The sequence below is a fragment of the Amblyraja radiata genome, chromosome 5 (genome assembly GCF_010909765.2).
Source record: "Amblyraja radiata isolate CabotCenter1 chromosome 5, sAmbRad1.1.pri, whole genome shotgun sequence".
In the NCBI taxonomy this organism is placed as follows: domain Eukaryota; kingdom Metazoa; phylum Chordata; class Chondrichthyes; order Rajiformes; family Rajidae; genus Amblyraja; species Amblyraja radiata.
In genome coordinates, this window is record NC_045960.1 from 39918907 (window position 1) to 39990995 (window position 72089).

The 72089-nt window shown below is 42.3% G+C and overlaps 1 protein-coding gene across 3 annotated transcripts; it reads right to left on the reverse strand.

Moving 5' to 3' along the window:
* Positions 1 to 25094: 25094 nt before the first annotated feature.
* Positions 25095 to 48796, reverse strand: manea (mannosidase endo-alpha). 3 transcript variants are annotated; one of them, XM_033021062.1, is made up of 6 exons: positions 48543 to 48796; positions 41013 to 41035; positions 39015 to 40115; positions 36758 to 36867; positions 29518 to 29591; positions 25095 to 28322 (listed from the first exon to the last, which is right to left on the reverse strand). In XM_033021062.1, exons 3-6 carry the CDS (start codon positions 39562 to 39564, stop codon positions 27686 to 27688), a joined length of 1371 nt encoding a protein of 456 aa, XP_032876953.1. In that variant the 5' UTR covers positions 39565 to 40115; positions 41013 to 41035; positions 48543 to 48796; the 3' UTR covers positions 25095 to 27685. The 3 variants fall into 3 exon arrangements, with proteins under 3 accessions (XP_032876953.1, XP_032876954.1, XP_032876955.1); XM_033021063.1 differs by lacking the exon at positions 41013 to 41035; XM_033021064.1 differs by lacking the exon at positions 48543 to 48796 and having other exon boundaries at positions 41013 to 41346.
* Between the last annotated feature and the right edge of the window lie 23293 nt (positions 48797 to 72089).

Below are 72089 nucleotides of genomic sequence, written 5' to 3' on the forward strand. Positions count from 1 at the left end.
CTCTGAGCTGAAACACAAATCCCTGACTCTTATATTCAATGCCTTGGCTAATGTGCCGTCTTTATCAATCTATCTACTTGTTACCACGTTTAGGGAGTTATGGACGTGGACTCCAAGACCCTTCCGTACATCGATGCTGTTCAGGGTCTGAACCATATACTTTCCCCTTTCATTCAACCTCCCAAAGTGAAACTCCCACATTTGCTTGGATCAAATTCTATCTGCCATTTTCCTACCCATTTCCATAGCTGATCTACAGCCTGCTATATACTTTGACAGCCTTCCCCGCAGTCTGCGACTCCAACAATATTGGCATAGAGGGCAAACTTACCAAACAACCCATCTACATATACATCCAAGGTACACAAAAATGCTGGAGAAACTCAGCAGGTGCAGCAGCATCTATGGAGCGAAGGAAATAGGCGACGTTTCGGGCCGAAACCCTTCTTCAGACTGCGTACCTTCGTGTACCTTTTGTGTACCTTCGATCTTCCAGCATCTGCAGTTCCTTCTTGAATACATATACATCCAAGTCATTTATTTATATTACAAACAATAGAGGTTCGTGCACAGAACCCTACGGAACTCCACTGGTCGTGGACATCCAGCTTGAATATCATCCACCCACCACAACCCTCTGTCTTCTGCCAGTACGCCGGTTATGAATCCACACAACCAAGTCATTGTTATTCCATGCATCTTAATCTTCTGGATCAGCCTACCATGAGGGACTTTATCAAATATCTTATGAAAATCCATGTAGACAACATCCACCACCCTACCCTCATTGATCACCTTTGGCAACTCAGAGGAACCAGCTGAGTTCCTCCAGCACTTTATAATTATATGTTTTGCTCAATATTCCAGCATCAGCAGTTTCAAGTATAACCCTCAAGATCTCTTTGCATCCTCTTTACAACTCACAATCCCACCCAGATTTATGTCATCTACAAACTTGTAAATATTACATTAAATTCCCTCATTTTCAGTTTAGTTTATTGTCACATGTACCGAGATACAGTGAAAAGCTTTTGTTGCGTGCTATCCAGTTAGCGGAAAGACAATACATGATTGCAATCACGCCATTTGAAGTGTACAGATACATGACAAGGGAATAATGTTTAGTGCAAGGTAAAGCCAATCAAGGACAGTCCGAGGGTCACCAATAAGGTAGATAGTAGTTCAGCACTGCTCTCTGGTTGTAGTAGGATGATTCAGTTGCCCGATAGCAGCAGGGAAAAAACTGTCCCTGAGCTTACACCTTTTGCTGGATGGGAGAGGGGAGAAGATCATGAGATGGGAGAAGAATTAGGCCATTTAGTCCATCAAGTCTACTCTGCCATTCAATCATGGCTGATCTATCTCTCCCTCCTAACCCCATAACCTCTGACAACCTCTGACAAGAGGGAGTGGCCAGGGTGTGATTCGTCCTTGATTATGGTTCTGGCCCTGCTGAGGAAGCATGAGGTAGTCGGTTGGAGGCTCCGGGAGATCTGTCGACTGCAGGTCTCGACCGTGCCGTTAGGCCTCACTTGTTGGGGCCTCGCAGCATCAGGAGTGGATGCGGTTGGTCTTCAAGTGCCGGGAGTCAAAGTATGGACAGACCTGAGAGGAGTTTAAGAAGATCATAGTTAAAGTAAGAAATGTTGCTGTAAGAATAGCGATTTAAGAGTGTGGAGCGATTGTAATATGTGATTGTAGATCTGCTTCTGTGGTTCGCATCAGTATCTTGGAAGCTTGGTGTGAATATTTTTGTCCCAAGAACCAATCACATTGTTCACCGCTTGCAATCTTAAAAACGATCCATTGATTCCTACCATCTTTCTCCTGTCCTTCTGCACGTTTACCTATCTTCATTCTCTGGGATATAGTTAATCAGGCCCTGGGTGCTATTGTATTCGTACATTCAGTGAAGCACAAAACAATGAAGGAGGAAAAACAAAAGAGGAAGCAAGACATTTAACTTAATGGCACCTCCAATGAGACGCTGTGAGAATTTTTTATTGAGACTTTTATTGTGAGCAGTGCAGTGGTAGAGCTGCTGCCTTAAGGGCCTGCCCCATTTAGGCTTTTTTTTAGGCGACTACAGGCGACTAGGCTGTCACCACATGGTCGCTGGGGTGTTGCCTGTATGGTCGTGAGTTGTCTCCTCAGTCGCCCAAAGAATCGTAGCATTTTTCGGATCGCCGCTGGATTTTGAAATGTTCAAAACTTTTCGCGACAGTTGGCTTGATGCCAATGAGCGTAGCTTAACTTCTCCTGATGAAGATGCTGATGTAGGTTGTCACCAGGATGACGTTGGTTGTCGCCGGGTACTGACTTCAGTGAATTCCATTGGCGTCTACCTACATCAACCGATGACGGGTACCGGCGACTGAATTGTCTTAAGTTGTCTTCAGGTGTTGCCGACAGGGTCGTACCTTGTCGTAGCTTGTCACGGGTGGACGTAGGTTGTCATGGGTGTGGTCGGAGGTGGACGTCCTAATGGGTCGCCGGTTGTCGGTAGCTTGCCGTAGCTAATCGACTAGGTGGTAGGTTGTTGTAGACATAGTCGTAGACATTGTTGTAGGGGGATCCAGTCGCTGGTTTTTCGGCAACCTGCTACGACTCTGACAGCCGCCGGCAGTAACCAAAAAAAATCACCTAAGTGGGACAGACCCATTACAGTGCTGTTAGCACCGAAGTCCCAGATTCGATCCAGACTACGGGTGCTGTCTGTACAGAGTTTGTACTTTCTCCTCGTGGGTTGTCTCTGAGATCTTTGGTTTCCTCCCACACCCCAAAGACGTACAGGTATGTAGGTAAATTGGCTTGGTAAATGTAAAAATTGTCCCTAGTGGGTGTGTAGGATAGTATTACTGTATGGGTGATCGCTGGTCGGCATGGGCCAGTGGGCCGAACAGCCTGTTACCGCGCTGTATCTCTAAAATAAAACTAAACCTAAACTTGAAACCAAAGAAAGTTTAGAAAGATAAAATGTGTGAAGCTTCACTACACAGTGTGGACAACTGTATGATTTGCCTGAGAAACCTTGAGTATGATTCTTGCAATGGGTTCAGTTTAAGAAAATGATTTACAAGTTTATAGAAAAAAGCCAACCTAATTGAATTATTAAAATTTGTAATATATGTTAAAATGCTACAATGCTCAGAACTATATTCTGTAATCTGTAACTTTCCCTTCACTCTACACATTGTTCTTGAGTTTGGGTTGATTGCATAAGTATAATATTATCTGATTTGATTGGATTGCACGCAAAACAAAGCTTTTCACTATACTTAGTGCACACACAGTAGAGTTACTGCCTTAAGGGCCTGTCCCACGGGCGTCATTTACGCGACATCATTTACGCGTCACGACGCATGCGTGGTGACGTAGGCAGTGACGCGCGGTCATGCGCGGCGCCACAGGATTTTGGGATTCACAAAATCTTTGCGCCACCTGCCCAAGTGGGACAGGCCCTTTACAGCACTAGCGACCTAGGTTTGATCCTGACTGCAGGTGCTTGTCTGTACGGAGTTTGTATGTTCTTCCTATGACCTCCGTGAGTTTTCTCCAGGATCTTCGGTTTCCTCCCTCGCTCCAAAGACATACAGGTTTGTAAGTTAATTGGCTTGGTATAAGTGTAAATTCTAACCTAGTGCATGTAGAATAGTGTTAATGTGCGGGGATCGCTGGTCAGTGCGGACACGGTGGGCAGAAGCGCCTGTTTCCGTGCTGTATCTCTAAACTAAACTAAAAGTTGACGATAATCAAACTAAACTAAGAATGGATCGAATGGGCTTGTGTTCACTAGAATTTAGAAGGATGAGAGGTGATCTTATAGAAACATACCACATTCTTAAGGGATTGGACAGGCAAGATGCAGGAAAAATGTTCCTGATGTTGGGGGAGTCCAGAACCAGGGGTCATAGTGAAAGAATAAGGGGTTGGCAATTTAGGACTGAGGAAAAACGTTTTCACCCGGAATTATGAATCTGTGGAATTCTCTGCCACAGAAGGCAGTGGAGACCAATTCTCTGGATGTTTTCAAGAGAGAGTTAGATATAGCTCTTAGGGCTGACAGAATCAAGGAATATGGGGAGAAAGCAGGAACGGGGTACTGATTTTGGATCAGCCATGTTCATATTGAATGGCGGTGCTGGCTCGAAAGGCTGAATGGCCTACTCCTGCGCCTATTTTTTATGTTTCTATGTTTAAACCTAACATTTTACAATTTATCTTTATTTTAATCAAAATAAATTTTATAGAGGTGTAATCAGAATGACATTAGTAACACCATATTATAAAGGAACAATCCATTTGAAGTTCTAATTACATGGTATACTTATAGTGGGGTCAGGCACCTGTTCTTTCAGGTTGATGAACCAAATTTAATTAAATGCCAAGCAAGTAAAAAAGACCAAGGGGGCAAATCTGCTCTTGACTAAATCATCTACCTAAAAATTAATCAGTTTAATCTCTAAAGTAATAATTGGACTATTACATTATAAACTGTTACACATATCTTAGACTCCACCTCCCTTTTCCTTCTCTGGTTTCATGCAGTTAACCCTTCTGTCATTGCTCTGCATCTGTAGATAATAGATCTGATAGATTATTATTTGCTTGTTCATAAATCTCATGGTTTCACATCTAGCTCGCTAGTTGTTGATTCCGTACTTTATTTAAACTCAGTGGACCCTGATTCCCATATTCCCTATAAACATCACAGGAACCTATTTCCCGTAATCCCTTTAAACTCATGGAATTTTTGTTTCCTATGCCCCCTTTATGTTCACCAGTGCCCTGTTTCCAGCACTCCCTTTAAACTCATTAGATTATTTTTCCCATGCTCCTTTGAAATTATTTGGGGCCATGTTTCCTGCACCCTTTCTAAACTCCACAGGCTCACTGGGAGATTTATTATAGCACAACAAAGTGAATGGAAAGTGTGTTGGGATATTGTGGTAAGGTCATAAGTGATAGTAGTAGAATTAGTCCATTCAGCCCATCAAGTCTACTCTGCCATTCAATCATAGCTGATCTATCTTTCTCTCCGAACCCCATTCTCCTGCCTTCTCCTCATAACCTCTGCCACCTGTACTAATCAAGACTAATCAAGATATATTGATAGGAATAATATCGAAGAGGGCAAAATATCTGCCAATCGGGCATATAGAACATAGAACAGTAAGCACAAGAATAGGCCCAACGCCCACAATGAATGTGACGAACATGACGCCAAGACCATCTCTTATCTAACTGCACATAATCCATATCTCTCAATTCCTTGCATATCTATATGCATATCCAAAAGTATTTTAATTGCCGCTAACATATCTGCTTCAACCATCATTCCCGTCGGTGCATTCCAGGCACTCACCACTCTCTGTGTAAAAGACTTGCCCTGCACAACTCATAAGATCATAAGACATAGAAGCAGAATTAGGCCATTTGGCCCATTGAATCTGCTCTGCCATTTGATCATGGGCGATCTATTTTTCCTTCTCAACCCTATTCTCCTGCCTTCTTCCAGTAACCTTTGACACCCTTAATAATCAAGAAACTACCACCCTATGCTTTAAAAATATCCAATGACTTGGGGTGCACCGCCAACTGTGGCAATGAATTACACTGATTCACAGCCTTCTGGCCTCATCTCCATCCTTTTATTCTGAGGCTGTGCACTCTGGTCTTAGACTCTCCCACTACTGGAAACATCCTCTCCACATCCACTCTATCTAGGCCCTTCATATTTCAGTGGGCTTCAATGAGTAACCCCATCATCCTTCTAAACTCCAGCGAGTACTGGCCTAGAGCCATCAAACGCTCTTCATACAACCTTTCTTTGAAGGTTTGTCCCTCTCTCTTTAGTGCAATGCCCTCCAGTGTTTGACTTTGGCATCACAGACATCTGCCAGATTATTGGACTATTAAACCCCTGTCCCACTTGGGCAACCTCCACCGCGACCCCTGGCGAGTTTGCCCGTGACCCATAGTCGATTTAGAGGTTGAAGGAGGTCTTCTTCATATTCAGGGAGGTTTTCAACATAGTCGTAGGAGGTCGTACACATCGTTGTGGAAGGTCGTAGGAAGTCGTAGGTCACCGCGGCCTTGATTTATTTTTTTAAAGGGCCTGTCCCACTTAGGAGACCTCCAAAAATCAAGGTCCTGGTGACCTACGACCTCCTACGACTATGTTGTAAACCTCCCTCGACTATGAAGAAGGCTTCCTTCGACCTCCTTTGACTATGTTGAAGACTGGCTTCGACCATGCACGGTTTACATGAGGATGGTCTCTGGCAAATTGGTCTGTGAATGAGCACGACCCCCTTCGAACTCAGAGGACCACACGGAAAACCAACAACGACCAGTGACGAGTGTCTACAGCTCAAATGATCACCTGATAAAATGGTCATGTATGCATTTTTTTCTCACTAAAAAATGCCTCCCAGGTTTTTGTTTTATTATTCTGAATCATGCAATCAAGGAAGGAACTAGTTAGGAGGATGTTAGTAAAAATACAACTACTGCTGTTTGCAGTAGCCCTTTTGCTTCAGCAGCCTTTTAAAAAAGGCAGAAGGGGAAGAGCAAGGGTGAAGAGGAAGCACAAGAAGAGGTCTCAATGGGTGAATGGAGACGATGTGATGGACTGTCCCAGTACACCAGATGACTGGAAGAGAGTGGTGCTGGGCTTTGACAAAAGATGGAACTTTAAGCACACATGTGGGGCAGTGGATGGCAAGCATGCCATTCTTGTCCCTGTCCCTGTACCCCTCATTTTCCTTATCGTACCAGGTGGCATTCTGCTGGAACCATTCCTCAAGGTCCCGCTCCTGCTGTCTGGTGAAGGTGTAGGGCATAAGCTTCCTCCAGCCCTCCCTCAACACCAATGGGGCATCTGCCTCTGATGCTGTGTCAGACACAGGAGAAAGGGCTGCTTTGCTGCCTTCAAATGAGGCAGTGAAGGATGGGGTTGTGATGGGGACATATACTACCACCCTGGTCTCCTCCTCCAGGGGTCTCTCATGCAGGGCTACCTCCTCCTGCACTATCACCTCCTGTGGCATCACCTCCTGCCACTCCTCCTCCTGGGTGGGCAACACCTGCATGGCAGGTTTTTTGAGGGTTGTGCCCTCCCCCTGCACTGCTGCCTTTTTGGTGCCATCTCTTAAACACAAGTCTCCTCTCCAAAAAACTCTCCAGCTATGAATGAGCATGCCCTGGAGTGACAGAGGTGACGTTCTGCTGTTTAAATTACCTTTTTTTTCCACTGACCTTTTTTTCACCCCGGATCTATTACTTTCGACCACCTTCGACTACCTATGACTAGCATCATGACCTACTACGACTGGCTTCGACTAGACCTACAACTAAGAAAATATCGATTTTTCCCACGGCGACCTATTTTTAGTCGGGGTCAATTTTTAACATTTTGAAAAATACGTCGCAACCTAGCTGAAGCCTCGACTACGCGGAGACCACTCTCGACCATGCAGGAGAGTGACGAAGACCTCCTACGACCTCGTGGCAACCTTGCCGCGACTATGGGTCACGGGCAAACTCGCCAGAGGTCGCCCAAGTGGGACAGGGGCTTAAGTCGCTTAAGGTCGCCAGAGGTCACGGTAGAGCTCCTAAGTGGGACAGGCCTTTTACTTGTAAATAAAATTAGTATATCTAACCTTCTCTGGAAACTGTCCTTTCAGTGATGAACACACTTACGCTTTATGTGAGGATCATTGGTTGATATTCCGAAGCAAAGAAGCTCTCTCTTTAAGGATTACAAGAACAGTTGTATCATTAGTATTGCAATATTGACCAAGTATAGCAGATTGAACATAAAAGACACTTACATATGTTATAATGTAATTGTTTTTGTAATTGTTTAATAGCCACCAGAATAAAGTTAATTGCAAATTGTCTGTTCTCACTCTCTAACTGCTCCCATTCACCTGTGGGCCAGATAACAGTGCTTCCAGCTTATCCCCGCCATCACTAAGGTTTTACCCTTTACTCTTTTCTCACCCTTTCTGCATCTTAACAAGCTTCTTTATTCTTCTTCGCAGTTTTGATGAAAGGTCTTCAGCTTGAAACATTAACACTGTGTCTCACCCCACAGATGTGACATGACCTGCTAAAGATTTCCAGCATTTTCTGTTTCTGTTACCTCATTATACTAGTTTTTCTTTTACCCACAGGATTATTTTATAAGGAAAAAAAAACATCTTTAGATTGATTTTTATTTAAACTTGTGCTGACGAAACATATAGAGTGTCACAAGAGTAGGTACCGTATCTTCTTTCTCATTTTATTAGATAATAGTAAATTCCAACCTTACCTCTAGTCACTTTTGGATGATTGGGATTCTGTGATATCCCTAATAAAAGTATCTGTGTAGGAACTGCAGATACTGGTTTAAACTGAAGATAGACACCAAAAGCTGGAGTAACTCAGCGGGACAGGCATCATCTCTGGAGAGAAGGAATGGGTGATGTTTCTAAGTGTCTCGACCCAAAACATCATCCATTCCTTATAAAAGCATTTGATATGAGACTTGAGAATTTCAACTGCCCAACATCCACAGATAGGGGAAATGGTTGGAAGCAATGGGGAACTGGGATACTGAGAGCAAAATCAAGATAGCAGCAATATGGCACATCTAAACGGGAAAAATCTGTTCCCACATCTCCTATTGTAATCTAAAAAATGTGGTTCTTTCCGCTGGGTATAATCTGCACTCGCTATTCATCCACCTCTCTTTCCTTTTTCAAATGCTGCATAATGTTCTGACAAAGCTAAAGATAAAAATATACTTGCAGGCACATATGAGAAAGAAAATAAATGTAGGAATTTCCTCTCAGACTGACTTCATCCCCAGGTCCATTCATCTCCAGTCCTATATCATGAAGACATGCTGGCTATTAAATTGACAACTGAAAAATGCTCCTTAGTGCAGAAGGGTGATTGGAGAATTTAGAGTGTGGGGAGGAGTTATTTGGCATGTGAGAGAGAATGATTTACAGTTTAGTTTAATTCAGTTTGGAGATACAACATGGAAAGACACCCGTCGGTGCATGCCGACCAATGATCACATGTACACTAGTTCTACCCTGCACACAAGTGCCAATTTACAAAAGCCAATTAACTTACAAACCTGTACGGCTTTGGAATGTGGGAAGAAACTGGAGAAAATCCACGCGCCCGGGTCTCTGGTGTTATAAGGCAGCAACTCTAACACTATTTAAAATATGTCAGGGACTGATGAGATTGCTCTGCAAGCCACCATAGAATCGGAATGGCCTTCGGTGTTATAAGGAGATAATAAATCACATTAGTTTCTATCACTGATCCTGTTAAAAAAAACAGCCACCTGTTATAATTGTATGACAGAGAATAATCAGCTCCCATAACATTGCACATTACTAACTTGCACATTCGCAGATCAATAGGTGTAAATAAATAATTACCTTAGGTAGTAAGAAAGTAATGTGTCTAAAATTCAGATTAGTTTGAACCATGCTTTTGTAAGCTATCTCATTTAATTTTAATGAAAAATAAAATCTAATAAAATGTCATTGATTTACTGTGAGCTTTTTGATATATATTGGGCAACGCTTCAGGCTTTTGGTACATGCATTAGTGGTTTGAATTATTCACAGACAACGTGCATGGAGTAGGTCTTATGTTCTTGCCTATGACATAGAATGAGGCCAATTGGCTCATGAAGTTTACACCAGGTCTTAGCAGTAACTCAGCAGTCTTATGGTACCTCAGTGTGATTCTAAGGGGATCTCACGGAAGAGGCTTTGTCTGGCTCAAGGACTGGCTCTTGGACCTTCCATCCCAGTAGTGATCTATGCACAACCCAACAAATAGCCAGCCTAACCAAAACCCCTCTAACCAGTGATCAGTCAATTCTTTCAACTATTGAAGCCCTCCCCCATAATCTTCCCAGACCACCAACACCACCTGACCACCCAGTCAACCTTCACCATGACCCCTCTGTTACTTTCCCAACCCAATCAATTCTAAACAAGATCTCTCTACCTACAAATTGCCTCCAAGTCCCCTTCTAAACCATGACCCTCCCTCCCACACCATCCTATCTATTTTCCAGAGCGGGTAATTTAAAAACCGGTCGGGGCCAGCCTGCAACACATACCTTCAAAGTCGGCAGAGGAGCGGCAGGTGAAGGAGCGAGTTCGGGGATTAGTTGCAGAAGTTAAAGCCTTGGTGAGTTTTTACCCGAGCAGGTCATTTAAAAACCGGTAATCAAATGTGTAAATTAGCTAATTAGGTAATTGAATAGCAAATAAAAGCAGCCTGTTGAGGTAAAGTGCCTTGGTGAGTAAAGTGTGAGGCTTTGGCGAGGAGGCTGAGGCTGAGGCGAGGAGGCTACATTTGATTAGAAAACTGTGATTTTTTTGTGTCCACTGGCAGGCTAGTTGGTACAGTGTGTTTCCTGCAGGATGTGGGCAGAAATTGTGTCCAGGTGCAGTTCCTGATTGAACGTGTTGGGGAACTGGAGAAGCAGCTGGATGACCTCGGGGCCATCTGGGAAAACGGGAGTTTCCTGGACAGGACCGACAGCGAGGTTGTCACACCAAGGATACCGGAAGAGCGAAGGTAGGTGACTGTGAGAAAGAGGAGTAAACGTGGAGTGCAGGAGTCCCCGGTGGCTGTACCCAATGAAAACAGGTACACCCTCTTGGCAGCTGTCGGGCAGATGACTCTTCCAGTCCGAGCGACGGACAGGTCAGTGGCTCCAATCCCAGCGATGAGACTCGACCGGCAAGACCGACGTCGGGCAGAGCCAATTGTTCGCGGTGCGGACAGGAGATTCTGTGGCGGCAGGCGAGGATGGTGTGTTGCCTCCCTGGTGCCAGGGTTCAAGATGTCTTGGTCTGACTTCAGAACATCCTTGAGAGGGAAGGTGGGCAGCTGGAAGTGGTTGTGCACGTTGGCACAAATGATGTTGGGAAGAAGAGGAAGGAGGTGCTGGAACGTGAGTTTAGAGAGCAATGCCCCTGTCCCACTTAGGAAACCTGAACGGAAATCTCTGGAGACTTTGTGCCCCACCCAAGGTTTCCGTGCGGTTCCCGGAGGTTGCAGGCGGTTGCCGGAGGTTGCAGGTAGTGGAAGCAGGTAGGGAGACTGACAAAAACCTCCGGGAACCGCACGGAATCCTTGGGTGGGGCGCAAAGTCTCCAGACGTTTCCGTTCAGGTTTCCTAAGTGGGACAGGGGCATTAGGAAGAAGGCTGAAAAGCAGGACTTTTGGGGTGGTTATCTCTGGATTGCTTCCAGTACCTTGTGCTGGTGAGGGCAGGAACAGGGAGATAGGGGATCTAAATGTGTAGCTGAGGGGCTGGTGCAGGGAGCAGAGATTTAGATTTCTAGACCACTGGGATCTCTTCTGGAGTAGCGGTGACCTGTACAACTGGGACAAATGGATTACAACTTAACTGAAGGGGGATCAACATTCTGACGGGCAGGTTTGCTAGTGCTACACAGGTGGGTTTAAACTAAATAGCGGGGGGGGGGGGGGGGGGGGGGGAGTGGTTGACAAATTGGGAATATAAGGATGGAGTTAAAGGAGAAGAGAGTATAGTGGCAGGTTATTATATCATTCAAGAAATTGCTCCCTCTACCCACCAGGAGAAAACACGGGGTAAGGAGGTGGCGTCGTTTTACGCATGGAAGCTCTCCACGAGACATTCAAAGCCTCTCGAGCGATAAATCTTCATAACACAGTCTCTTGATTAATAGTTTCTTTATTGTTGAAGTAAAACAGTAAGATATTCATCCAACATTCTTCTTGATAAGTACCTTTTAACCGTAGTCAGACTCCAGCGTTTCACTCTAAAACGTTAGAAAACGCCGCATGGTCGAAAGATATGCCTTCCCGCCATGCTTCCCCCGAACTAAACTAAACAGCTACCAGCTTCTGCGCAGGACTCCCAGCAGCCAACACGCCTCCGACTCCGTAATAAATCCCACCCACATAATTACAGGCAGACAAAATTTAAAGGGAAATGCCATCATTTATGACACACAAAATTGCCAAATGGCCACTACAGAGAGTACAGGAAAAGTTACAAAAGACACCCGAATTAATGTGATGGAAAGTTCAAGAAGGGATAGTAGAGTAAGGTCAGGTGAAATAGGAACCAGTGTGAGAGGGGAAGGGAATACCAAATTAGAAGCATTATATATGAATGCGTGGAGAATAATAAATAAAGTGGGTGAGCTTGAGGCTCAGTTAGAAATTGGTAGGCATGATGTTGTGAGAATTACAGAGACATGGCTGCAAGAGGATCAGAGCTGGGAACTGAATATTCAGGGGTCTACATCCTATCGAAAAGACAGGCAGGTGGGCAGAGGGGGTTTGGTGGCTCTGTTGGTAAGGAATGAAATTCAGTCCCTTGCGAGGGGTGACATAGAATCAGAAGATGTAGAGTCATTGTGGATAAAACTGAGAAATTGTAAGGGTAAAATGGGAGCTATCTAAAGGCCCCAAACAGTAGCCTGGAGATAGGGTGCAAGTTGCATCAGGAGTTAAAATTAGCATGTAACAAAGGTAATGCTACGGTGGTTCGGGAGCTTTCAACTGGGGAAATCGGGTTGGTGCTAGACCCCAAGAAAGGGAATTTGTGGAGTGCCTCCGAGATGTATTCTTAGAACAGTTTGTACTGGAGCCTACCAGGGAGAAGGCAATTCTGGATTTAGTGTTATGTAATGAACTGGATTTGATAAAGGAACTCAAGATAAAGGAACCATTAAGAGGTACTGACCATAATATGATGTTTTAATCTGCAGTTTGAGAGGGAGAAGGTAAAATCAGATGTGTCAGTACTGCAGTTGAACAAAGGGGACTATGGAGGCATGAGGGAGGAGCTAGCCAAAGTTGATTGGAAAGGGACCCTATCAAGAATGACAGTGGAACACCAATGGCAGGTATTTCTGGGAATAACCCAGAAGATGCAGGATCATTTCATTCCAAAGAGGAAGAAAGAATCAAACGGGAGTAAGAGGTGACCGTGGCTGACAAGGGAAGTCAAGGACAGTATAAAAATAAAAGAGTAGACGTATAACATAGCAAAGATGAGCAGGAAGCCAGAGGATTGGGAAACCTTTAAAGATCAACAGAAGGTAACTAAAAAGGCAATACGGGGAGAAAAGATGAGGTACAAAGGTAAATTAGCCAAGAATATAAAGGAGGATAGTAAAAGCTTCTTTAGGTACATGAAGAGGAACAAAATAATTAAGACAAATGTGGGACCCTTGAAGACAGAAACAGGTGAATTTATTATGGGGAACAAGGAAATGGCAGATGAGTTGAACAGGTACTTTGTTTGTGTCTTCCTTAGTGAAGACAGAACCAATCTCCCAGATGCACCCGGGGGCAGAGAACCTAGGGTGATGGAGGAACTGAAGGAAATTCACATTGGTCAGGCAATGGTGTTAGGTAGACTGATGGGACTGAAGGCTGATAAATCCCCAGGGCCTGATGATCTGTATCCCAGGGTACTCAAGGGGGTGGCTCTAGAAATCTTGGATGCATTTGTGATCATTTTCCAATGTTCTATAGATTCTGGATCAGTTCCTGTGGATTGGAGTGTAGCTAATGTTATCCCACTTTTCAAGAAAGGAGGGAGAGAGAAAGCAGGGAATACAATACAATACAATACAATCAGTTTTATTCGTCACATTGCACATAAAGTGCAAGTGAAATTAATTTGTTAGCAGCGGTACAATGATAAAGAACACACAATACACAATAAAAATTTAACACAAACATCCACCACAGCATTCATCACTGTGGTGGAAGGCACAACATTTGGCCAGTCCTCCTCCATTTCCAGAGTCCAGAGTCAGTCCAGGATCAGCTCCTCCCCACTGGAGACCGCAGCTTTAGGTTGGTGTAGGCCGCAGGCTGGCGGTCGAAGATTTAAAGTCCCCGCCGCAGCCAGAAGCACCGCAGACTGCAGGGCCGATGGTCAAACCTCCCCTCTAGGGGTGATGGTAAGTCCACGCCGGATCCGCGGTAGAAGTTGGCCGCGGGCCGGCGGTGGAAGCTCCTTCTTCTCCCGGGTCCCCCACGAGGGATCCCGGGCTGCGGACGCCGCGCCAGCTGAAACTCTTCAGGCTGCCGGCTGCCGCGGGCCAGCGAAACGTAGCGCTCCCCTCCGGCGAGCCCCAGCGAGGGCTCGCCCGCTCCACGCCGAGAGTCCACGCTACGCCTGCTCGTTGTTAGGCCACGGGGGAGGCGACCTGGAAAAAGTCGCCTCTCCATGGAGGAGGCGACCGAAGCAGTTTCCCCCTCACCCCCCCACACCACCCCCCACACAAGATACACAAAGAAACACAGAGACAGCCTCTGATAGACAGTCTATCATCAGTGGTGGGCTAGATGCTGGAGTCGATTATTAAATATGTAGTATAGGAGCAGGGAGGTTCTACTGCAGTTGTACAGGGTTTTGGTGAGACCACACCTGGAGTATTGTGTGCAATTTTGGTCTCCTAATTTAAGGAAGGACATTCTTGCTATTGAGGGAGTTCAGCGTAGATTCACAAGATAAATTCTCGGGATGGCGGGACTGTCATATGATGAAAGAATGGAGAGACTGGGCTTGTATTCAATGGAATTTAGAAGGATGAGAGGATATCTTATAGAGGCATATAAAATTATTAAGGGATTGGACACGCTAGATGCAGGAAACATGTTCCAGATGTTGGGGGAGTCCAGAACCAGAGGCCACAATTTAAGAATAAGGGATAGGCCATTTAGAACTGAGATGAGGGAAAGCTTTTTCACTCAGAGAGTTGTGAATTTGTGGAATTCTCTGCCAAAGAAGGCAGTGGAGGCCGATTCACTGGCTGCATTTAAAAGAGTTAGATAGAGCTCTTAGGGCTAGTGGAATCAAGGGATGTGGGGAGAAGGCAAGAATGGGTACTGATTGTGGATGATCAGCCATGATCACATTTGAATGGGGGTGCTGGCTGCTTACTCCTGAACCTATTGTCAATGTATCTCATCACATTTTAAGTTTGGAGACTAGGCAAATTGGAAGCCTTTGTTTAGGAGAGTGCTGTTCATTCTTGCACAATGCAATAAGGCTAGTTGGCCGCCAAATTTCCCCGAAGATGTTCTCTTTGTTGGCAACCTGTGTTGTACTGGCATAATACATCTTTCAATTACTAGACAATATTAAGCAATGTGCACAGTGTACATGTACGGTATAAGATTAATACTACAATGGGGAACAACAGCGGCTTAATAGTCAGGGCGACACGAGTTCAAGTCTCAGTTTGAATAACATTTGTGTAACACAGCTTCCAGCTTCATGGCCATTTCTACAGAAAATAATCTCACCATCTTCCTTTGTAATTCAACATGCAAAAACTACAGATGCTAGAAACTGCTAGATGCTAGACTTCTCCCGCCCGAGTTGCGGGGTTGAAGATTACCTGGAGCGGGGCCTACATCACCGCCCCGCGCGGCTTGGAATGGCCGCGGGACTTTGTGAGTGCCAGCCGGGGCTCCAACACCAAGAGCCCGCCGGGGCTCCAACACCAAGACCCGGTGCGTGGCCTTGCATCGCCCGGCGTGGCTTTAATGGCTGCGGGACATTTAACATCGCCCGCCGGGGGCTTTGGCTTTGACTCTGTCTTTGACTCTGACATGGGGGGGAGAGGGCAGTGCAGGGGAGAGATATGTTTAAGTTTTGCCTTCCATCACAGTGAGGAGGACTCACTGTGATGGATGTTTATGTGAATTGAATTGTGTTGGTGTGTGTCTTGGTTCTTTTTTTGTATGGCTGCAGAAACCAAATTTCGTTTGAACCTCATGTGAGGTTCAAATGATAATAAAAGGTATTGTATTGTATTGTATTGTATTGTATTGTAAATTTGAAATAGAAACAAAAAGTGCTGGAAATACAAACAGGTCAGGCAGCATCTGCAGAGAGGAATGATGAATGCTTCAGATTGATGACCTGATATTTCAGATTGATAAAACATAATTTCAGCAAGTTCTGTAGTTATTCTCCTTGAAGTATAATCATGAATTCTCCCACTAACAACATCCTGATGCTCACCACTCATCAGAAATGTAACTGGATCAACCTCATAAATGTTGGGCATGATGGAATAAATATTTCATTTTTTACTCACTATACTTTTTTTGCCATCGGAAGGTATATACGTTAAGAGCATTTTTGAATACCCTCCATTTGAGTAAATGAGTGCAGGTCCAACAATACCCAAGAGAATAAAACTCTGCTTGATTTGTACTCTGTTCAGCACCTAAAATATAAACATAGCGATCGAATATCAAAAGATACAGCTTGGAAACAGCTCCTTGGCCCACAGAGTCCACGCTAACTATCCATTACTCATTCACCCTTGTTCAAAGTTATCCCACTTTCACGTACGCTCTTTCCACACTCAGGGCGATTTACAGAAGCCAATTAACCTACAAATCTGTATGTCTTTGGGATGTGGGAGGAAACTCGACCACCTGGAAGAAACCCACACGATCACAGACAGCACCCGAGGTCAGGATTGAACCGGGGTCTGTGGCGCTGTGAGGCAGTGGATCCATCAGCAGTGCCACTGTGCTGTCCCACTAACCTCCTCCAACAACAAAGCTGAAGAAGGAACCCATCCTGAAACGTTGTCTGTCCATTCCTTCCCCAGATGCTTCCTGGCCTGCTGGGATCCTCCAGCACTTTGCATTGTGCTAAAGTGTCACAGCTGTTGTGTGCAGAACATATAAGATGCACAGCAGCAACATAACGAGGCTTCCTCAACACCACCTCCCAACACACAATCCCTGCCATTTAAAAATGACAAAGCAAAAGACAGATGGGAATACCCTCACCTCCAAATTCTCCACAGGTTAGAGCCTCGTGGAAAGGAGAAATATAATTATACATTATCACAAGAGACAAAATTCTGGAACTTGTTTAACAGCACCATGGAAATTTAAAAATCTGCAGGAGTTTATAAAAAACACGGCCCTACTATTTTCTGAAGGCAATTTACTTTATCAATGCTGGATTTCAGGAATGTTGCATTGCTGGAAATGCTATTCCGAGGATGCAATAATAACCATGGGTACTGTCAGCTATTCTGCTGGATGCATGAAATCCAGTCAATTTGATAAAAAGCTTGAGTGTTCTTTGTTGACACGAAATTCATTACAAGCAGACGGTATATTAAGGGTCACAAATTAATTATGTTTAAGTACCAATTAGAGTAAGTTATAACACAAATCTTCCCGCACTTGATTGCCAACTGGAAAACTAATCTTGTAACATTGTTGGCCATAAATACCTCCCCACAGGGTTTGCTGCTCTCAGATTTGAGGAAGTTTCAAAAAGAGTCTTTTGGAATTCAGGAGTCCATAGGCTCGCAATCTTCAGGGATCATCAATGTACAGTGCATTCAGAAAGTATTCAGACCCCTTCACTTTTTCCACATTTTGTTACGTTACAGCATTATTTTTAAATGGATTAAATTCTTTTTTTTTAATCATCAATCTACACACAATACCCCATAATAAAAAAGCGAAAACAGATGTTTAGAAATTTTTGCAAAGCAATTAAAAATAAATAACTGAAATATCACATTTACATAAGTATTCAGACGCTTTACTCAGTATTTTGTTGAGGCACCTTTGGCAGCGATTACAGCCCCAAACCTTGTTGGGTATGACATTACAAGCTTGGCACACCTGTATTTGGGTAATTTCTCCCATTCTTCTCTACAGATCCTCTCAAGCTCTGTCAGGTTGGATGGGGAGCGTCGATGCACAACTATTTTCAGGTCCCTCCAGAGATGTTCGATCGGGTTCAAGTCCGGGCTCTGGCTGGGCCACTCAAGGACATTCATGTAGCCACTCCTGCTTTGTCTTGGCTGTGTGCTTAGGGTCATTGTCTTGTTGGAAGGTGAACCTCTGACCCCGTCTGAGGTCCAGAATGCTCTGGAGCAGGTTTTCATCAAGGATCTCTCTGTACGTTATTCCGTTCATCTTTCCCTCGATCCTGACTAGTCCCAGTCCCTGCCGCTGAAAAACATCCCCACAGCATGATGCTGCCACCACCATACTTCACTGTAGGTATGGTATTGAGCGGTGATGAGGTGATGAGCGGTGCCTAGTATCCTCCAGACATGATGCTTGGCATTCAGACCAAAGAATTCAATCTTGGTTTCGTCAGACCAGAGAATCTTGTATCTCATGGTCTGAGAGTCCTTTAGGTGTCTTTTGGCAAACTCCAAGCGGGCTGTTATGTGCCTTTTACTGAGGAGTGGCTTCCGTCTGACCACTCTACCATAAAGGCCTGATTGGTGGAGTGCTGCAGATATAGTTGTCCTTCTGGAAGGTTCTCCCATCTCCACAAAGGAACTCTGGAGCTCTGTCAGAGTGGCCATCGGGTTCTTGGTCACCTCCCTGACCAAGGCCCTTCTCCTCCGATTGCACAGTTTGGCCGGGCGGAGTTCTACGGACAATCCTGTCTCGGAAGTCTACAATCCTGTCTCAGAACTCTATTTAAGTAAATGTAATGTTTCAGTTATTTCTTTTTAATTACTTTGCAAAATTTTCTAAACATCTGTTTTCGCTTCTTCATTCTATGTTATTGTGCATAGATCGATGATTAAAAAAAAATAAATAATCCTGTAACGTAAAATAAGGCTGTAACGTAACAAAATACTGTTTTGTCCATGCTGGATAAATAGGCAATCTGGGTGAGTCCCATTTGCCTGCATTTGTCCCATATTCCTCTAAACCCTTCCTATCCATGTATCTGTTCAAAGTCTTTTTAAAGTCATAATTGTATCTACTTCTATGGCTTCCTCTGGCAGTCCATTCCAGATAGACTACCCGCTGAATGTTAAAGTTTCCCCGGAGGTTCGTCATAAATCTCTCCCCTCTCACATTAAGAATCTGCCAATCTGGCAGAAAAAACTGTGAGCATTCACTTTATCCATGCCCCTCATGACCCTGGACACTTCAATAAGGTCAGCCCTCGGCCTCCGACACTCCAAAGTAAACAAGTCCCAGCCTGTCCAACCTCTCCCTATAACTCAAGCCTGCATGTCCAAGTCATATCCTAGTGAATCTCTTCTGCACCCTTTCCTACTTAATGATACCCTTATTAGGTATGTCTGGGAATATATTTGGATTTGTTTGTAGAGAATGGTCCTCGTGCCACAGTTCAACATATTTTCTTCTTGAATAATTAGTTTAGTTGGGATGTCAGCGCCACACTCTCTGATGAGAGGACTGTTTAGTTGCCTGATAACAGCTGCGAAGAAACTCTTCCTGAATCTGGAGATGTGCTTTTTTTAAACCTGTGCCTCTTGCCTGGTGGGAGAGGGTAGAAGAGGTAGTAACTGGGGTGAGACTGGTCCTTGATTATGTTGGCGGCCTTGCCGAGGCAACGTAAAGTGTAGATGGAGTCAATAGAAGGGAGGCTGGTTTGTGTGATGGTCTGCTATTCCTTGCAGTCTTGCATGGAAAATTTCCCAAACCAGGCTGGGATGCACCCCAATAAGATGCTCTCTATGGTGCAATTGTAAATGTTGGTGAAAGTTGTTGGGGATATGCCGAACTTCCCTATGCCTTTTAAGGAAGTAGAGGCGTTGATGTGCATTTATCTTTTATTCTGCGTGCAAGCCATTTCCTATCCTGGACTGCTTTACATTGATCATTTTAATAAACCCAGCAGAAAAATAACCATGAGTAAAAAGTGGTGATCATCACTTCTGCCACAGTTATAGCAGAGCCAGGTCTTGACCATCTTTTTGCGATGCTGCTATCAGCATTCCCATTATGCCAATCAAGAGATCTATAACTTCTAGTGGATGCGTGAAAATAGGATGATTTGAACTGTGATTATATTCAATGGTTTTAGTGAGGCTCGGAATTGTTCATCATTTCAAAGTGAATAAGAAATATTTTACTATTTCTGTACAACAATTATTAAAATGACATTTCCATTCTTTTCATTATTAGGATCAGGTTGTTCTGCATTGAATGTTTGTTCGCTTTCTAACTAGCAGACTACAAAATGATTGTGACTTCAGATGAAAGGAAAATACAATAAAGTAGTTTTGCATGAGGATCAATAGAATTCTGAGAAAGAAAGCCTTACTTATTTACACTTCAATTCTAATATCTGCATCAAAGAGGTTAAAAAAACACACACACACACAATCTATCTTCGAATGAAAAACATGAGATTATGCAGCTGGATACATACTTCAACCAAGTCAACAGAGAGAAAATACAACATGGGCTTTGTTTGAACTGGTTGCTGCATGAAATAATAAAGTGGGCCAGGATGGATAAATAGACATCAGACAATAAGTGCAGGGGTAGGCTATTCTGCCCCTCGAGCCAGCACCGCCATTCAATGTGATCATGGCTGATCATCCACAATCAGTACCCCGTTCCTGCTTCAAGAAGAAAATAATTTAGTTTTACTAACAAAAGTTAAATGTTGGAAAAACTCAGCAGATTGGGCATCTATGGAAAGAAAAAACGAGTCAACATAGTAAAATAGGTGCAGGAGTAGGCCCTTTGAGCAAGCACCGCCATTCAATATGATCATGGCTGATCATATCAAATCAGTAACCCATTCCTGCTTTTTCCCCATATCCCTCGATTCCTTTAGCTCTAAGAGCTAAATCTAACTCACCCTGAATTGGCTGCCACTGCCTTCCGTGGCAGAGAATTCCACAGATTCACAACTCTCTGGGTGATATGCAAGTGCAGTTTGAGAATGTGGCGGTGGTATTGGGACTGTTGAAGAGCATTGACGCAGCTAAATCCCCAGGTTCTGATGGGATCTATCCCAGGTTATTAAGAGAGATGAGAGATTACGATAGCCTTGACAGAGATCTATGGGTCTTCTTTAGCAACCGGCAAGGTCCTAGAGGACTGGAGAGTAGCTAATGTTGTTCCCTTATTTAAGGGAAGTAGAGTGGTATGGCAACTATTGGGAGAGGATTCTTCCGGATAGGAATTATTCCCATTTAGAAGAAAATGGGTTAATTAGGGACAATCATCATGGCTTTGTACATGTTTAAGAAGGAACTGCAGATGCTGTTCCTTCGCTCCATAGATGCTGCCTCACCCGCTGAGTTTCTCCAGCATTTTCGTCTACCATGGCTTTGTACATGACCGGTTTTGTTTAATAGTTTTTTGAGGTGACGAAGGTGATCAATAAGGTTGTGGGTTGTCTGCATGATGTTTGGTAAGGCATATGATAGAGTCCCCTATGCTGGGCTGATCCAGATTAAAATGCACATGATTAACAGTGACTTCATCATATGGATTCAGAACTAGCTTATTGATTGAAGACAGACGGTTGTGGTGGTAGGACAATAGGCTGGGGGTCTATGGACAGCGTAGGTTTGCAGGGAGTAGGGATCTGTGCTGGGACCTCTATTTGAAATATAGGTATTTGGACGTAAACATAGACATGTTTGTACATTTGCAGATAACACCAAGATTGCTGAGTGAACAAACATATAGGGCGTCCAGAATAGCACACAATACTCCAAATCCAGCGTAACCAAACTCCTACAAAGCTACATTATGACTTTCTGACTCTTAAACTCAATGCCCCACCTATGAAAGCAAACATACCAAATGCCTTCTTTACCATTCTACTTGCGTTGCCACTTTCAGGGAATTATGAACTTAGACCCCAAGATCCCGCTGTACATCATTGCTGTTAAGGGGCATGCCATTCATTGTACATTTTCCCCATTGCATTTGATCTCCTAAAGTGCAACACCACACACTTGCTTAGATCAAGCTCCATCTGCCTTTTCTCCATCCATTTCTGTAGCTGATCTATATCCCGCTGTGCACCTTGACAATGCCCTGTTACAGGAAATAAAATGGAGGCATTGTAAAAGTTACAGAGGTGGTTGACCACAATGATGCCTGGAATAGGGGGCATTAGCTGTAGGGTGCGGTTGAATAGACTTCAATTGTTTTCATAAGATCACGTGATAGTAGAATTAGCCCATTTGGCCCATCAAGTCTACTCCACCATGCAATCATGGCTGATCTCTCTCCCTTCTAACCCTTCTCCTGCCTTCTTCCCACAACCTATGACACCCGTACTAATCAAGAATCTCTTCATCTCTGCCTTAAATATATCCACTGACTGCCTCCACAGCCTTCTGTGGCAAAGAATTCCACAGATTCACCACTCTGACTAAAGAAATTCGTCATCCTAAAAGAACGTCTTTTAATTCTGAGGCTATATGTCCTCTAATCGTAGACTCTCCCACTAGTGGAAACATCCTCTCCACATCCACTCTTTCCAAGCACTCTTTTCAGTGCCGTAGATGGCCGCTATTTGTATACATTGGGTATGCAGCAAAGAATTTCACTGTGCCATGTGACAATAAAGTATTCCATTCCAAGCCTTTCACTATTCTGTACATTTCAATGAGGTTCACCCTCATTCTTCTAAACACTAACGAATATAGGCCCAGTGTTGTCAAACATTCCAGTAGTGGTTGAGGTAGATACGACTGTAGCATTCAAGATACTTTTGCAAAGCTGCCAACATTAGGTGAGAGTTGATGGTGATAAATTGCGAGGGAGCCTAGCGACCGAGGAGCGGGGGGGGGGGGGGGGGGGGTGGGGGGAGGGAGTGGAGGTAGGGAGCTTTTGCATTTTTCAGTTTGAAATTGTGCAATCTGGTGCATACTGCAGCAAGTCTTTTAACTTACACTTGAATGCACTATTTATGCTTTAAATTAGATTAGGTATGAATAAGGTTAGGCTAAATTACATTCCACAGTATAGCCAGGCTCTGATCAACAGGTGCAGCACATGAATGACCTTAGTATATTCATGTATGGAAATCAGATTATAATTCATGCTGTTATGCATATCTACAGAGAAACAAAAACAGCGAAACAAGGCAAGAGGAGTCTGACTTCCATCACTGTTCTGCACAAATCAATTAATCAACTGAAACGAGACAAAAATAATGCCACATATTCAACCGTATATAGTTTAATGAAATTAAGATATATGTAAAACATATATATGGAAACAGGCCCTTTGGCCCACCAAGTCCATGCTGACCAACAATCTACCACACACCAGTTCTATTCTACATGTCAGGGACAATTTACAGAAGCCAATTAATCTACAAACCTGCACTTCTTTCGGATGTGGGAGAAACCAGAATATCCAAAGAAAACCCATGTGGTCATAGAGAGAATGTACAAATACTGTACAGACAACACCCGTAGTCAGGATCAAATCTGGGTCTGTGGTGCTATAAGGCAGCAACTCTACCGCTGCGCCACCGTGCCACCACATTAAATTATTTTTTCTGTAAAATATTTATTATGGTGTCACATTAATAAAGATGAACACAGGTTTCAAATTTCTTCCCTTAGTTGGATAACACCCATCTCGTCATTGTGTTTTATAGCTGGTTTTCAACCTCTTCAGTCTGAAGGTCTTTACCAGAAACATCACCTAATCTTTCTCTCCAGAGACGCTGCCTTTTCTGCTGAGTTATTCCAGCTTTTTGTGTCTATCTTCAGTTTAAACCACCATCTGCAGTTCCTTCCTACTCTTTGTTAAGCAAAACGGGTCCAATTCTCATATTATTCACCTCAACAAAGTATTTTCTTCACCTCCGTTGCTGCAGAGAATACAATCCCAGTAATCAAATCTTTCTTCAAAGTGAAAAAAAATAATCCAGCCCTGCCACGATCTTCATAAATCGCCCCTGGATCCACTCCAGAGCAATTAATAATAATAATAAATTTTATTTATGGGCGCCTTTCAAGAGTCTCAAGGACACCTAAGAGTCTCAATTGCACCCTTTCTAGTTTGTCATAGTCTTACAGCACTTGCTGGGACCACCGCCGTGTCTCACCCATCTCACTATCTGTACGGGAATGTGAATGCGGGTGAGGCAGTATCTATGGAGCGGTAGATTAAAATGATGGAGAAATGCTTGAGTCTGAAAAAGGGTCAAACTCAGACATAGATGCTGCCTCACCCGCTGAGTTTCTCCAGCAATTTTGTCTACATTGCCATTTTAATTAGTGTGCGATTGGCTTAAGCCAATCAAATTGCTTGTTCTTTACGGGAAACCCACCGACAGAAAACTATTCTCATTGGTGAGCGTGGAGGGTGTCCTGTCATCAGCGTGAGAATTTCATGAAATGCGTGACTCTCATGCTCAATGCATGAGAGTTGGCAGACCTGCTTTTGAATAGGCATATGGCTATGATGAGAAGGTCTTTGCATCATGTTTAGCAGGCATTGTGGGCTGACAGCCCTGTTCTAATGCTGTACTGTTCTATGTTCTAAAAACATAACTACTTCCTCTTTAAATGATTTGGCTAAATGGTCTCCTAAACAACCCAGGGTATAGAATTCCAGATACTCTCATTTTAAATTACATTTACCCAGTACATTTGCACCAATCACTGATTTACTCATCCCATTTTAATCCATGCACTTATCTATATTCTAGGTCAATTGACCCATCAGGGGTCCATTGACAGGGGTCAATTGACCTACCAACCCACTCTTTGGGATGTGGGAGGAAAACCAGAGCACATGGACATCCTGTGATCACAGGGAAAATCCGCCAACTCCATCCAAGATTAGGGTTGGACCTACAACAGTGGAGCTGTGAGCCATAGGTCTCTACCAGCTGTGCAACCCTTAAAACATTGCAACCTGAAACGTTAACATATGGTGGGTGTACAACTCCATGTTGTAAACGGGTGGCATCATAACTTTTCAAGCTCTATAAACAGGCACCTTTACACAATGAATTCACATTACAAGTAAAAAGTAAAACCAATCATTAACATCTATAAATAAAACAAAGATATGCAATATTCAATTATATACTTTGTATAAAGTTAAGGAAAGAAATGTGGTTGAAACGGTATCATACACCACAGGAGCAAGGCTGAAATATATTGGTGTACTGAAAATTATCCCATGACAATCAACCCTACACAAAGTATATACATACAGCAAAGAAATAATACATTGAACAAGTTCAAAGTCAGTGAATCAAAAACATAAAAGGTCAATTTACAGTGGTATGGGTTTTTATTTTTTTGAATTTTAGAGGTTCATGCATCATAAACATAGTATAGTACATTATAATCTTTTGACTGATCTTGCATTATACAGTACCACATCAGTCTGAAACAAAATGCTTTTGCATGATAGTGGTGTCATGTGTGAGTGCAACATTGAATTTCACATAGTTGTGGTCTGAAAACTCAAAATGTTTGAACAACTTTTACTGAAGAGTGAGGGCCTCAAGATTTTTCTTTCACACATAGCTAGATCAAAATGTTGGAAGTAATAGTACAGAAATTAACCACGATCATTTAAGAACTGGCATTGGAGTTAAAATAATACTGGAAAATCTGCTACATTCCCATAATGTTGAAGTATGTTGCATTCAGTAATTCACACTTTAAATAACTATGAGCCTCTAACTGTCTTGCTTCAGATTTGAAACCTGAAAACATCGCTTTAATAGACTGGAATATTGGATGAAATAGATATGTAAAATTAAGCCTGTTGTAGAATCTGGGATTTACAAAATATACTGCAGTGGCAATTATTCAGTAATCTCTCCTACATTAAAATTATTCAACACCAGAAAATTTAAAAATATAGTCCATTTCTGCTGAGCCAATACAAGATTCAAAATAATACAGGTGGACTCTTATTACAAACAATCAGTGCATGTCATTTTTCATCAGATCTTATTAATCTTTTGTACAAAATATTACTCCACACCTTAGTGCCCTTACATGCTGTGGATGGCAAAAGGGAAACTAGGATTTAAATTTATTACTAAATCTTAAGTCCAATTATATTGAAATTAGTTTAATTCAAAGTGATGCTCTTTAATTCCAGATACCTGTATTGTTTTTTCACATGCCTGTGTTTTTCAGCAAATAATGTATTCTTTTCACAAAAATGAATACTTTGCAAACAGCAACCAGTGGTTTCTAAGAAAACAATGCATTCAGAATGTTATTTCTGAATGCTACTTGGGTAAAAAAAGCACAAAATATCACTGGCCTAGTCCACCCAAGTACTATTAAAGGCTGTCCATTGGTACACATTGGACGTATAATCCCAAAGTTTTCAGTGTATATTTGGTATGTGGGCCTTCAGATTAATACAAAAGGTTATATACCAACAGAAAGTGTTTCTTTACAATTCTAAATTAATTTTATTTATTATATAAAACCCCACAAAATAAATAGCCTCCGCAAACTCTAAACGCAGCAATACCAGAGATTTGGTGCTTGTGAAATGCAGATGGAATCCTTAGGGATGTATATAATAACTTGGTGTGCTGTTAACCTAATTCAACAACCATAGAATTTAAGAAGTGAAATGTCACCATTAATCAACCGAAAAATACCGAATAATTCAACTTACAATCAAATAGTCATTCAATTCTTGATCAACAAATAAATGAAAATGCACAGGTGCAGTAAAATAAATAAAAATATTTCAAGTGTTAACTCTGAAATTCATGCTCAGTGGCTCTACCATTATAAGTCTATATTTTAGCCGCACAGAAGGCTAAAGGATGTTTAAATAATGTCAATACAATAGTTGATAGGTTATCAAATTTGAGAAATGCCTCAAACACAAGGAATGTTTCAGTTTTGAATGCTGATTCCATTGGTTCTACTGTTGCTCAGTTTGAACACGTCAACCACCTGCTTAAATTATTGCCCACAAGAAATAATATAAATTAACATTGAGTGATACTATCTGGATTATTATCAAAAACCAGTTGGTTCAATGAAAAAAAAAAGTTCTAGAGTAACTCAGTAGATCAGGTAGCATCTGAGGACATGGAAAATGACGTTTTGGGTTAGGACCCTTTTGACACACCGAGTTACTCCAGTACTATGTGCTTTTTGCTCAAGATACTAGCATCTGAAGTACTTTGTATCTATAAAGTTCAATGAAAGATTGTCTGATCTATGGCAAGGAAACAGGCCCTTTGGCCCACGCTGACCATTGCTCACCCGTTTACATTAGTTCCACGTTACCCCACTTTCTCATCCATTCCTTACATAATGTTATAAAGGCCGCTTTACCTACAAACACACATGTTTTGGGGATGTTGGGAGGAGACTGGAGTCCCCAGTGGAAGCCAAAGTGGTCACAGGGAGAACGTGCAAACACTGCAGTCAACACCCAAGATCAGGATCATACCTGGGTATCTAGCTCTGTGAAACAGCAGCTAACAGCTGTGACACTGTTTTAAGTATTACAAGAAATTATAGGTTTATTATTCAAATAATTTGATAATTAAATGTCACTATTAGTCCAATGGATAAAGTCCTCATGCAGTATCAGCAAAACATAATGTTACGGTAAAGTCTAGAATAGATACTTAAATTGTGCTGTGGCAAGTGAGAGACTGAATGGGAAGGACTACTCATGACTATTTGAACATTAATGGACATAGTGCCTGCAGGCTCTTTTTAATTATTGAACTATTTGTAGACACTCAGTTTAAACAATGCTAAATAAGGTAAAGGAGGCCCTCTGATATAAAATTGGACGGTTTTAAGTTACCACTTTACCATTTGTAAACTTTCTAAATTATTTTATTCCTGTAGGCTAGAAACATTCAAATCAGCCACTGTTCTTTCTCTTTGCGAAATTTTTCTGCCCATTTACGAGTTAGCTCTAGGTAGATGCCTGGTTTATGAGGCAAATAGTCCAGATAAACTATCTGACTTGACTTCTTAGGAACTGCTTTTTCAATCTGAGTTCCTTCATGCCACTCATTAAAAGAAGTTATGGTGATTATTTCTGGACGAACTAGAAGGGCAGTGCTGAAAGCAGTCTCATAGTACTTGCCATTGACTCGATTCCTTGTATTATGATTGTTCCAAGCCCTAATGCTGGTATCTATATACCCAGGCCCTACACTTGGGATAAACATTAGGTTATTGCTGTCACAGAAATCTTTTATTGTTTGCCAGTTTTGATGAGAAGAACCATGGGAAAATCCATTTGTTGCAAAGTATGTATACATTCCATCAAATCCAGCCTGAATAATTTCATTTTTATGTTTCTCTTCAACAATTAGAGCAATGAATAGTGCATCATATTGAGTATTTCTAACAGAATTTGATCCTGACTTAGAGAAAAGGTTGGCCCAAGATCCTGGGCTTGTTAAATACGAATCATAAATGTAAAACATTGGAAGGTTTCTTCCAGTGTGGGTTTTGCGTCTGTAAAATGCTGGGTGGGACCCATACCTGTGAAAATAAAAGAATATAAGTGCCAGTCATAACATGTTACCATGATTGATGTACCAAATTTCAATATTACAGCCCAATACTTGCTATCAATATATGTAATACTTACAGTAAAACAATGGTTGGTTCAGCAACCTACATTAGGAATGCCATGTGCATTTTACCTAATAATGTTAATATGGCAATGTTTTACATTCCGTTTAATATAATTCTGATCAAAATTGCAATCACTAAACACTATTGAGACTAAACATTATTGGCAAACTTCTGGATTTTTGCACTGCAGTCACCATGCACTGGGTAAAGGACAGGGAGCACAGAGCATTCACTAACAGTTGTTTTATCCAATTTAGAGGTGAAGGAAATGGTGGCGGATCCAGTCAGCTGTTTATGATCGATTTTAAGAACATGAAATTTGAGGAGGATATGCAACTGAGAGGGGCTGTAATAATTATTTAAAAAAACTTCAGTCACTAAATGCCATTTTATTGCTTGAAATGCCAATCACATATTTCTAGATTTTCGGTCCAGGATAATCAGCAATGAGCAATGACAAAACTCCAAATAATGCATATTTTGAAGTCACCTGTGCAAGACTGTTCTGCACATATGCAGGATAGGAAACCTGCACAGGTTTTAATTGAACTGCAAGATCCGTCTCAGAATTAATTTAAGCAGAACTCCATTTGACTTGGTCTACTGCTGGTGAGTAAAAGGCATCTATTGTTTCCCAGAATAGTTTTTTTTTTGTGTGGATTTCATTGTATTTATTTTCACCACCTCCACCCCACCCATTGGACCCTCAGTCCTTAACGGCCCGAATAACTTTCTCCAAACCCAGTAAAGCACCTCAGAGACAGGCAGCATCTCTGGAGAGAAGGAATGGGGGTGACGTTTCGAATCGAGACCCTTCTTCTGGAGATGCTCCAGAGATGCTGCCTGTCTCGCTGAGTTACTCCAGTATTTTGTATCTTTGGTTTAAACCAGCGTCTGCAATTCCTTCCATGAAAACCAATAATAATTTGTGCCCTGATAGGATTCTAGATCTAGTTCACACTAGAAAATGGAAGGACCTTGATAAAATACCCAATTTTACTAAACTGGCATACTATTTTGTTTTGTAAAAAAGATCATTCTTATATTTTTTACATAAGCCAGAAACATTACTTGAAGTACAATATAAAAAATGACTCACTTGTCAATGATGTATTTCAAATTATTGTACAGACTATTTTCTCTTCCTTCATATGGCTCAATGTGGAAGGTGACCTTCGAAAAAAAAAAAAATTAGTGCAAATACAGACAGCAATCGTTTCACGGAAATTATGTCTGCCTCATAATGCAGTTTTCCGCTTGAGTTTGCAGATGTTGGAAAAAGCAGAAAATGCAGTAACTACACAGCAGTGTCCTTGGAGAGTAAATGTCATTAGAACTAAAAAAAAAACAAACATGCCATAGGTTGCAAAATGCGAGGGGCCCCCATGACAGTTTCCTGAATTAGTTAAGTCTCAACTTTGGTTACTACACAATGCATCCATAATGGCTGTACTTCCACTTCCACTTTTGATATTAGTTCACTGATTTTGTTATCTGAATGCTAGCAGCTTTTGTAGAGCCTTTAAACTTGCCTTTCTGCCACTTTTCATTGTTCTAACTAATTGGAATTGTACTCTTAGACAATTGTAGGCACTGTCCTTCCATGATACAATTCTGTTTATCATTACCCAATCTGCCACTCGATTTGATTTGATTCCTTTATTGTCATTCAGGCCTTTCGGTCTGAACGAAATTTCGTTGCCTGCAGTCATACACAATAATAATAAATAACAAAACATACAATAAACACAAATTAACATCCACCACAGTGAGTTCACCAAGCACCTCCTCACTGTGATGGAGGCAAAAGTCTTAGTCTCTGTCTCTTCCCTCCTTGTTCTCCCTCTGCGCTGAGGCGATCCAGGCCGAATCTACACTACTACTTTGGCTTGTTTTTTTTCTGAAATTCCCTGCAGCACTCACCTTCCTCTACAGACCACTATTTTTAGGCCTTATCTACAGTTGTAGTTATTCACTTTCACTTGGACAATATGCCCAGCGCAATTAAAGTGAAAGCCATCCCAACACACCAGCTCCTTCATTTCCCAATATTAATGCCAGTAACCCATGAACTGAAACCTATACCAACCTTTGAGCCGCACTCAGTTCTGTAATCTTGGTTCTGCTTTAATTCTGGACCACAGAAACATCTTGGTTTTCCTCATTTACATCTGTCAGTATAACTTATTTGCCTTCTACCTATTTGCTTGGCCAGCATCGGATTAAAGGTGCATGTAATATTCGCCTCAATTAGATGCTCTTTGCAGTTTTTCCACAGGGTAAAAAACATGTCTTCTGGATTCCATTTAATTTCAATGATACCTTGCAGAGATTGGGCAGGTTGGAACTTTATTCAATGGTACTTTATTGTCATATGTACCTAGATAGTGAAATTTGCTGTTTTGCATACAATTGACGAATAAAATTGTTTTGCATACATGTGACGAATAAAATTGACATTGACTTTGAATCCAGTAAAATTATACTACAGTTGAGCACACTCAAATAAAAAATTGTATTGGTTGGGAATGCCCGTCCCACTTAGGAAACCTGAACGGAAACCTCTGGAGACTTTGCGCCCCACCCAAGGTTTCCGTGCGGTTCCCGGAGGTTGCAGGTAGTGGAAGCAGGAAGGGAGACTGACAAAAACCTCCGGGAACCGCACGGAACCGTACACAGATTTGAAATGCTTGTGGCGCCATCTTGTGCCCTTCAATTTTAAGTTCTTAAAATAGTCTTAACATGGCCATAAAGGTCCGTGGACATGATGGCAGCATCGAGTTGATGCTGCAGGGGTCGGTTTGGCCTGCTGATTCTGTCGGTGTCCTTTGCTGTGCGTCAACCTGTGCAAGCACCTGGCTGCTGCAGGGCCTCCCACAGCCCACTCCATGGACACAGACCCGCAGGTGCGCCATTCCCTCAACTCCTGCAGCCATTGCTTAGCTCCCATGCACCAGCAGCAGACCTCAGAATACCAACAGCACCACAGAGGGCGAGGCCATAGCCCACTTACTGGCACCATTCTTTTATTCCGTCTGCTGCATACCGGGAAATCCAGTGGGCCTTGGTGAACCGCTTGCAAGTGTTCAGCAAAACGGTCACAGCGTCTACGCTTGGTTTCACTGATGCACAGGAGGCCTAATCTCATCTACTGCATCAGGTGTGGTCTCCTATACATTGGCGAGTGTAGAGTCGGCAACTATTTCACTGAACACTTGTGCTCGATCCGCCAGTGCAGCTAGTGTGGATGTGCATCTTGGTCAGCATGTACGAGTTGGTCGGAAGGGCCTGTTTCTGTGCTGTACGACTATGATGCAACCTTCAAGCACTAGCTGAATAACAACCCGACTAGATAAAATGTATAAATAGCATACACTGTTAATTTATAATGATCAAGTTAATCAGACGACTGAGGCAAGGAACAACTACGCTGTGAATTGCAAACACTGCTGGCCATATTTATCTACGCAAATAGAGAATTACTTTTCATTTTCCCCAATTTCATGAAGTTTTCTTGTTTGCAAATTAGAAGTCAACAAACAGCTCTTAGGTCTTGCTAATGTTGAGAGCAAGATTGCTATACTGGCACCGATCAGATTTTCAATCTGACCTGTTCTCCGAGCCATCGTTATTCGTTCAATAACAGTAGTGATGAAGTTAAAGATGGCATTGGAGTTGTGTCTGGTTATACAATCATGGGTACAGAGAGAGTAGTGCAGGGAACGGCACACACAGCCTTGTGGTGCTCCCATGTTGATGGTTAGAAGTGTTGTTACCGATTTATACTGATTGTGATCTACCGATGAGGAAATTCCATTTACATAAGGATAAACAGAGATCCAATTCTATGAGTTTGATAAGATTGGAGGGGAGGATGGTGTAAGCGCTATGCTGTAGTCTATGAACAATAGTTTGAATTACACGATTTGATTGCCCAAGTGGTCCAGTGCAGAGTGGAGCATAACAAAGATCACATTTTCTTTTGTGACAGTAGACAAACTGTTGTAGGTCCAGGTCCTTACCAAGGCATGTGATGTCATACCAACCTCAAAGCACTTTACCACAGATGTTAGCATCACAGGCTGGTTGTCATTGAGGCATGTCACCTTGGTCTTCTTGGGTATCAGTGATATTGAAGTGCTTTTAATACTGATGGAACCAATGGACCTTAGTATTGAGAGGTTGATGATTTCTGCAAAATCTCCAGCCAATTGATCCACGTAGGTTTTAAGAATGCAGCTAGCTACATCACAGCTGATGAATGTTCATCTCCTCCAGTTTAGACCAAAAATGTTCCTTTGGTTTTCAGAAGGCCTTATGGATCATACTGGTGCTTCCTATGCAATTCTGTATCATCAAAATGAATGCCCAAGATCTGGCCCTCAGTAGGTTGTGGACCTCCTGGTTCAATCAGTTTCAGGTTCGGGAACACTCTTGATCTTGGTGGGAACATACTCGTCCACAAATTTCCTTATGAAGTCAGTAACAAAGTGACACATTTGTTCAGACTGTTGCTGTTGATCTTAATCATCGCCCAGTCGTTCAATGCCAAGCAGTCGCGGAGTCACTCCTCTGCATCTCCTGATCAGCTCTGTGTAATCCTTACCCACTAGAGATGCACTCTTCAGTGGCTGCCCATATACAGGAACAAGGAGCACAGCCATGTAGTCTGATTTACCAAATTTAGGGCATCTTTGATGTTGTAGTAATGGCTGTGAGTATTTGATCCTCCGGTAATGTAGGATATTGGCTGGTGGTGGTTAGGAAATTATTTATTAGAAGTCATTAAACATCTTTTGTCATTTTATTACTTCTATTAAATAATTTAAAGTCATTTCCTAACCACCAGGAAGGAAATAGTTGATGTCCATCATGTTGGTGATGGACACGTCACCGCCTGTGATTGGAAAGGCATTGAGGCATGCTGTTTGTTCCTTGTTGACCATGGTGTACAGTTCCTCCACTGCTAGCGAAACATCTGCCTGGTTGAAGACCGCAATTATGATAATGGAGGTGAAAGGAGATGGATATCAGAGGTATAAGGGAGGTATAAAATACTTCACTGTTCCAGGTGCGGGGAGTGGGAGTTGGACAAGGCCGCTACATCTGAGCACCACGAAGAGTTTATCACAAAGTAGACATTGCACCTTTCCCTTTTCCCAATGATGTTGTCCAGTCCATGCATTGGATTGAGAAATCTTCAGCTAGAGAGCCAAATCTGGAGAGCTGGACGTGAGCCGTGTCTCTGAAACACAGTGCACAGCATTCCATGTTCCTTCGCTAAAGCAACCTTGCCTATGTCCTCGATCTTATTTTTGTGGGACTGTACATTGGCCAATACGACACGAGGGGGCGGCATAGTCCCTGATGCTTCATTCTTACTTGCAGGCCACCCTCTCCACCACTGATCAGAATCCTCAGCTTGTGTCATTACATTTTAGTGCGATCAGCAGGATTTAGTGAAAATGCTGAGAAAGACGACCAAAGTGCCGAAACCCGAGACCGTTCATGTCCAGGAGTGGGTGGACAACTGAGGGATTTGGTAACTTGGCAAATGTATTGAGTAAATGGGGGTCACCCAAGTATTGGGTGAGAGAATTGCAAGATAAGCCAGAAAAGCTACCATACTCAATTATAAATACTTAAAGGGAGTAGGCTTCCCCAAATAGATCGAAAACCTCCCAATAGTGGGATGGATAATTGTTACTGTACCAAGGTAGCAGTGTGCCAAAAATAGAGTACTTGAAATCTAAACAAACGAGTTGAAAAAGGAAAACACAAAATGCTGGATTAACAATGGGTTAGGCAGTATCCCTGGAGAAAATGCTTTGGGTCTGGGCCTTTCTTTTGTGTCTTTCGTATAAAGCAGCATATGCAGTGCATTTGTACTACATAAAAGGTGAAAAGGGAACTGGCCGCATACGAAAAGCAACATTAGCACTGACTGAGGCAACTAAAGCTGCCCATGAACTGGCAGAAAAAATTGAGCCAAAATAAATTAATGTCATCTGTAATGTTGCCTAGCTACTATTCAACAGTTTAAACAAAATGGAGGCAGTGCCAGGTGTGTCTAGCTAAAGTGTGCACATCATTAAAAAAAGACTGGGACCCTGACCATTGAGATGGGGGGCATTTGGAAAATCATCTGAATCAGAGTATAAATATATGCTCAAGAAAAATAAGGAAGAAAAATGTGCCATCCCAATGAGGTGGTACATGGTAATCCAGGTTAGTTGTGGTACTGAAGTGAGTATAAATGGATGTTGGCATGCGGTAACACATGCAGTACAAAGTACACATGTATGGCTGTGGGGAATGAACCCCCATGAATTGTACCTTTGCTAATATCCACAGATGCAGAGTGCATAATTGGCATAGATCTATTACAGGGTACTGCATTGCAGATCACAATGGGAAAATTCATTTTCGGGGCAAGGGTAATAATGGTGTTGTCAGACAACACAAGTGGGATAATTCCCCCATCCCCAAAACACAGTGGACAGAGGGAAATAACTCTATTCAAAGGGCAGAAATACAACTTGCAATATTGAAATTGAATAGCAAAACTGGCAGAAGACCTGCCCAAGTCATAAGATGAGGTTACCACACAAATAATTAAGCGATGCAGAGTGAAAGCAGGCCTAGTTTATCAATGTGGAGAAAGGGTATCCAGTGTGGGCAGTCTATGGCATACAAAGCTACCACGCAGAAGATAATCAAGGAGGAAGGCAAAGGGGCATCCAGCCAACATGCCAACTGATTGCTACTGTCCTGTCACTAGATAAAGAGGAAAACCAAATTGTGTGCAAGGATGGCAAAGTATGGGTACAGAAATCCTGAACCAGCAGGAAATTATTGCTGAACAAAAAACCCCAAAATTTTTTGGATATTAATACAGGGACGTAACACTGGTCTGTAATAACAAGGAAATATGAAAATGGAATAATAGTATGAATAAGAACACATTTATTATCCTTATAGGAAAATGAAGTTCATTGGCCTATATTTTCCTTTCACACTTCAGATTAGTAGTATTTTTCAAGAATTCAATTAATCTTGATAAATCACACTTTCATGCTTTTTTAGCCTTTAGAGATACAGCCCTAAACCCCACCGAGTCCAAACCAACCAATCGCCGTGTTCACACTAGTTCTGTTATCCCACTTTCCCATTCACCCCCTTTATACATTAGAGGTAATTTACTGAAGCCAATTAACCTACAAACCCGCACATCTGTGGGATGTGGAAGCAAAGCCAGAGCAGCTGGAGGAATCCCGCAGTCACAAGGAGAACATACAAACTCCACACAGGCAGCACCCAAGGTCAGGATCAAACCTGGGTCTCTGGCACCGAGAGGCACTAGCCTGAACAGTGCAGCCCTCCAGAAAGAATGAATGTACGTACAAAATCATTGTGTTTCATACAGAGCATACATAAATTCCCTTTAAAGTTGGCATTGAAATATACTGCTGTTCTAGTCTATCACTAGATCGAAACAGTCACGAACAGTCCATGTTAAGAATTTTCACATCAGCTCATCTCGTTTGACAATAGGGAATAAAAATAAAAGCCATAGGACTAACACCAAGTTTTATGCTTCACCCATTTAGTTTTGTTTAAATATCAAAAAAGCTTCAAATAAAATATTCCACACTCCATCCACCTACCACTCATCCCCCACCAAAGTCATCTTTAATTCCCACTTCCAATAACTATCATTCTATTGTGCTTTATCTATTGATCCCTTCCTGCAGGTTCAACACACAATCAATTTCTCCGTTAAGTAACTGTTCTGGATGCCGTACCCAGATTTGCTTATGATTAAGTCAGTGGCTGCTTCCCTCAATGGTGTTTTTACTTCCAATCACTTAACCACACATTTGTAACCAAGGGCTTCGTCATATGCCCTACATCACTAAAAGACTACACATTGGGAAGAAAACAACAATTCACCCCAGATTGTACAAAGAATCTTGGATGCCATTACTGTGCAATTAGCCAGTGCATAAGGTCTGAAGAAGGGTCCCGACCTGAAATATCACCTATCCATGTTTTTCAGGGATGCTGCCTGACCTGCTGAGTTACTCCAGCAGTCTTTTTTTGTGTAAACCAGTATCTGCAGTTCCTTGTATACACAAAAAATACCATTAATAGGATCACTCAAGCCCCATGGATTATTGTCCTCACAAACAAATCTTTCATTGTACACATAGTTAAACTGCTAAGTATGACTAATCCTGCTTCCAGTTCTTTACACAGCTAGGATTGTCACATGTCAATAATAATGCCATTGACATTTTACCATTAACCCAAGATGTAAAAATAGATTTGAATAATACCTTTAACTGATATTTATGTGCAGCTTCCAGTATGGCCGGCACTAGACCTTCTGTGGGCTCACCATTCTCATCAAACAATCCAGGTGGATACCAGGACAGGGCCACCACACCTGGTAATTCAAGGAAACAGAATTACATCCTTACAGATAGTTTAAATGAATACAATTGAAGCACTGCCAAATTGTTTGCAGAATATTAGCATAAACCAAATAATTCTCTATTAAGTCTGTTCACTTTATCTAAAGAATATAACACTAACATTTCCCTTAAGCATTTTATTTCAATTGACTATAACATGAAACATTCCAGAGTTTCACAATTTATAGAGCATTTCAGAGTTTCACAATTTATAGAGAATGTAAATCTGTGGTACAAACATCACAATCTTAAATAAAATAAAGCTGAAAATAAGTCAGGACGCAAAACTGTTAGAAAATATCATGCATTAATAATGTCTAATAATCAATGTACACAAGATGCTCTCATGCGCAAAATAATTTTGGTAAAAACAGCTGCTAATTGTGTAATCACATCCTGCTGTTAAAAATGTCTGCTGCAATACTGCCAATTCAACAGTAACATTGAAAATTCACAATTTTTCAAAGCAAAAATATTGCATGCATACTTTAGAATTTATTGATCTATGCTGATAATCACGTCAGAATTGGACAATAAGTTTTAAAGCATGCATGCAATGTTTTTCCATTGAGAAATTACAGGTTATGATTTTTATAAATATATAACAAGGAGATATTTAAATAAGATGTTTTCAAAAGTAATTTACGATTGCTACTCAAAAACATAGGAATATCGGTAAGCACAAAAACCCAACTGAGATCTTCTTGTTAATAATGTTAGACAATGGCACCCATACAAGGTTCCATACCATATATAAAGCAAGTCCGAGTTAGACCTCTAATAATTAAAAATATCTTTCCTTTTATAAATGCAATCTTCAACTCGAGTCCCTCATTATTTTTCAGATATAATGGATGTGTCAAGGAATGTATTATAACACCTGTATTATAAGCTGTGTGCTATGTCACCTCCTTCATTATATAGTACAGTATGCACACAGTATAAACAACCTTCCAATGCATAGCATAACCAATCACATTGATGTTGTAGCGAAGAAAGCACACCCACACCTCTACTTCCTCCGAAGGCTAAGGAAATTTAATGTCTCTGGTGTCTAACCAATTTCTACCGATGTACCATAGAAAGCATCCTATTGGGCTGCATGTCGGCTTGGGTTGGCAACTAATCTGCTCGGAAGGACAAGAGGTGTGGAGAGTTGTGAACTCAGTCCTGTCTATCACACAAACCAGCCTCCCCACACTTAACTTCATCTTCACCATGTTGCCTCCAGAAAGCAGTCAACATAATCAAAGACTACTCACACCTTGGTCACTCTCTTTTTTACTCTTTCCCATGGGGCAGAAGGTACAAAAGCTTGAGAGCATGTACCACCACATTCAAGAACAGTTTCTTCTCTGCTGTTATCACTCTTGGCATCACTAATGAATCATCTTACCACAACTAGAGAGCAGTCCTGAACTATTATCTACCTCATTAGTGACCCTTGGACTATCTTTGATCAGACTTTATCTTGCACTAAACGTTATTACACTGTAAATGGCTCAATTGTAATCATGTATTGTCTTTCCGCTGATTGGTTAGCACGCAACAAAAGCTTTTCACCGTATCTCGGTTCACTTGAAAATAAACTAAACAGAACTGAATTAAACCAAGGGACTGTTCAATTCAGGATGAATCCGTGGATAAATTTCCAATCTATCTTATTGTGGCTCTTGCACTTTAGAAATCTACTTACTCTGAAGCTGGAACACTATCCTCTGCGGTATTTTCTCCTTTGCACCACCTGAAGCACTCACGTGTGGTACAATATGCCTGGTTAGCACACAGAATTTATTTTCCCCACTGTATCTTGGTACATGTGACAATAATTAACCAAACCACCTACAATTTATAGAACAGATTTCCAACGCTGGATTGGTGATCCTTTTCTGAAACTATTGCTCTGCCCTCCGTACCACCAATCTCAGAAACTAACAAGGTTTTGGCTGCAGGCTGACCATAAATATTAGAAGCATAAAAGTTATTAATCTTTCAGCTACTGCTGACATAAATATTGGTCAAATAATATGAAAAAGCAGGAGTGGGAAAAGAGAATTAATAATTAATTAAACAATATTTAATAAAATGTTCAACACTATTGTGATAACAATTACATTACCTATTGCAGCCGCTCGGAATTGCTTCATGTGTGCATTGAGGACTGCTGGATCTCTGGAACTATAAGCTCCTAACTCAGGATAGAAATTGGAACTTATGTCTTCAGGAGGATTATGCCTTCCTTTGGGATAACTGCTTGCTATTTTAGGATCCCAGTGGGGTACCAGTGGATGATTCCAGTGTATGTATTTCCCATCAAACTGTTGATTTCCATACCACGAGTAATAAAATGCATGCAAATCATAATTCACTGCAGGAAAATTGTCAAGATTTTCATCAGACGTGGGAACACGTGTCACGCTATGTAGTCCTTCCATTTTTGAATTACGGGGAAGAGTTCCACTTTCAGCTGGCTTTTCAGCACTGGGGATATTTGATTTCCGGTTACTGGGATCAGCTCGATATCGAAGATGTGGCAATAATTCAAGTCCTACACCATCTACAAACCCGACTCCTTCAGGTCTCAGCGTCTTCAAGCCCATCATGACACCAAAAACAAACAAAAGAAAGAGCAGTAATGTGATCCACATTTTTCTCCGAAATCTAGCCATGATGACATGCTCAAAATGCTGGTTATATCCACAAGTCTATTTTAATTATACGTCAAGCACAAGAAAAAAATTAGTTTAACTATCAAAATGATAGAAAAACCACCACCTCTTTTGGAAGTCTCAAACACTTTAGAGCTTTGTGTTGTAGGTGGAGAAAATTAGAGTTCTGAAACCATGCAAATTAACCATTTGTCAAAGAGGATTTTTCGTTGACTATACCAAAAATCTTAACATTTCTGAAAAGTTTTTAAAAAAACGTCTCAAATTTGCGATAATGCTTTTTAGGAACCCAGAAATCAAGCAATCTAAGAAATTGTTTTGCTGGATTGAGCGGGATCATAGCACAGATTATTTTCTAATCATTTCCAGTGTACTTATGTACGTTGCGATTATCAGTTACATCTTCAAAAACTTCCTGCTGTTTCTACGGACAGGCACTTAATGCTTTATTTTGAAAGGAGACAATAGCATGTAGATGTGCAAACTGGAGATCCCATCAGGTTTAAAATGTCCTTCTCTGCAAATGTAATTTGTGTAGATGGATTTATAACCTGAAATAAAGCAAAAATAAATTTAATATCACTTTTTCTCCTGCCCAAAAATTAAACACACATATTCTAAGAATACACTGGTGTGAATGACGCGGAAAACTGCGAATATGGAGATGGTGGAGGAACAAAGTTGGAAATAACCAGAGTAAAGAATATGAGTTAAAGCAACTATTCTGATTAGAGGACACGGCATTGGATGATTTCATCCTAGCTGTTATGGGCAACTGAGCAGTCCTCTCATCAGCCAGAGTGCAGTCCTGACCTCCCATCTACCTCATTGGGGACCTTTGAACTATCTTTAATCAGACCTTAACAGACTTCAATGCTGTATCTTTGCACTAAATGTTGTACCATTTATCTATGCACTGTGGACAGCTTGATTTTATTCACATATAGTCTTTACTTTCTTTGGACAAATGCAAACAAAAGCTTCTCACTGTATCTTGGTACAGATGACAATAATAATAAACTAAACTAAAACTAAACAGCGAAAGACACCAGATAGAAGTAGGTTAATGCTACATAAATTTACATAAATATGAAACCACTGAATATAAATGTGGAAGAGCAACATTTCACTCATTACTACTTCCAGAGAAAACTAAATTACTTTGACCAAGTATTCATCATCTATGGGGTGGATCTCAAAATGCAAAACCGATTTCTAGTATCATTAGGAGAAACATAAATATCAAGAAAACCACCTAAAAAAAGGCTCTTCAATAACATTGCAGAAGAATGAATAAATCCACAAACGTTTGTGTAAAATGTGGATATAGTCAACGTCGGATAAATAACATCTACAATGGTGACATTCAGCTCACATTCAAAATTCCATAAAACAGTATCTATGAAGCAAGAAAAGTTCCATTTTTAAAACTAAGTTCTGGTACTAACCATAAGAAAGAAATCACACCAGTCTGTAAAAACATTAAAAAAATTTTTTTTAATCTCTCTTTGGTGCAAAGCACTGGGACCAAACAAAAACTTCATTTCTCACTCAAGATATCCTTCCCAGTACATTAAACGTGACTACTCAATCAGGCATGAAACATTACTGATCAAAAAAAGTGAGTGATACGACCACAACACAGTCACACGAGTCACATAGTGAGCAACAGCAGGTCTACAGCATTACTGATGCATTATTGTTGATTACTCTCACTACCAGGCTCAGAGACTTGGCTCTCCACCTGATACACTTTAAAATAACTGACAAGGGAATCAGTTCTTTAGAGTTTATATGCATTTTATAGTGTGCTTACATTTTTATGTGCTTCATTTAAATTCATGCATACAGCACAGAATTTAATGACTATACACCATTGGTATCAATAGACAATAGACAATAGGTGCAGGAGTAGGCCATTCGGCCCTTCGAGCCAGCACCGCCATTCAATGTGATCATGGCTGATCATCCCCAATCAGTACCTCATTCCTGCCTTCTCTCCATATCCTGACTGCTATTTTTAAGAGCCATATCTAGCTCTCTCTTGAAAGCATCCAGAGAACCTGCCTCCACTGCCCTCCGAGGCAGAGAATTCCACAGACTTTCCACTCTCTGTGAGAAAAATTGTTTCCTCGTCTCCATTCTAAATGGCTTACTCCTTATTCTTAAACTGTGGCCGCTGGTTCTGGACTCCCCCAACATCGGGAACTTGTTTCCTGCCTCTAGTGTGTCCAAGCCCTTAACAATCTTATATGTTTCAATGAGATTCCCTCTCATCCTTCTAAACTCCAGAGTGTACAAGCCCAGTTGCTCCATTCTCTCAGCATATGACAGTCCCGCCATCCCTGAAATTAACCTTGTAAACCCACACTGAACTCCCTCAATAGCAAGAATGTCCTTCCTCAAATTAGGGGACCAAAACTGCACACAATACTCCAGGTGTGGTCTCACTAGGGCTCTGTACAACTGCAGAAGGACCTCTTTGCTCCTATATTCGATTCCTCTTGTTATAAAGGCCAACATGCCATTCGCTTTCTTCACTGCCTGCTGTAACTGCATGCTTACTTTCATAGATTGATGTACAAAAACCCCCAGATCCTGTTGTACTTCCCCTTTCCCCAACTTGACGCCATTAAGATAGTAATCCGCCTTCCTGTTTTTGCTACCAAAGTAGATAACCTCACATTTATCCGCATTAAACTTCATCTGCCATGCATCTGCCCACTTCCCCAACCTGTCCAAGTCACCCTGCATTCTCAGAGCATCCTCCTCACAGTTTACACTGCCACCCAGCTTTGTGTCATCTGCAAATTTGTTAATGTTACCTTGAATCCTTTCATCCAAATCATTGATGTATATTGTAAATAGCTGCGGTCCCAGCACCGAGCCTTGCGGTACCCCACTAGTCACTGCCTGCCATTCTGAAAGGGACCTGTTAATCCCAACTCTTTGTTTCCTGTCTGCCAACTACTTCTCTATCCATGTCAGCACTCTACCCCCAATACCATGTGCCCTAATTTTGTCCACTAATCTCCTATGTGGGACCTTATCAAATGCTTTCTGAAAGTCCAGGTACATTACATCCACTGGCTCTGCCTTGTCCATTTTCCTAGTTACATCTTCAAAAAATTCTAGAAGATTAGTCAAGCATGATTTCCCCTTCGTAAATCCATGCTGACTCGGACCGATCCTGTTACTGCTATCCAAATGTTCAGCTATCTCATCTTTTATAATTGACTCCAGCATCTTCCCCACCACCGATGTCAGGCTAACTGGTCTATAATTCCCTGTTTTCTCTCTCCCGCCTTTCTTAAAAAGTGGGATAACATTAGCTACCCTCCAATCCACAGGAACTGATCCTGAGTCTATAGAACATTGGAAAATTATCACCAATGCATCCACAATTTCTAGAGCCACTTCCTTAAGTACCCTGGGATGCAGACCATCAGGCCCTGGGGATTGATCAGCCTTCAGTCCCATCAGTCTATCCAACACCATTCCCTGCCTAATGTGGATTTCCTTCAGTTCCTCTGTCACCCCAGATCCTCTGGCCACTGCTATATCAGGAAGATTGTTTGTGTTCTCCTTAGTGAAGACAGATCCAAAGTACCTGTTCAACCCATCTGGCATTTCCTTGTTCCCCATAATAAATTCACCTTTTTCCAACGGTCTCCGACTTTGGTCTTAACTAATTTTTTCCTCTTCACATACCAAAACATTTACTATCCTGCTTTATATTCTTGGCTAGCTTACCTTCGTACCTCATCATTTCTCCCCGTATTGTCTTTTTGGTTATCTTCTGTTGTTCTTTAAACATTACCCAATCCTCTTGCTTCACGCTCATCTTTGCTACGTTGTACTTCTTCGCTTTAATTTTTATACTGATTAATCCCATCCCATTAATCCCAGGATCTGATCTGCAGTTAACTCATTCAAACCTGTCACTGTTCTCAAATCAAATCCATACAAACCTCTTTCAATGTCCATTTCAACTTCTTCGTAGCCATTAAATAAGAAGCTCCTAAATTGGGGCTCTTACAGTCACAGTCCTTTCTCATAGTGATAAATGAAGTCTACCCCTTCTTAATCTGATTTCAGCCTTTGATCTGATTGAACAGGAAATCCTGTTGCAACGCTTTTTCACTGCTATAGAATCATAAGAGTCATACAGCGTGGAAAAGAGCCCTTCAACCCAACTTGCCCACACCGACCAATGTGCCTCATCTGCACTAGTCCCGCCTGCTTGCGTTTGGCCCATAGCCTTTTAAATCTATCCTGACCAAATGTGTTTTTAAACGTTATGATAGTACCTGCCTCAACTACCTCCTCTGGCAGTTTGTTCCATATACCCAAGTGCGAAAAAGTTGCACATCGGGTTCCGATTAAATGCTTTCCCGTTCACTTTAAACCATTGTCCTTTGGGTAAGACTGCCTTTACCCTATCTATTCCCCTCGTGATCTTTTACACCTCTATAAGATCATATCTCATCCTCCCGCACTCCAAGGAATAAAGTCCTAGCCTGCTCAACTTCTCCCTATAGCTCAGTCCCTTGAGTCCTGGCAACATCCTTGTAAATCTTCTCTGGACTCTTCCAGTTAAAAGAAAATTGTTCCTAAAATACGGTGACCAAAACATCCACGATTTCTAGAGCCACTTCCTTAAGTACCCTGGGATGCAGACCATCAGGCCCTGGGGATTGATCAGCCTTCAGTCCCATCAGTCTATCCAACACCATTCCCTGCCTAATGTGGATTTCCTTCAGTTCCCCTGTCACACAATGTGGCCGCTCAATGTCTTGTGCAGCTGTAATATAATCTCCTAACTTCTATATTCAATACTCTGACTGATGAATACCAATGTGTCGAAAGCCTTCTTGACCACCCTATCTACCTGTGATACCACTTTCAAGGAACATATACCTGTACTCATAGATCATTCTGCTCTGTAACACTCCCCAGAACCCTGCCATTCACTGTGTAGTTCCTGCTCTGGTTAGACTTCCCAAAGTGCAACACCACACACTTAACATTATTAAACTCCATTAATTACTCAGCCCGCCTGCCAAATTAATCAAGATCCTGCTGCTATTTTTGAGAACCACTTTCATTATCTACAATACCTCCCACTTTAATGTTAACTGCAAATTAACTAATCTTGCCCTGTACATTCTCATCCAAATAATGAATATAGATAACAAACAGCAATGGGCCCAGCACCGAACCCTGAGGCACAGGCCTCCAGTCAGAAAAACAACCTTCCACCATCACCCTCTGCTTCCTTCCAAGAAGTCAATTTTCTATCCAGCTAACCTTCCATGTGGATGTGGAACCTTGTCAAATGCCTTTGCTGAAATCCATATAGTCTCGTTATTATAAACTATTTTATAACAGACTTTGGTTATGGTGCGAGACGTTCATCTGCATTGGGCAGTGGAAAGGTGGAGGCGGGGAGAGAGCGAGCAGTAAATCGTTCTTGAAGAGCTTTGCATTGGGCACGGGTTTCCAGCAGCTGCAACAACGCGAGGTGCCGGGATGTTGGACTATGGCAACGGATGCCTCGGTCGCCTGGTAATTCTGAAAGATACTCATTGCATGGACTCCTGCTTCCGCCAGGTTATACAATGAGCTGGCGCTAAGTTACATGCTTCCGGTTGCGGAGAGTGAGCAGCATGAAGGCAGCGCGAGTACCGAGCCTGTCCCTGGTGCACTACGTGTGGGGTACGAGGCTCTGCGGCTCCTCAGTGGGCAGATTCACCTGGTTTAAATCCCCCCTCATGCCGCGTTTCTTCCCATCCGACCTTGGGTGAAACTAGCTTATATATATACCCCTTTATTTGGTTATATATAAATTTGGTTATTTGGTCACCTCATTGAAACGTACAGAATAGTGAAAGGCTTGGATAGAATGGATGTAGAGAGGATGTTTTCACTAGTGGGAGAGTCTAGGACTAGAGGTCTTACCCTCAGAATTAAAGGATGTTCTTTTAGGAAGGAAATGAGGATGAATTTCTTCAGTAGGAGGGTGGTGAATCCGTGGAATTATTTGCCACATAAGACTGTGGACGCAAAGTCAGTGGATATATTTAATGCAGAGATAGATAGATTCTTGATTAGTACGGCTATCAGAGGTTATGAGGAGAATGGGGTTCAGAGGGAGAGATAGATCAGCCATAATTGAATGACGACTTGATGGACCGGATGGTCTAATTCTACTCCTACTTATGATCTCTTATGATCTATAGGGAACAATCGGCAATAACAGACACCGCTCCCTCCCATGGTCTGTTATAATGATGGTTTACTGTGTACAATGTCTACAGCTGTCCTCATCTACCTTTTTGGATACATTTTGAAAAAAACTCACTCAGATTCGTGAGACACGATCTCCCACGTAGAAAACCGTGCAGACTCTCCCTAATCAGCCCTGGTCTACCTAAATGCCTGTATATCTCAACTGTAGTTCAGTTGAATAAGACTCAACGGCTTCCATTCAGTGCAGTCATTGCTGCCTGACAAGGCTTCACCTTTTGCTTTGTAGTTACCTCCAGAGTTCCACATTTCAAGCTCTCTTCTATTTCTCATTTACAAACTCTCCTTCTACCAGTCTCATTTTTACACATTTTCCAATAACACCCAGCTCTATTTCATCATAAGAACATAAGAAATATAAGTAGGCCATCGCACCCCTTGAGCCTGCTCATTCATTCTGTAAGATCACAATCAAGTTTCCAAACTGTTCCTCCCAGAGTAGTAATGTACATTCCATACATAAAGAGGCAAAACAGACACGGCATTCACTGCACAATAAATTCAGGAAAAGAACAGGATGCAGCACCAACCACTGATCATTGCTTTATTTGACCTCATATTTAGTAACACAGTTCCAGGTCAGAACAATTTCTTATTTTTTATTCTTGAAACATCCCCATTCTACATTTATACTCTCCATTAACTCTTCGAATTCTAAACAACTTGAAATGGTACTGTCATGACCTCTGAATATCCCAAAAATAAACTGCATCTAAATAACTATTTTTGTACTCTAGGATTAAGTGGCTTCTTATTTTACCTGTCAATTCTACTATACTCTTTGCATCGTCACCCATTTTTATTTTGAGCATTCATCTGTGCATTTCATATTAAGCTTGTTTTTCACCAATATACAACATTAACACATATCACAAAAGTTGTGAAAGCAGGTTGGTTTCGATTTCCATTGCATGAATCATTCAGGGAGTTCTACCTCCAAGGCTTTTTCTCTTCCCCCTTGAGAAATGACGTGCATGAGAATCTATTCCTTGGATGAATAACCTTGTCCATTCACTGTTTTTCCTGCTTTAGCCCCCCCCCCCCCCCATCTATTTTTTACTGTACTACAATTACATTTATTCATATTTGACATGATTCTTTTTCAAAGCTCTAAATATGCAATGATACGAATCCCTATTGCACAAATGCTTGTTGGATACACGCTGAATACACCCCACTTCTTCCCATAGAACACAATCTTTCATTGCATTCTTTCTTATGCTCACACATATTCCAGAAAATCTTTGTTCTTTACATGTATTCTCTGCTTAGGATCTTTCTGCAGCACACCTGAAAATTTCTTCCATCTTCTGTTCACTTTCTGATGGCAGACAGCATACACACAGCAATATAAGATTCCCATCGCTGATTTTCCTTCTGAACCCTTGAATGCATTTCTTCCCAAAGCACCAAAAATGTATTTGACCTATATTGCAACTGACCATTTTTCCTCCCACCAAACAGATGTCTGAACCAAGGGACATATAACATCGAAAGTGTTGACGCGCTGTATCTCGAAACTAAACTAATGCCATTGAAAATCAGGGATAGTTAATCTTATTCGTGATCATGCCACGCAAATGAAACGTGCTACTTTAGTCCACGCCTGAATGTAAACATTAACTGGTTCAATGTCTAAATTGCAGCAAATGCAATTGAATATTTAGCAATCAGTAAACATTCCCACTTCTGACGTCAGGGTCATATAATTGGGAACTTGCCACAAAGATCAACTAATTAGGGACCACATTAGGTATCTGGGATCTGTAGCTTTCAGCTGTGCACACTTCGTCCACAGACCATATGAAAACACAGTAGACTTTCAAGTAGCAGTAAATCCTATTTGAGTTTGACTACAGGGTGTTTTTTTCAAAACAGTTCTAAGGTTAATGGTGGGATTGTGCCTCACATTCAGCTCTGGAGTTTACCTTTCCAGCTCCACATTGCAGCCCACCCTAAAGAAAGCTCCTGAGTGTTAGTTGATGATCCCAACCCATCAATCTATTGCCACAATCGATATTCTCTCAATTCCTGTCTCAATGCAAAATATTCTGTTTCAGGTTTTACTCCCTTCAACCCAACCCTTGGCAAAATCCAGCAACCAGTTCATAAATAACAACAACCACGATTCTGAAGAAGGGTCCCGACCCCAAAAGTCACCGATTCTTTCTCTCCAGAGATGCTGCGTGTCCCGCTGAGTTACTCCAGCATGATTTTGTGTCATCCCTACATTGTTCTTGTTTTCCACTCCTTCGCCACACTTTACCCGGATCCTCTCTCTACCCCTTCTCCCCCCCCCCCCCCCCCCCCATCCATCTCCTCCCGGCTGCAAACCATCCCTACACTTGTACTATACTCTATGCATTTCGTTGTCTCTGTACTGTACACTGACAATAACAATTAAAGTTGAATCTGAATCTGAATCTGAATCTGATGCTGTATCTGGGTCCCCTCACCCAGCACTGGTCCTGTGTTTCCACCCATGGATCCCCCAGATCCACTGCTACCCTTCACACTCCCGGGGCTCTACCCCTCTCCTCCCCACACACTCCCGGCTCACCCCCGTCCACTGCCTCGTCTCCCTGCCCCATTGGGTCGCACCCTTCCCTGTCCACAAGCCGCTCCTTCTCCCTAGCCCCGCGGGTGTGCACACCCCCTCCCCGTCTCACCTCCGCGCCCCCGGCAGCGGGCCGTCCGTCCGTCCGTGCAGCTCCCCAGTGGCGGCAGTAGCGGGGGGAGGGGGTGGAGCGGGGGGAGCGGCCGTTGGTGGTGGAGCGGCTGTCGTTGGAACGGGCAACTGCCGCGCTCGCCCCGCACACGCGACCAAAGATCACAGATGGAGCAAGATCCTCCACTCCTCCGTAACCCAACGCGCTGACGTTTAGTACGTAACGCAGCGTCACGGACGGCCGCTATTCTTGCTCCGCTCTGTGATCGCTGCAACCGACAGCAACTGCACACATCCGGTCACGTGCAGCTGCCCGGAGGCAGTGCCGCTGCGCGTGCGCATGGGCCGAGACCACCCCTCCCCCTCAACTCAAGCAGTCCTATTCTAGACAAAGATGATAAAACCTTTGCTTCCAGAGGTGTTGGCAGCTGTAGCCGGCCCTTCAAGTCTACTCCGCCTTTCAATCATAGCTAGAGTTGCAAACTGTCCCGTATTAGCCAGGACATCCCGTGTACTGGGCTAAATTGGTTTGTCCCATATTTGTCTGCTACTACTAGGGTGGAGGGGACTGTCGGGTTGGAGCGCCACGTCCGGCCCCGCCTCACCCGTCCCAGCGTAGTGCAGCCCATGGAGTGCAGCAGCAGCAGCAGCAGTGCCTCGCCCGTTGCCCCGTCGGTTAGCAACCCGACCTTCGCTTACCGCCGACTCCACCACGCCTCCTTCTCATGGCCGATCATCGGTTCATGAGTTGGATGGGGTGCTGGACTTTGCACGCGACCCGGGCCAAAACTCCTCAGCTGGCCCGCCGGCTGGGCTTTGTGTGCAGTTCCCAACCCGGGCCAACTCAACATTCACCATGGGCGAGTCGGCAACGAATTGCCGTTGGGGATTTGTCCCTTATTTTGACCTTTTGTCCCTTATTTGGGAGTGAGAAAGTTGGCAAGTCTAATCATGGCTGATCTGTCTCTCCCTCTCAACTCCATTCTCCTGCCTTCTTCCCATAACCCCTGACATCCCGACTGTTCTATATTCTATGCTCTATGATTTTTACAAATTTACTGCACAGATGCACCATAAAGAGCATCTTATTGGGATACATCACAGTTTTATTTTTCAACAGTTCTCCCCATGACCACAAGGTAACAAGGTCATAAGGTCATAAATGATAGGAACGGAATTAGGCCATTCAGCCCATCATTTCTATTCCGGAATTCAATCATGGCTGATCTATCTCTCCCTTCTAACCCCATTCTCTTGCCTTCTCATAACCTCTGACACCTGTACTAATCAGGAATCTGTCTATCTCTGCCTTAAAAATATCCATTGACCTGGCCTCCACAGCCTTCTGTGGCAATGAATTCCACAGAGTCACCACACCTAACTAAAGGAACATCATTTAATTCTGAGGCTATAGCCGCTATAGACAATAGCCAATAGGTGCAGGTGTAGGCCATTCGACCCTTCGAGCCAGCACCGCCATTCAATGTGATAATGGCTGATCATCCCTAATCAGTACACCGTTCCTGCCTTCTCCCCATATCCCCTGTGTCCGCTATCTTTAAGAGCCCTATCTAGCTCGCTCTTGAAAGTATCCAGAGAACCGGCCTCCACCGCCCTCTGAGGCACGGAATTCCACAGACTCACAACTCTCTGTGAGAAAAAGTGTTTCCTTGTCTCCATTCTTACCCCTTATTCTTAAACTGTGGCCCCTGGTTCTGGACTCCCCAACATCGGGAACATGTTTTCTGCCTCTAGCGTGTCCAATCCCTTAATAATCCTATATGTTTCAATAAGATACCCTCTCATCCCTCTAAACTCCAGAGTATACAAGCCCAGCCGCTCTATACTCTCAACATATGACAGTCCAGCCATCCCGGGAATTAACCTTGTAAACCTATGCTGTACTCCCTCAATAGCAAGAATGTCCTTCCTCAAATTAGGGGACTACACACAATACTCCAGGTGTGGTCTCACTCGGGCCCTATACAACTGCAGAAGGACCTCTTTGCTCCTATACTCAACTCCTCTTGTTATGAAGGCCAACATGCCATTTGCTTTCTTCACTGCCTGCTGTACCTGCATGCTTACTTTTATGTCATAGACTCTCATACTAGTGGAAACATCCTCTATCCAAGCCTTTCACTATTCTGTAAGTTTCAATGAGGTCCCCCTCATTCTTCTAAACTCCAGCGAGTAAAGACCCAGTGCCGTCAAACGATCATCATATGTTAACCCAGATATGTCCCAGATAGAACAATGAAATTCTTACATGCATCAGCACAACTAAATGTGTAAACATAATATATAAGAAGGAACTGCAGATGCTGGAAAATCGAAGGTACATAAAAATGCTGGAGAAACTCAGCGGGTGCAGCAGCATCTATGGAGCAAAGGAAATAGGCAACGTTTCGGGCCGAAACCCATCAGTCTGAAGAAGGGTTTCGGCCCGAAACGTTGCCTATTTCCTTCGCTCCATAGATGCTGCTGAAAAAGCTACTTTTATAACTACTAAACCAGGTTCGCTTCTTAATAAACAGACACCACACAAACTGTTTGGTAGACCAGTTCAAAACTTTACTTAACATCGGCCGATGGAAGGGAGCGAGAATTCCAGTCAAGTAACCAATGTAGACACTTAACTGTGCTCAGCCACCTTCTCTGAACAACAGAATTACATTGCATTATATAGGGTTTCTTTGTCACCTTAGCACATTCCACAGACATTAGTCATGGTCAGAGGTACAGGAAAAGACATCACATCAAAGGCCTTTTGTCACATGGTACAAGATAACATTGGCCATTTGGTTTACGACATTTTATCTTCAAAGAGATCACCCTAGCTCTTTCGCTGCTTCCTCTCTGTCACTTGGTCCCTCATAAACATAGGCCATTTGGTTTATGGCATCTTACTTCAAAGATGTGACTAGCTGTTTCTCTCTTCCTTTATCGCCTCCTCCCCCATAAACATTGGTCATTTGGTTTACGGCATCTTACTTCAAAGATGTGACTAGCTGTTTCTTTCTCTGTCACTTCCTCACTTGGGAGACAATGTTATAGGATTTATTATCTCACACACCCGCAACCTGAGGCAAGCCTAATTTGAGACTAAATATAAGCTGTAAGCTAGCCCAGAAGCCAATTTAATATCTTCTTATATTTTTAACTAAAATTCAGCTTCATCATTCCATCCTTTTATCAAAATTTTGATAACAACTACAGTCCTTGCTGAGTACATACGAAAGACCATAAGTATCTCATCAGACAAATTAATAGTACACTAGTAACACAATCATTTCATAGTGGACAATCGTTCCACAAGTCCCTCCAAACATTTTAAATGGCCACCAACCTCCCCCGAACGTGACACTAAGATACTACCATAGGACAGGAAAAGGATCATAAAAATTGCTCGGCCTTTATTCGGCTTCGCTTGGAACTCCCCTTGTGCTGGTGTAACTGGTTCATGCTTCTTTTGTGTGGCACTGCATATGCAACATAACAATGCCCTGTCACAAATATAGTGTTTCCTAAAAATACACCAGTGCCTTGGTTGTGGCAAAAACAGGTAGATTTAACTGGCCTTTGCAGACCTCTTACTGTCTGTAGTCAGGTTATCTTTGCTGCGCTTGTCATGTTTGACTTCAATCTTGTTTAAAAGGAGGTGTGTACCATCCTTTAAATGTGGGTTAGTCCGCAAGTTTGCCATCTGAAGAAAGTTCAGTCCATGTGGGCTGGGCCACCCCAGAATAAAGGGAGCATCAATAGCCCATCGTCCTTGTTTCCACAAACTGTTCACAGTCAATCAAATGTATCCAGCGACGATGATCTTCAATCTTTACAGCAGTTCATGTTGTTAGCAACACTTGGTTGTTCTTTTCAACACAATCTCAATTTCTTCTTGTCCCAGCACCATCATCGTATAGCTTTTATGGCCTTGGTCACTGGTTTCCAGCAAAAACTCCTCCAACCTGGGAATGTAGATCTGGCAAGACATGGGTTAATTGCCGACCATACATAATTAGTTAATTGCCCAGGGCCTGTAGGTGGCTTCCCCCCCACTCTCCAGGGGGTGGACACCGCAGCTTTTCCTGTATCAATAAAAAGTTGTAAATCTTGTTCCCAGCTGAGTTTCTCCAGCACTTTTGTCTTCCTTTGATCCTTCAGTATCTCAGTTCCTTCTTAACACTTCCCTGTGAACTTATTCTTTAATCCAATTATATCCGAAGAGGCTCTCCCCACCTAAATATTCAATTCTCCAAATATGTTCTCTTCCCCAATCTACTTTATCTTCTCACCTTTTATCCCTCATTGTGAGTTCCCTCAAACCCCCTTTTGTAAGTCATAAGACAATTTTTCATCTACCATCATTTCCCTCAAACAGCCCATGCTTCAAAATATTTTTGTTTGCTTGAAAACAGTAATCTTGCTTCATTTGCATTTTAAAAGACAACCTCTGTTATCATATCAAAACAATCTTTCCTAAAAGAACTCTCAGAATCAGTAATCAATAATACATTTTCTTTTACTCTGTATTTTGACATTTCCAATCTCATTTAACACTTTAATCGGGATGAGTCTTAAAGATTTATAATCAACCAACACATTTTATCATTCGAGTATAGCTCCGCCCCCCATTCATGCCTGTTTCTTAACGGAGCACACCATAAACTGTCCATTTGCATTTTAAAGGACAAACTTCTTAAAGTGACACACAACTTTGCTCATTGCTTTGAATTTCACACATTCCACATACAAAAAACCTTGTTTTACAAGCAGTACATATACAAAAACATTGTTTTACCAGCAGTATATAATATTTCATCTTCAAAGACATCTCTTTGTAATTTACTTCCCCTTTTTCTGACAAGATTTCTGTTTACCAAAATCCTGGTTACCTAACCCTAATTGGACATTGATCCAGATCATGATTAGTCAGACTCCCCGTGACTTTTCAGTCTCCCTACCATATCCTAATTTCTCCATCAAATTTTCCTTCATCCACAAATTTTTTATAACATAGTTGCCTGTCAGAAAAAGGATTTACCTCCGGGGTAATTTTGTTTTGCAATCCCCATTGACTCTTTCCACCATCCCAGATGCCTGTGGGTGGTGTAAACAGTGAAATTGCTGTCGGATATTATAAATGTGCACATTTTTCCTTATTAATAGTGGTTAAAATGAGGACCATTGTCTGAACTTATGACAGTAGGTAGGCCAAACCTGGGAATAACTTCTCTTAACAACAATGTTACCATAGTTTCAGCAGTATTATTAGTGGTTGGTAGAGCTTCACTCCACATGCTAAATAAATCTAAAATCACTAAGCAATATTTATAACACTGGGCCCTTGGCATTTCAATAAAAATCAATCTGTATGCATTCAAACGGTCGTGATGGCATTGGCGTCACCCCTGAGGGTATCTTAAAATTTGCCTGGATTACTTTGTTGGCAAATTTTACATTCATAGGCCTGCCACCACATTTCCTTTGTTATCCTATCATTCCCTCCTTACCAGCATGGGTAAGACGGGTAAAAATGTAGTGTACACCAACTTGTCCAAGTGGGGTGTGCTGAATCAATGGCACAGCCCTCTTGTTTCCATAGTTATTATTATATATGAGAGGCGTCCCTCTGTAATGTACATACCTCCTTCATGTTTGGCAGGACCGTTCTATTTACTAGCATCTGTTTACGTGCTGTCACTACGTATTAGGATGTACAGGCTGCCCTGTTTGGATACACTATCGGCAACTCATTGCCTTTTGCTATAGGGTCCCCAGCACCAGTGTGTGCAGTACATTTAATAATGACCAGCTGTTCTGGTAGCATCAATGCCTTAAACAAATTATGCACAGAAAGGCATTCCCGTGCTCCCAATCCTGGGGAGCTTTGTAAGGTCAGAACTTCAAGGTATAGGGATGTTACTGACGGAACTGTCCCAGGTAAAGATGCCATTGCTACTGGTAGGGCATAGGGAGGTGGCCATCTCCCAAGATTATCTAACGATTATCTAACTCCTCATCTTCATTACCAAATAGGGTCGTCGTGCCAGACATGAAGTCTCCTCCGGAGGATTTACCAGTACTGGGTTTATTTTTACTAACCATCACCTGTTTCTCACCTCCTGTCTGTCTTTTAATTATTTTCTCTTGTTCCTCTGCCCACTGGCATTCTAGTTGCAATACTTTCCATCCTTTCCGAGTGCTATCCTTGTTTCTTAACTCTATCCCCTTCTTACATACAGCATCCATCCATCTTCAAACTCTATACTCTCCTCATGCTTCTTCACTGCTTCTGCTTCCCATGCTTTAATTCCTTTCTTCCATGTATTTCCTGCCTTCCTTTCCCATATAAATGTCTCTACATTCCATGTTCCCCCTACTGGCCAGGCTTCATCCCCTAACCGTTTGGTCAACTTGTAACTTAACATTCTAAATTTCTTATTATACCTAGGATTCAAATAACACATATGTTGGACTATTATCCAGAGCATTCCCCATAGATAGATAGAAAGAGAGAGAGAAAACAGTCTTCTTAATTCCGAATCGTTCCAAATATATCAACCAGGCCGACTCGCTACTCGAGACCCCAGTTTCTCAATTTGGCTGACTTTTTAACCCTTTAATATACGACCCAAGTCTCTCAACGAAGCAGACCCGCTAACCGGGACCCCTGTTTCTCAACCTGGCAGACTTCTTAAATCTTTAATATACAACGCCACTTATTTCTGAATCCGACAACTCTTCAGATGTCTCAATAAGCCAGACGCACACCTCAACCCCCCCGTATCTCAACCCGACAAATCACGGATGTCTTAATGAGGCCGATGAGCCCTTAGTAGAGAGAGAAAAAAAAGAAAACAAAGAGAGATAGACAGAGAGAGAGAGAGAAACCGCTCAAGTCCTTCTTAAAAACATACACAATTCCTTCTTAAAAATACATACACAATTCTGTCTTAAAAATACATACACAATCCCTTCTTAAAAAAACCATATAAAGCCCAACTGGTCTTACCTTTGTCTGTTTCTAAGAACCTCGGCAGGGAACCAATTCAATGTCTGATGAAGGATCACAGATGTTCCCGGGAGTTTCTAGGGAGTCGGTCTGACAAGGGGGCCGATAGAGCTCAGTTATCTCCCTTCCAATCCCGGCAACCTCTGCACCCTCTTGCACAGTCAGCTGTTGATGTGGTCCCAGCGAGGCCTGCATAACTACGCCAATGAAAAAGCTACTTTTATAACTACTAAACCAGGTTCGCTTCTTAATAAACAGACACCACACAAACTGTTTGGTAGACCAGTTCAAAACTTTACTTAACATCGGGCGATGGAAGGGAGCGAGAATTCCAGTCAAGTAACCAATGTAGACACTTAACTGTGCTCAGCCACCTTCTCTGAACAACAGAATTACATTGCATTATATAGGGTTTCTTTGTCACCTTAGCACATTCCACAGACATTAGTCATGGTCAGAGGTACAGGAAAAGACATCACATCAAAGGCCTTTTGTCACATGGTACAAGATAACATTGGCCATTTGGTTTACGACATTTTATCTTCAAAGAGATCACCCTAGCTCTTTCGCTGCTTCCTCTGTCACTTGGTCCCTCATAAACATAGGCCATTTGGTTTATGGCATCTTACTTCAAAGATGTGACTAGCTGTTTCTCTCTTCCTTTATCGCCTCCTCCCCCATAAACATTGGTCATTTGGTTTACGGCATCTTACTTCAAAGATGTGACTAGCTGTTTCTTTATCTGTCACTTCCTCACTTGGGAGACAATGTTATAGGATTTATTATCTCACACACCCGCAACCTGAGGCAAGCCTAATTTGAGACTAAATATAAGCTGTAAACTAGCCCAGAAGCCAATTTAATATCTTCTTATATTTTTAACTAAAATTCAGCTTCATCACTGCTGCACCCGCTGAGTTTCTCCAGCATTTTTGTGTAAACATAGTACACTGTACACATTATAATAAATGAGAAAAAAAGTTCAGTGGATGAATATATACAATCAATCCCGCTGCAAGTCCAACTCTAATCCACTTGCACACATCTCAATACATTCTAGTTTAAATCCAGTAGAGTATTGTCACATAGAGCGAGCTACAATGAAAAGCTTTTGTTGCCTGCTAACGAGTCAGTGGAAAGACACTGATCTCTAGTTGTGGTAGAATGGCTGCATTTTAGCTGCAATGGTCCAGTTCCTCTTCAGTTCCTGTGGTCATTTGATGTTGGCAATGAGTTGCTTCCACTTCTGTGGAATCTCAGGCTAAAGCACAAGATAAAGCACAAGGACATTTCCTAAATTATAATAAGATTGTTCATGAATATTGCTGTACCAAAGTAAGTGTTTTCTTTTAACTATTTGCAAATCATGCATAAAGCAGATTGTCTTTGGCCCATTTTTTCTCCCATTGTACAACCAAAAACACTTTAATTCTGAATCGTCATTAGAAGGCCAATATAATTCTCCCTTCTCGGGAGAATGGCGAGAATTTCACACAATGTTCCAAAAAAACACACCTTCAATGTGATGCCACAGTTCATTTGCTGCATTTGCAACTTAATGTACTATGTTGCAGGGCCGGTGCTAGGAATTGCGGGGCCCAATTAGAAAACTGATGGCGGGGCCCCTACTCTACAAAAGTAAAAATTTATGTATGTTTATATTTCGTGTAGTATGCTCGTCTTTAACCAAAAAAAACATTAAATGCTTGATATACTAAAATTTTGAGAAAACTATATGAAAGTTTTATTTTTTTTAATACAAAGTAAGGCAATTACAGACATACTGATTATACACAGGTCTTTTAGAAAAAGACTTTTCTGGCTTTTTTATTTGCAAAGTCTCTCAAAATATTTTCAAGGTCAATGGTTTTAGCAATGTCATTTTCTATAGATATCATTGCCAAATTGTTTAGTCTCTCTTGTGAAATTGTTGACCGTAAGTATGTTTTAATCATTTTTAGTTTTGAAAAACTTCTTTCACCTGATGCGATTGTTACAGGCATTGTTAAGTAAATCCTCAAAGCAATAAAAACATTAGGAAATGCTGTAAATCGATTGTTTACTATCAGGTATTCAAACAGAGCATGAGGCTTAATGATATTGGAGGGAAGAAAAGGTTTCAGAGCTTCAAGTTCTTCAGACAATAGGCTATGTTTACATTCATTACAAACATTCATTACAAACAGGTGATTCCTAGCCAAACCTACCGCTAGATAAATTTTGAGTCATCTAACAAAACCAAACGAAACCAAACCTAACCTGCAATTGAACTTTTCATAATATAACATTAATTTAGGCCACATGTCGCGGATCTACTTACCCGGGCGGAATGATTTGGCGGCGCCGGGCTGAAGGATTTGCCGACGGTAATGCGGTGCGTTCCCCAAAAGTAAAAACTACCCTATATAAGTTTCCATGGAACACGAAAAATAATCATTATATTCAGAATCAGCTATTCCGCCCACAAGCCATTTTTGATGCATTGTTTACATTCATGACAGCTGATCGTAGGCTAGACATATTTCCATTTCCATGGCTAATTTCGTACTGTTCTTATGTAGTCTTTCTCTATGATATCCCAAACACTCTCTAACACTGTCATATCATTATCATGCACTAAATATATATAAATATCCATGGAACACGATAAATAATCGGTATATTCTGAACCAGCTGATCACTCACCAACCATTATCTCGTCTTCGGAGACGCACAATATTCACACTGTCATATGTCATTTATATGGCTAATTAGCCCACTCTTTCTGTTTCGTTTTTTTCTATACACTAATGTTTTGTAAAATTATGTTGTTACAGCACAATATATCCTTAAATACGTGACAAAACACGATATATCCAAAGAGCAATGATACTCACTTGACGATAACAGCCTTTACACAATATACAAGGAACTTAAAGTATGACACATAAAAAATGAGTCACCATTCAGATAATAGTCTACTTTCCTGTTTTTGCCACCAAAGTGGGTAACCTCACATTTATCCACATTATACTGCATCTGCCATGCATTTGCCCACTCACCCAGCCTATACGTCACCTTGTAGCCTCCTAGTTTAGAGGGGTTTAAACGGTTTAGAGATGTTTAGAGGGCTTCAGATAGGTTTAGAAGTGTTCAGAAGTGTTGTAGAGGGAAATAGGGGGGGGGGGGGGGGGTAATAGACGGGGTTTAGAGGTGTTCAGAGGGTCCCAGAGGGGTTTAGAGACGTTATAAGCCCCCCGTAAGAAATTGTATTTCTCTGAAATTGAAGATAGACATAAAGCTGGAGTAACTCAGCAGGACAGGCAGCGCAGCGACTCTGGAGAGAAGACCCTTCTTCAGACTGAATTGAACTCTCGTCAGTGAGAGTACTTGTGATTGTCTGAAGAAGGGTCTCGACCAGAAACGCAGCCCTCTCCCCAGAGCCGCTGCCCGTCCCGCTGAGCCACCTTCAACTTCAGAGCCAAACAAAAAACACAGAGTGCTGGAGGAACTCAGCGGTCAAGGCGGCTGCCTCACCCGCTGGGTTTCTCCAGTATTTTTGTCTACCGCTAAACGTCAATGATTCCGGGAATGCTGAGGAGACAGGGTGATAGAGAGGGAGTGGGAGAGCTAGAGAGAGACGAGATGGGGAGCGGGAGAGAGAGAGAGAGGGGGAGAGAGAGAGAGCAAAACACAGAGAGACACAACGTGGGTCGGTAGGTGAATGACTAACCTGCCCACCAGGAAGTAGCCCCTTCTCGCGGCCCGGGGCCCTCACTCATGATGGTGAGTTTAAAGAAATTCTCAATGTGTCATCGATCTACATTCCTCAGTAAATGTAATTGTGTTTTAAACAAGTATTTATGACGCCGCGTGAATTTTATTCAAAGGAACACGGCGTCATTAATACTCATTCAAAACACAATAACATTTACTGAGGAATGTGGATGGATGCAGATTGATATAACAACTTGTTAACAACTTCATGTTAAGAAGTGCTAACATTACTAGTTAACAAATCGTTTGTGTCCGATGGCCGTGCAGCGGTTGTTATACATGGTCGTTTTAAAAAAAAATCCGCATGGCGAATTTAAAAAAAAAATCTTTATTTAACAAAGAGAATTCGTATCTCCATACGAAATACGAAACATTAGTGCGGGGCCCCCATTAGGCGCGGGGCCCAATTGGGGGCAATCGGTCAAATCGGCTTAAAGCCGGCCCTGCTATGTTGGCCCTCTTGTTAATTCTTCATGCTGGCACAATGTTGAATTGTGCAGTTATCATTTTACAGGGGTGTTAATGTAAAAGCATAAGGGAATAATCTCACAATAATATGAATAAAATATAACTTATCACTCAATAAAAAATACAGTGGAATTAAACTTAAATTGGGTGACCCTCTTCAGCTACTGTGTTCCAGGCAATTAATGATCAATGTGAGAGATATAATCCCGCAAAGGTAACATCTTTTTCTATCCTGTTTTAAATTCCAAAGAAACAAACTGATTTTGTTCTATATTCGGTGCGAGCAAGAAGACTTTGATAACAAACACAAGGGAAATATGTGTAGATATTTTGATTATGTATTTTGATTTGCATAACCGATTTGTTCAAAGAATGAAAAAACTAGACATGCTTTTGGCGAAAATAGCCTTGGATAATTTATTATATTTTTACAAATTCCTGTTGGTCTCTCTAATTAGCTCATTTCTCCAATCATTTTTCTAATCTCTCTCTCTCCTCATGCATATTCACTCATCAAGTCAAGTCGAGTTAATTGTCATATCGTCAGGTTCAGGTACAGCAAAAATCCTGCTCGCAGTCGCATCACTGGCACATAAACTTAGATAAAAACATAACAATATAAATGATATATAAATAAATTGCATATAAAATTCTACAAGTCTATAACATAACAAGAGAAAAAATGTGCGCAAAATAAACGAGATTGGTGCAAAACACAACTTGAAATGAAAACAAGTCCATGTTAGTGCAAGAGGTGGCCAATGGTGTTTGGTGTCAAGGGGAGATTAGGGTTGGGTGTGTTGGTTAAAGAACCTGATAGTTATAGCAGCTGTTACTGAATCTGGTGGTTGTGGTCTTCAGGCTTCTGAATCCCTTCAAATGGCAGCATCAAACGGCATGGCCCAGATAGTGGAGATCTTTGATGACGACTCCTTCAGGTAGGAAATTGAAAGATTTACAGTATATAGTAATAAAGTGGATAATTAACATAGTTTCCCATTACTCGGTTGTTTAGATTGAATCTGTGTTCTTTTTTTTTAAGTTTAAAAGTGAAGGACAAGGAATATCTGCACCTGTGCACTTTAAGGGAAGTTGGAATAGACATTTAATATCTTGTGTCAGGAGATATCTGAACTGCTGCACGTATTAGGGTGGCAAGGTGGCACAGCGGTATAGTTGCTGCTTTGCAGTGCCAGAGACCCAGGTTTAATACTGACCATGGATGCTATCTGTACAGAGTTTGTACGTTCACACCATGAACTTTGTGGGTTTTCTCCAGGTGCTCTGGTTTCCGCCTGCACTCCAAAGACATACAGGTTTGTAGGGTAATTGGGGTAAATTGTACATTGCACTTTAGATAGACACAGAATGTTGGAGTAACTCAATGGGACAGGCAGCATATCTGGATAGCAGGAATAGGTGATGTTTCGACCGAAATAGGTCTTGATCAGAAACATCACCCATTGCTTCTATCCAGAGATGCTGCCAGTCCTGCTGAGTTACTCCAGCATTTTGTGTATATCTATTTGTCAGGATAACAAAAGCAAAAGCTATCCACGAAGTCCAAATGGATAAAAGGACAGATACCTGACTAACAAATGGATGTTGTTAATGCAGGTTTTTTAGCAGAATTTTAAAAACGACAGGTGGATAGCACCAAAGGATTTTGATGATAGAATTTAAGAGCAAAGAGGCTGGAATTAAGGCATGTTATTGGTTGGATGAAGGAGGGGAAGACTCAAAGGCTAGAGTCAAGAAAAGGAAGGTTTGCAGATCTGATATTGTTTTTAAACATAGCTAGTTTACAGGGTAAGATACGGCATGTGTAATGTGCTTGAACAAAAAATGGTGTATATCCTGACCTTTCTGAGATTTTCCTTTGTACAGTCTTCCAGCGTCATGAAGTGACTATATTAAATTAGTTTATTGTTTCTTTTAGGTTAGATGCCAGAAAGAAATGCTTGTGTTCCAGACTATTGTGTAACTAAGGGCAATAATCATGCAGCTGCACCAGAAAATCTTCCTGCATTAATATTCAATGGTTCTTTATTGTCAATTTCACTGAGGTACAGTGAAATTATTATTTTTTTGCATACAGTTCAGTAAAGCATAATTATACATAAACAAAACCATAGATTAAATACAAAGTGTAGAAGTAGTCCACCGACACAATATACAAGTCACCAGGTTTTGGCGCCATATCTTACTATTCACATTAGGCATAGAAAATAGAAATTACATATCTTTGGAATTGTTTCGTTGACCTGGATTGGCAAAGTCGAGACAAGACATTGCTGATACAAAAATGACAGGATAATTTTTCCTTTAGATGAAATTTGATGAAAGATGAAATCCCAAGAAAGAAGAGAGCTTGGGAAATAATTAAATTTAACTTTAGAAAGTTAAAATGACCAAAAATCTAAACAGAATGAGCTTGAGTCTTAACTATAATGGATGCAGTTGAAAATATGAAAAATAGTTGAACATGTTCATAACGTTAGAGATATTTTCATTGCCAATTGACTAATCTAATTGCCATGAGCCAACCAAATACAAAAGTGCAAAACACAGAATTATAACAGAGAAAATCTTTTGTGCTAGTTTTTAAAAAATATTGTAAGATCATACTCAAGTTCAAATTAATCAGCACTTTTGTCAATAATTGCTCTCAATATTTGTGTGCTTCTTTAATACCAGCACAGTAGTAGAGTTGCTGCCTGACAGCTCCAGAGACCCAGGTTCGATCCTGATTACGGGTGGTATCTGTATGGAGTTTGTGCGTACTCCCTGTGACTGTGTGGGTTTTCTCCAGTACTCCAGTTTTCTTCCACATTACAAAGACATGCAGGTTTATAGGTTAGCTGGCTTCTGTATATTGTCCCTTGTGTGTAGGATAGAGCTAATGTACGAGTGATAGACACAAAATGCTGGAGTAACTTAGTGGGCCAGGCAGCATCTCTGGAGAAAAGGAATAGGTTACTTTTCGGGTTGAGACCCTTCTTCAGACTGGGTTGTTCAGAATGTATGGGTGATCTTAGGTCGACACGGACTCGGCGGGCAAAAAGGCTTGTTTTCATGCTGTATCTCTAAGCTACACTAAAACTCTTCTTTTTTTTTTTTTTAGATATATTTTTATTAGAGGCATCTGCATATCATAATCCAAACCAGTACAGACTTTGTTTAACGGTTACATATTAAGTATCCAGGTTTCCAGGGACCCAGTTACCAAAGTAGCTGGGATCCTCCTTTATCGGTTACCTATTAACATTGCCTCTAATTATTTATTTATATTTATAGATAGAAAAAAAGAATGAAAGAAAGAAAGAAATTAGAAAAATAGGATAAACTATCAATAATAATAATAATGGGAGATAGGTCTGTAGGTCAGAGAACATAACTATTCATCTAGTCCTGGGTTCAGGCTTCAGTCCGGCCTCCGTGCCGGTCCGATCTACCCCTTCAAGTAATCTATAAATGGAGACCATATTCTAATGAATAATTCTGGTTTGTCAGTTAAGACATATCTAATTTTTTCCAAATGTAAGGTCTCCGACATCTCCATAATCCACATCTTGATTGTGGGGACTCTTATTCTTCTAAACTCAAGAAAGTATAGGCACAGGCAGCTTAATCTCTCTTCATGTGACAAACCAACCATCCCAGGAATCAATCTACTGAGCATTCATTTGCACACTCTATTACAAATATATCCTTCTTTAAGTAGGGATCAGAGAAAAGAATTCCACCTGCTCTCTCAGGTGGGTCTTGTGTATTTACTGTGAGATGTCTCAACATTTGTACTAAACTCCTCTTACAATAAAGGCCAATATATAAAGCAGAAAAGTATCTCTGTAAAATGAAAAAAAGAACAGTTCTGAATGTAGTTTCTCTTTGGTGTAAGAAAAAAAACGAATCAAAATGAAAATTACCCAGCTTGGCTAATTTCCATCAATTCAGTGATATCAATTTGTGGGATTTTAAAATAAAGGTGTAATCCAACAATTTACCATCATGAAGCTAAAGGGAAAATAATAATATGATTTAATATTCTACATTCAGTGAATATAATTAGGAATCAGTTAAATATTACAACTATTTTCATTTGCCTCCATGGAGAATGCTTTGAAATTCATCAAACTAAAAAGCCAGGGTACACAAAAAAGCTGGAGAAACTCAGCGGGTGCAGCATGGAGCGAAGGAAATGGGCAACGTTTCGGGCCGAAACCCTTCTTCAGACTGATCGGGGGTGGGATGGGGGGGCAGGGACAAGAAAGGAAAAAGGAGGAGGAGCCCAAAGGCTGGGGGATGAGAGGACACAGCAGGGGGACTGAGGAAGGGGAGGAGATAGCAAGGACTAACAAAATTGGGAGAATTCGATGTTCATGCCCCCAGGATGCAGACTCCCCAATTGGTGCTGTTCCTCCAATTTCCGGTGCTGCTCGCTGTGGCCATGGAGGAGACCCAGGACAGAGAGGTCGGAGACGGAGTGGGAGGGGGAGTTGAAGTGCTGAGCCACCGGGAGGTCAGCTTGGCTATTGCGGACCGAGCGGAGGTGTTCGGCGAAACGGTCGCCCAACCTCCGCTTGGTCTCACCGATATAGATCTGCTGACATCTAGAGCAGCGGATGCAATAGATGAGGTTGGAGGAGATGCAGGTAAACCTCTGTCGCACCTGGAACGACTGCTGGGTCCTTGAACGGAGTCGAGGGGGGAGGTAAAGGGACAAGTGTTGCATCTCTTGCGGTTGCAAGGGAAAGTGCCCGGGGAGGGGGTGGTACGAGAGGGAAGGGAAGAATTGACAAGGGAGTTATGGAGGGAGCGGTCTTTGCGGAAGGCAGATATGGGGGGAGATGGGAAGATGTGGCGAGTGGTGGGGTCACGTTGGAGGTGGCAAAACTGACGGAGGATTGCTTTTTGTATGTGACGGCTGGTGGGGTGAAAGGTGAGGACTAGGGGGACTCTGCCCTTGTTGCGAGTGGGGGGATGGGGAGAGAGAGCAGTGTTGCGGGGTATGGAAGAGACCCTGGTGCGAGCCTCATCTATGGTGGAGGAGGGGAACCCCCGTTCCCTGAATAATGAGGACATTTCAGATGTCCTGGTGTGGAACGCCTCATCCGTGGAGCAGATGCGGCGTAGACGGAGGACTTGGGAGTAGGGGATGGAGTCCTTACAGGAAGCAGGGTGGGAAGAAGTATAGTCCAGATAGCCATGGGAGTCAGTGGGTTTATAGTGGATGTCGGTCAGAAGTCTATCACCTGCAATGGAGATAGTGAGGTCAAGGAATGGTAGGGAAGTGTCGGAAATGGTCCAGGTGTATTTGAGTGCCGGATGGAAGTTAGTGGTGAAGTGGATGAAGTCAGTCAGTTGTGTGCGGGTGCAGGAGGTGGCACCAAAGCAGTCGTCGATGTAGCGGAGGTAGAGGTCGGGGTTGGGGCCCTGGTATGTATTGAACAAGGATTGCTCGACGTAACCGACAAATAGGCAGGCATAGCTGGGGCCCATGCGTGTGCCCATAGCTACGCCTTGTATTTGGAGGAAATGGGAGGAGTCGAACGTGAAGTTAGTGAGGGTAAGGACCAGCTCCGCTAGGCGGAGGAGAGTGTCAGTGGCTGGGTATAGGTTGCTTCTCTGGTCGAGGAAGAACCGGAGGGCTTTGAGACCATCCTGGTGGGGGATGGAGGTGTAGAGTGACTGGACGTCCATGGTGAAGATGAGGGGGTGAGGGCCTAGAGAATGGAATGCGCAGAGACGACGGAGAGTGTCTGAGGTGTCTTGAACATAGGTAGGGAGGGATTTAACCAAGGGGGATAGGATGGAGTCAAGGTATTTGGAAATGAGTTCGGTGGGGCACGAACAGGCAGAGACAATGGGTCTTCCGGGACAGTCAGGTTTGTGGATTTTGGGGATAATGGTAAAATCGGGCCGTGCGGGGCTGGGGAACGATGAGGTTGGAGGCTCGGTCGGGTAGGGCATTGGAGTTGATGAAGTCGGTGATGGTGCTGGAGATGGTGGCCTGGTGCTCGTCAGTGGGGTCATGGTCCAGGGGTAAGTAGGAGGAGGTGTCCGAGAGTTGGCGCGTGGCCTCAGCTTTGTAGAGATACTAAAAAGCTAGGTCATTTCAAACCAAAACAGATGAATTCAAATATAATTACAGGCTCAACACAATTTTCCGGCCACTAGTGGTCCAGCCCCTCCCCATTTAATCCAGACAAATCTCCCCTGAAGTCTCCCTGAGAATGAGCCGCTGAAAAGGGTGAGTCGGCCAATCTCAACCTCATTGGGAATCGGGAATGGCGGGTCGAATTTGCAGTCGGGGCTCTGAAACTTGAGATGTTTGAAATACCTTTGTGGCCTGGTAGTATCTGTGGAGAGAGAACTAGAATTAATGAATGTCGCTGATGTGAAGGTGATCATCTACCAAGCAGCATGCTTCCCGAGTTCACTGTACTTAGAATTAGTTTTTTTTTTGAAGTGGCCTCTGAACTGTCCTCCCTACGTGATTGTTAACAGTAGATCGTAGATTGACAGCCAGCCAAACTCGATTCAATAATCAGACCCAATTCAGGAAGATAGCATCTCTGCTCTTAAGTTTAATGATTTTCCAGTGCTGTCATTCTTAATATTGAAAAACAAGTGAAACTATAAAGGAGAAGAAAGATACACAAATTACTCTCCTTTGCAGAAATATACATTTAAATAGAAATAAACATATAGGGCAAATATATAATAAACAATCCTATTAACAATCAAAGCAAATCCTATTCCTTGTATGTAAGGTGCTACAAAATGGCCAGCTGCTAACAAGCTAAACATTCACAAATGCTATGAAGTTAAATGAAATGAGTTAAACATCATCTGCCATAAATATTCTCCAATATAGCATTCCAAGCATACAGTGAACTATATAAACTTACAGCCATTGCTTTCTTAAGCGTAGCAAGCTAGGATTGGGATGGATTGCTTCTGCAGCTGAACATGACAGAAAAAAACAAAGACAGGAGACTACTTCCTGCTTCCTACTTCCTGTGTGCAACTGACCTTTAACAATAAAAGTCCAATAGATGGCGCTATTGCACATAAATTCCAAAAGAGGACAGAATACAGTCTGCTGATGAGAAGCTGGGCCTTGGTTGATCGGAGAGGCTCAATGTGGCATACAAATATCACGGACACTTAGGCACAATTAAAATGTAAAAATGCTTGCAAAAAGTTAAAATTATTAACATTCTTTAAAAAAAAATAATGCACTTGAAAAAATATTGACATGCAAAGAAATACAAGTTCAGTTCAGTTTATCGTTACATGCACCAAGGTACAGTGAAAAGCTTTTGTTGCGTGCTGACCAGCAGAAAGACAATGCATAATTACAATCAATCCATTTACAGTGTATAGATACATGATAAGGGAACAACGTTTAGTGCAAGGTAAAGCCAGCAAAGTCCGATCAAGGATAGTCCAAGGGTCATCAAAGAGGTAGATAGTAGTTCGGCACTGCTTTTTACACTTACTGTAATTGAAAGGTCAAGTGAAAAGGTATACTGACTGTTCTGTTTACAGCCGTTTCTTTACATAAAATCAATGGGCCTCGTGGATTTTTACCTGGCTAACACCTTCTCAGCATCAAGTGAAATGACACATTCTGGAATTTTATTTGATGCTGTACAGTATATACAATATTCATTAATCTCCTAACGTTAAAGTATGAGTAACGATTTTTAATAAAACCTGTCTGATCTTCAGAAATAATTTGCGGTAAAATATTTTCCAATCTCATAGCTAATATTTTCGAAAGAATTTTGGAATCTACATTTAACAGTGATATAGGTCTATCAGCATCACTAGTAGCTGGCTTCTCCGTCTGTTCTATTTGCTCCGACTTCTTCTCAGAGTGAAGTGCTTCAGGATGATCTTGCTTGCACTTATCACAAGTTATAGGACTCTTATAGTCTTTAACCATGTGTCATTTTTTTAAACATCCAAAACAGATTCCCTTCTCCTTTAAGAAATCCATCTTTTGTTTATATTCCTTCTTCTTGAATTTACGACACCACCTTATGTTGTGTCCAACTTCGTTACATGACAAGCAGAACCATCTTGGCTTAACAGTAGATGTATCTCCTTCCTTTTTGCCTTTCGTTTCTGCAGGTATTACAGCGGTAGCAAAACTACTTCCCTTAGGTCCTGATCTTCCTTTTGTTGTAGTAAAACTAGAAACGTTGACAGTTGCAATTGGTTTATGATCTTGAATACACCCATGGTGCGGATTTGACATTAACCACACCTCCCTTTCCATGAAATTCACCAGATCAAAAAGCGTGGTTTGCCAGCCCCTTCCTTCCATTATCATACCTGCTTTATCTATCCACCTTTCTCTAAGCCTGTAGGCAGCTTTAGAATGATAGCCTTAATATTATTAACGACATTCATGTTTCGCACATGGCTGGAACTTCTCATTGAGCTGCAACAACTTCTCAGGAATATTGCAAACTCTCGTAATGCCTTTGCATCTTCTGTCTTTATAGCTGTCCAAGCATAGGCCTTCTCCATATATGCATTAGCAATATTGTGCTTGTTACCAAATTGTTCTCTAAGCAATTGCCTTGCCAATGGGTAGCCCTCACTCGCTCGTATATTACGACAGCTTCCCACAAGCTGCTGAACATGTCCAACTGTGTAATACTCCAGAAATTGTAAGCGATCCTCATCATCGGTAGTTTTCCTCTCCATTCCTCTCTCAAACTGGTCTATGAAAATCTCATATCGCAAGGGATCACCATTGTACTTAGCAATTTTGTATTGTATTGTATTGTATTCAAATTTATTGTCATTGTCTCAGTTAGAGACAACGAAATGAATTTCCCTTACAGGCAGTATCATAAAAATAAAAATAAATAAATAATAATAATAAATAATAAAACATATTAAAAATAAAATAGAATTTAAAAAAAAGCACAAACACTGAAAGTCCACGACACAACATAACACAGTGGCACCAAGGTGAGGAAGGCACCATAGTCCAGCCAGCCTCCCCTCCGTTCTTCCCAGATTTTCACTCGTGGTCGAGGCCTTCCTAGCACCCGCAGTCGCCGCCCCGGGCGGCCCGATGTTCAGGCCCTCACGCCGGGCTGGTGGAACGCCGACGCCGAACCCCGACGGTGAACATCCTCCTCCTCAGCGGCCCGGACCTCCTGATCAGCCGCCTCCCGCAGCCGGAGTCTGCAGCTCCCGAGTCCGCAGGCCGAGCCGGGCAGAGTCGCAAGACCCCGCGCTGTCCATCAGCGCCGCCCGCGTTGGGAGCTCCGCAAACCGCAGCTCCATGATGTCGGTGCAGCAGGTCCAGCACTCCGGGCTCCAGACGGCGATCCCCGGTAAGGCATCGCCAGCCTCGCGATGTATCAGCGCTGTCCCGCCGCTGCTGGAGCTCTGGTCGCAGGAAAGTCCACGCCAATCCAGTAGGTAGGCCGCTGGTGGTGGGGGGGGGGGGGGGGCGAGGACGCGACTCGAATAAAAGTTGCGTCTTCACCAGGAAGCGGCTGAAGGACGGTATCCCCCGCACCGTGCCCTCTTCCCCCACATCAAAACACAAAAAAAACACAAAAAAACACACTTTTACATAACTAAATAAACAAAAAAAATTTCCATTCGCGGTAACGTAGAAGAGATATTATGTTGAGCTAGAGACTCGTTAATTCTCATTTGATTCCAGACCAATTCATAAATTCATTGGGAAGTCCCTGGTTGAGCACAGATGGATATTGAACAGGCATCTGTGAAGGGTACTGTCTTGGATAAGCTTAGTCATGAGCACCATGGCTAGTTGTTTGTCCCTATTTGGGTGCAAATGATTGATAGGTAGGCACCTGCTTGGCCTGCTTGAGCCTGTATAACTGACCTCTGAAAAGGATACTGAATTGGTGGTTTGTTACGAGCCTCATCAAGAGGCCCATAGATTTGTTGCTTCGGTCTAACATCCTGTTGTTGAGGTAAAGCTTTGTCGGCCCACCACTGTTTCAGTGGGCGTTCAAAACCAAGAGACCTGGTGGACCCCGGCTGTGGATTTAATCCAGCTGCTGTCTCCAACTCAGCTGCTCCTTCTTCAAGTTCAAGTTCACATTTATTGCCACATGGTCCAATTAAGGTACAGTGGAATTTGACTTACAATGCAGCCATACAAACAAAAGAGCACAATACACAATAGAATACAACATGAACATCCACCACAGTGGAATCAACATTCTTCGCTGTGGTGGAAGCCTATAACTTCGTTAGTCGTCCTTGTTCATCTGTGGTCGGTGCCGTCTGCTGTTGCCGCTATGGATGGCCCGATGTGCAGGCCCTCTCGTCGGGATGCTCGAAACTCTGACGTCGGGACGGATGGACATTCCGTGGCTTCGAGGTCCCGAATCGGCCGCTTCCTACTGGAGACCGGGGCTTCACGATGTTATAGGTTGCAGGCCGGCGGTCGGAGCTCTTAAAGTCCACACCGCTCCCTGTGGCTAGAAGCTCTGCAGACCGCGGCTTCAGTATGTTATAGGCCGCAGGCCGGCGGTCGGCGTACTTGTTCCTCAATCTCACGCATTTCCTCCAGCGCTTTAACTTTTAACAAAAGAGCAGCTATGTCAGCTTCAGCTTGCACTTGAACTGATACCTTTGTGGATAGAAACATAGAAACATAGAAACATAGAAAGTAGGTGCGAGAGTAGACCACCAGGTCCGTCGAGCCCGCACCGCCATTCGCTCATGGCTGAACACTAAACAGACACACTTACCCACAAACAGTAGACACAAGACACAGAACACAAGACACTACCCTCCCCTTTATACCGCTATCACCCCTCTCCACCCCAAGAACCGCGTGATCTCCTGGGGGAGGCAAAAAAACGGATAAAAACCCAGGTCCAATTCGGGAAAAAAATCCGGGAAATTCCTCTCCGACCCCAATCCAGGCGATCGACACTTGTCCAGGAGATCACTCAGGTCTTACTATACTAACCATACCTAGGTCCATATCCCTGCCCTCTCCCCGTAGCCCCTTATCCCCTTGGCAGCTAAAAAACCATCTATTTTAGACTTAAATATATTTAACGTTTCTGCTTCCACTGCTCCCTGGGGCAGTGAATTCCATAAATTAACCACCCTCTGGGTGAAGAAGTTCTTCCTCATCTCAGTTTTAAAAGAGCTCCCCCTTATTCTGCAACTATGTCCCCTAGTTCTAGTTTCCCCGATCATTGGGAACATCCTCGGTGCATCCACCCGATCAAGGCCCCTCACGATCTTATATGTTTCAATGAGATCGCCTCTCATTCTTCTAAACTCCAAAGAGTAGAGTTCCAGCCTACTTAACCTTTCCTCATATGTCAATCCCCTCATTGCAGGAATTAATCTTGTAAACCTTCGCTGCACTGCCTCCAGGGCTAGTACATCCTTTCTTAAGTATGGACCCCAGAACTGTACACAGTATTCCAAATGTGGTCTCACTAATACTGTGTACAGCTGCAGCAAGACCTCCGTGTTTTTATACTCAATCCCCCTAGCAATAAAGGCCAAAACTCCATTGGCCTTCCTGATTGCTTGCTGCACCTGCATACTAACTTTTAGTGATTCATGTACTAATACCCCTAGATCCCTTTGCGTTGCATTACAACGCAGCTCCTCCTCATTTAGAAAATAACTTGCCCTATCATTTTTTTTCCCAAAGTGAATGACTTCACATTTATTAGTACTAAATTTCATCTGCCAAGTTGTTGCCCACTCACCTAGCTTATCTATATCCTTTTGCAGACTCTTCCTATCCTCCTCATCCCCTACTTTTCCTCCCATTTTTGTATCGTCCGCAAATTTTGATATATTACACTTGGTTCCCTCCTCCAAATCATTTATATAAATTGTGAACAACTGGGGTCCCAGCACCGACCCTTGCGGAACCCCGCTAGTTACCGGTTGCCATCCCGAGTATGAACCATTTATCCCCACTCTCTGCTTCCTATTTGTTAGCCAATCCTCTACCCATGCTAATATATTACCCCCAATCCCATAATTTTTTATTTTTAGCAATAGTCTCTTATGTGGCACCTTGTCAAAAGCCTTTTGGAAGTCCAAGTATACCACATCCACCGGTTCCCCTTTATCCACCCGGGTTGTTACTTCCTCAAAGAATTCGAGCAGATTCGTTAAACAGGACTTCCCCTTCACAAAACCATGCTGGTTCTGTCCGATGAAGTCATGTTTATCCAAGTGCCCCGTTAGTGTTTCTTTAATAATTGTCTCTAACATTTTACCCACCACCGATGTTAGACTAACCGGTCTATA

Excerpts from the sequence above, each read along its gene's own strand:
- manea (XM_033021063.1), bottom strand. The coding sequence starts at position 39,564 with ATGGCTAGATTTCGGAGAAAAATGTGGATCACATTACTGCTCTTTCTT. Across the intron at positions 36,868-39,014 it reads ATTCCGAGCGGCTGCAATAG|GTGTGGTGGCCCTGTCCTGG; the intron begins GTAATGTAATTG and ends TTGAATTACCAG. Across the intron at positions 29,592-36,757 it reads CACATAAATATCAGTTAAAG|GTCACCTTCCACATTGAGCC; the intron begins GTATTATTCAAA and ends TTTTTTTCGAAG.